Consider the following 72,089-nt stretch of genomic DNA (forward strand, 5'->3'; position numbering starts at 1 on the left):
CTCACCAGCACAGACTGGTTGTCACACGTTTTCACCAGAGATATTCATCACTAGGGTCAGGGGTGAATATTGTGATCTATTACTTCACAAGAAACCTAATGAAAAGCCCCATAATTATCCAATCTAAAAGAAAGATAGCTCACTGCAATTTCAATGGATTTGTTTCCTGCAGCCAAAGCTGCCTTGTGATTGGCACGGCTTGATGGTAATTCTTATTCATATGGTGATGCTAATTGTATAGCTATTTAATAAGTTCAGTATTCTGAAGTTATATGTTCTTAACCTAAGAATGAACCTGATCTTTTCTTCTTTTTTCCTCTTTTTTTGATGCAGTTGGCAGATGAAGCACAGCTACAGATAATTGAACACCAGAGGATTTTCAGTCTTCTGTGGCACAATGGAAATTGGAATCTTCGGAATCTATTAGGGGAACAATTCTGCAGTCGCTCACACTTTTATAGATGTGATACTGAGAGACAGTCAGGGGCTTTCAGCTGAAGAAATTGTCAGCAAAAAAAAAACATTTTTGCAACATAAAGAAAGACTGTGTTTAGTTGTGAAATGGTTAAAAAAATTAAATCAATAAAATCACCACTACCATCACATTGGATGTGCATGTTAAAATGCAGAAGACCTTTGTCTTGTAAGGGAGTTATGTAGCATGTAAAGGGCTCCTGAGCCTAACCTGTCAGTACATCTCCAGGAAGTAGAAGGTCATTATTTAACTTTGCCATCTCCAGTTTGCAGGACAGCTACACAGCAGGATATGTCCCCACCTGGAGGGGCAATTAGGACCTATATTTCTCATGCCCCAGTGTAATTTACTTCAGCTATGAGAGAAACCAGACAACTAATTTAACACCGACTGAGTATAAGCCTTATTCTAATGCCATTATCACACTGACTTGCTCTTTTGCAATAATTACACTAGTCACTGCATGTACATTGGCACAGGCAGCTTATTTTTATTAGCCACTCACACACATATTTCATGTATTTCCATGATTATTTTACCCTTTGCTGTAAAGTATTATTAATATCCTTGATACCACCACCTCAAATGCTAAAAAGACATTAAAAAGCAATTTAATATTGCATGTATGCCCAATGCTTTACTCTACATACAAGTTACTTCCACCTACAATATGTTAAAAATAATAATAATAATGTTCTTCAGAAATAGAATTGGAGTGGGAGAAATCAATTTTCCCCTAGTGTCATATTAATGTCATTATATAATTATTGAAAAATACAATGCTGTCATGGTTATGGTTAGTTCACAGGCATTTAATATGCAAGCAGGTTGCCCAAAGTGTGGATTTCCAAATTATTCAGCGATTACATCTTCGCAGGTCCTAGAGGTGGCTTTGGGCCCAGCCACCCCCAAGGGTCATTAAACTACTGCTAAAGGACCTTCTTGACGTCATTAATATTTAAGTAAGATATTTTGTATGATGTTACATTAAGAAGACAATTATTTCAATGATATATAACAGTCTAAACGGTAAAGTCAGTTTAACATGGGTACATAGCATGCATAGATGTAGTGGCACAACCCCAAACCACCAGTGTGTTGAATCTGTCTTCTGCAGGTCATCATGAACCCACCTCTGCCTCTCGGTCATGAATCATTGGCTGGCGATACAGAGTCCTGATGTTAGAGGGTGCCCTGTGGGGACAAAAAGTAAGGGAAACCATCACAGACTAAATGAATGGTTGCTTCACTCCAAACCCAAGGAAACTAAGATTGAAGTGGCTGCTTCCAGGCGGGGAGAATAAATGAAAACATGCACTCTTGAAAATGAAATATCTGCCTTTCGTTTCTGTGCATCCACTAACACCCCCAACCAACCCCCCACCCCTCCAATGACTTCCATTCTTTTCTGGCCAGGACATTTCAATGTGATTATAATAAGAGGAGGATGACTATAAATGAATATTAGCAATTACTAACTGGATTGAATACAAACATTATGCAGTCCAGGTTGTGTTTATTAATATTAGCTTTTCAGACACTAAATATAAGCTATCACTCATTATTATAAATGTAACTCAGTTGCTGCTTATGTTATATTTTGTCCACAGATATTTTTTTACAGACCACCCCTGTCTAATCATCATCATATCATTCTACAATAGCAAACCAATTCTAACAGCATGATTCAGTAGCTGTTCCCTCCCAAGCTGGGTTATGAACACTGGTCTGTGGCTGTTTACAGGAGCAGCACAGGCCTGCGTGACTAGGGTTCACATGATCCAAAGAGAGGTCTCTGTCATTCTCACATCACTCACTGGAGGTGCCTAACCATTGATTCTGCAGCATTTCAGCTGCATTCCAGCACAGTATGTCTTCAGGTACATTTACAATGTGCTTACTGTGCATTCAAGTGTGGCCACTTCAAAGGTTTAGCCAAGTATTCTATAGCCCTGGTAAAAGGCTTTTATTGATTTAAATTACAAGGGCTGGCTCTCGCTGGGTTCCTTAAGGGCAAAATTTCAATAAAAAATCTTAGCATAGAGAGGCCTGTTACATATTGCATAAAATAAGAGTCTCTGTTATAATTAGGATAACATATTTTTATAATTATCTCATTAATGTAGTTGTCTAGTCTATTCCACCACGTTGAATGCATTCAAATACAGACTAATCAGGTTTTTCTTGGAACAACACACTTACGGACTGGTATGTAGACTTCAATTTAGGGTTATCATTCAAAATCAAAATATATTAAATCATGATATGCTGGGGAATGAAAAGCAACAGCTGTTTTTTTTATGAGAGTAAGCAGTAGCATGTAAAGAGTTATAGCTGATGAAATAATTACATAAGAACCGTACCTGTCATGCACTTCTATTTGCTGTTTGGGTCTCACATGTGCATCTGTGAAAGAAATTCAGTGACTAATGTTTGGACGACTGCAGTGTTCTACTTGCTGGGCTCCTGGGTCATGCCATAACTCATCTGCAGCTTGTACAGAACATAGCTGCTAGGTCTTTTCAGTTGAACAAAAACAAGAGAACATATAACCCCTGTGTTTGGTTAGAGTATTGAAATGGTATAATTTATATAGATAATGGTGCTACTATGTCAGTCTAGATAGGAACTAATAACACAGACTCAAAGTTTTTCAAACCCAGTAGAAGAAAATACTGAAAATGTAAATGAGTAAACAACTAAAAAGTACCACAGGATTTAAGTGCAGTAATTTTTTACAGATGTCTAAGACAGCGTTTTTGCTGTAAGAAAGAGCAGGAACTCTTGTGTTGCCATGTTCTGACACAAAGACATGTGACACTGATATGTTTCTTTATGGTACTCAGAGCAGGGGCCCTTGGCTCAGGGAACCTTGTTTTACGAGGATCACAATCATAGCCAGATTATGGGAGAAAGTTCGACTCCACTCAGTTCTGGAATGCAGCCCAGAAAATAAATAAATAAATAAAACTAAATACAGTTCAAGATGGAAGCATTTACAGTAAGCAAAACCAGGAAGATCAAACCTTTCTGAGTATTTTCCATTTTGTTTTCCTTCATGTTTCAGGGAATTGGAAAGTTATATTTTCAGTAGCTAAGGACATCTAATAGGGCACCTTTATCATAAATTCTGAGGTGAAACTGTATTCAGGTTTATGACCTCAAGAACACTTTTTACATTTAGGAATTCACTTTTAATTTCAGGACACGGAATCCTTAATGAGTGCATTCTAAATGGTTGCACCTGTTTCTAAGATAAGGGGAAAGTGCCTCCAGGGGGAAACAAAAGTACAATCAAGGCAACATATGCTTATGCATACCTGAAATAGTTGCTGAAACATATTTCTAGTTCTGAAAAATGTTATCTGACTTGTGAAGGAACAAAATGTACAGCCGTCATGTTGCAAAAACAAATGATGCCCTCCTGTTGTATAGAAACATAAAACATAAAGTAATAGAAACATAAATTGTCTCTGAATGTTCTTCCAGTATTACTATTCAACTGAAATGAATTTCTGCATCAGACAATAAAAAACAATCTGCTTGTAATAAATATGTACAAGATGCAGGCATCCCAAGATCTTGTTTTTCACATTAATAAAAAGGGCTGAGATGAAGAGCATGTACAACACACAACAAATAAGTACCACACTAGTGACATTTGCAGAACATATTTCCAAAGATTTGACATTACAAGAGCCATTTCATCTCAAAATGTTATTCCTGATGTCATTGTTTTTATTCATAACAGGCGATTCCTTGAATTCAGTGCAGCACTAAAGTCACTCAGAGACATAGGTCAAATTCATTTCATTTCTTTTATGTTTTCCTCTCACCGCTAGATGAAATAAATGATTAAGCCTAGAACAGTTGGCAGTTCAGTGAATGCATTTGGTAGTACCATTACAAGATCGATTTTCTCAATACAGGAGTCTTTCTAGAGTGCACATTGCTTAGCTGACATCTGTCGTGGTTGTCATGGCAGCACTCTTTCCAGTACTGAGATAGGTCAGGCCTGACAGGGAAGGCTTCGCCTGTTTTACCCTAGTCATTTCAAGGTTAACAGCCAATGGGCCATTGAAATAGGCAATTATAGTACAGTCAATTCCACTTAAGGGAATACCTGAGAAGTAAATATTTACAAATAAAAATATTTCTACCAGTACTCATTGACTAGGTGTCATTCAACAAAGACAATAACGAGGTAACCTAAACATATGTGTTTAGTGGAGTGCAGATGGTGCAAAACAAGGTCATTTTAATTGTTTTTATCAAATAGAAATGTAACTTTCCCACTCCCAGCATAAGTGCTATTATTATTATTATTATTATTATTATTATTAGTAGTAGTAGTAGTAGTAGTAGTAGTAGCAGCAGCATTTTGTTCTACCTCAACAGTGCTGCTTACTATAATAACAGTACATTAAAACATGAACACTTTCACAATTCCTGAAATATTGTTACATTAAAATCTTTATTGGATCGTAGTTTATCACTTTTACTACTGAGAGTTGGCCTGTTATTAGGGAATACAGTTGTAGTCAAAAGTTTACATACCCCAATGGAAATGTATAATTTCGAGAAATGTTATTTCTCGAAAACAAAGAATTTTAGGAAAAATCTTTTGTAGCAAAAGTACTGCTTTTGTGGATGAGGAAAAAAAGTTACAAAAAATAGATGTCTACAATTATTTATTAAAGCTTTTTTTTTTTTTTTTGCAAAACTCCAAAAATGCTAATTCAAAAGTATTTATACCCTTTGATGCTATGATAGTATTATCTACAAGGTGCTAGAAATTTCAATATGATAATGCAGAACCTAATTATAGAAAAGTCTAGACAATTATGGATTGTAGGTGAACATTCTTAGAAAGTATAAAAGAGTTAGGCATATAATGATTGCTGTCATTACTAATAAATCAATATGGGAAAAGTAAAGAGCTATCTGAAGGCCTTAGGCAGAAAATTATTTATTGTCATAAAGCTGGAGAAGGATACAAGAAAATTTCAAAGCATTTGAGTATCCCAATTTCAACTATTGTTTCTATTATCAAGAAGTACAAGACTCATGGTACTGTCACAATGCTCCCTCAGTCTGGAAGAAAGAAGGTTATTTCACCAAGAACAAGTAGAAGAATTGTGAGGAAGGTTAATAACAATCCGAGACTTACTGCCAAAGATATTCATAGTGAATTGGCTGCAAGTGGGACTGGCATTTCCATTTTAACCTTTCAACAAGCTTAATGTTTGCAAAACAGCATTTGTATGATGGATATGAGTTCTGGTCAAAGGTTTTGTGCAGTGATGAAACAAAAATCGAGCTATTTGGTCATGCTGATAGTCGTTACGTTTGGAGAAAGTCTGGTGAGGCGTACAAAGAAAAGAACACCATACCTACTGTCAAGCATGGAGGTGGTAATATCCTTCTATGGGGCTGTTTTTCCTCGAGTGGCACAGGAAATTTGCTTCCAATACATGGTAAAATGGATTCCATAGCATACCAAAACTTGGTTAAAGCGCAACTGGACATTCCAACACGACAACGATCCAAAGCACACATCAAAATCTACTTCAGAATGGTTAAAGAAGAATAAAATCAAGGCCTATTCCTTGGCCTAGTCAAAGTCCCAATCTAAATCCAATTGAGAATCTTTGTTATGAGTTGAAGAAGGCTGTGCACAAGAGAAGTCCTCGGAATTTGAATGAACTGGAACAATTTTGCGTTGAAGAATGGTCAAAATCACTGAAGAATAATGCCAAAAGCTCATTGACAAATATCCTAATCATTTAAAAGAGGTTATTATTGCTAAAGGTGCCTCAACTAGCTATTAATTTAATTTTCCTTGTCAGGGTATGAATACTTTTGAATTAGCATTTTTGGAGTTTTGCAAAAAAATTGCTGAAATAAATAATTGTAGACATCTATTTCTTCTAACTTTTTTTTCTTATCCACAAAAGCAAAACTTTTGCTACAAAAGATTTTTCCTATAATTATTTGTTTTCGAGAAATGTGTAGAAATTATAAATTTCCATTGGGGTATGTAAACTTTTGACTACAACTGTATGTATTAGGTGCTACAGAAGGATATCATTACTGCAGTTCAAATAAATAAAACTAATTGTTAGACGCTACAGTGAATTATTGAGGTCATTCCTCAAAAATGTTTTGTTTTAAAGCCTTAACCCTTACCTTAAACTATTGGCTTTTTTAAATCAGAAAAAGGAGGTCAAGCATCATTTAAGGATTGTAGACTTTCATATTCATTCAAACATACACAAAGCTATATGATATAACACAATCATTAATAGAGTAGTTAAAAAAGACAACCAACTAACAAAAACATTGTAATGCCACATATTTATATAGTGATTATACACGTCACATACTGTAGTTATGTTTATATCCCCTTACACTGTAGTAATTATGTGGTCTAGTGTTTTTTATGATATTTCTAAAGGAATGATATCATTGGGAAAGGAGTCCTCTTGTACCTACAGCCTCTATATCTCCAGCAATGCTGTCTGTTAACATGAACTCATTCCAGCACCTCATTTCAAACGGGTTCCCAAGCTGGCCTGCAATGCCAGCAAGCAAATCATTTACTGTTACTCTCCATTGGGTTGAGTTTGAATGTACACATGCCAATCGGTTGTAAAGAGTCCAGTGGGAGTTAACTGAGTCTCTGCTGACCTTGTTTAGTGGAGCAGCTCTTTAAGCTCACTGGTAGAGTTCTCCTTTTTTGGTTGCCTGGGGCTGGGATGCAATATCCACTAGAGCCTTTTCATCTGATTCAAAAATCAATTGTTAATCCATACATGGTCCCCACCATTTTGTAGGGGTTGGTATAGAGTTAAACCTCAATGTTGCTGCTTGTAAGAAGTGGTTCTTGAGATGGCTTTCCAGCAGTTGCCGCCGCAGGGGCAGGTAAAGTGTGGAGTTTTAATTAAGCAACCCCTTTCAGTTAATGTTGTTTGAATGTCTTTGTGCCTGTTAGCAAATAAATGCAAATAAATTAGTCAAAGCACTTCTCAGGTGGCGCCTTAGTCAGCCCCTATTGCCATTAATCTTAAATAAATTGTTTTCACACTCAATTTTATATTATACTTGTTTATTATAAACATTATTATTATTTATTTCTTAACAGACATCCATATCCAGGGCAACTTACAATTGTTACAAGATATCACATTATATCAACATACAATTACATTATTTTTTTACATACAATTACCCATTTATACAATTGAGTTTTTACTGGAGCAATCTAGGTAAAGTATCTGGGATTGAACCCACAACTCTCCAGTCAAGAGTCCAGAGCCCTAACCACTACTCCACACTGCTGCCCATAAATAAATGAGATTTAAGGTGTTGCACAGTAATATTAATAACTGATGATGAGGTACTTTCCTCTGTGTACATGTTTGTTGTATTATTGCAAGACCAGTTGAAATGCTTCAACAGAAGCAGACTTGTAACATCAATTTAAAAAAATTAAGGTTTAAGAAAAAAATTAAAAAGTGCAACCGAATTCTTAATTTACACATTTTAACTGCTTTAAATTCCAAACTGTAAATCTGCTTACAAAAATGGACAGAGAACCTGTGAGGCAACAATGTATTTTGTTTATTTGTTTGTACTTTTTTCAATCAAAATAAATGCAAACAACAATCAGACATTGATTGTGCCGGAGTAATAAAAGCTATTGTGACGGTGGTGTATTATTGACATTTTCATCTCAAGGGCAGCCATTACATTCTGTGCTATCTGGGCAGCTTTCCTTGTCCATCATCCTTTGTTATTTAGGACAAACATTTTCCTGGTGTGATTATAGAAACAAAGAAACACCCCTGCCTGTTCTGTCCTATCAGCACAGCACCAAAACATCCTCATTTTCAATAATTCTTCACCTTTATCTCACTCCTCCTGATGCCTAATAGGCTGATTGCTATTTACTTTGAACCAACAGCTAATCCGTTAATGATTGATTTAAAATTGTTATGGCCATTTGTCTCTGGCAGTGGCTCAGGGCGATGAACAGCAGCCTTAACCTGCCTGATGGAATAGCATTGCTAAAAAAAAAAAAAAAAGTAGCATTTAAGTCAAAAGTCCTCACTGTAACAGTCCACTGTCAAAATGTCTGTGATTAAGAAGAGAGGCCTGGTGGGGGTTGTATTTAAAGCCCCAGGTGTATTTATTTTTTAAGAATAATAAGGTGCCATGAAATGTAAATAGGCTAGAATGATATCAGAATAAACCCATCACAAATATGGTTATGGTGTAATTTAAATGTTACCACAGGAGTCACTAAAAGACACAGATAGTTAATCTGAATCACACGAATGACTGCATGAAATGTAGCTCTTGTTTGTAGAGTTCATATAAAACCAATGGGAACACAGCATCCCCTTTGCGTATCCTGTACTGAATTATAAAACAAAGAGGCTCATTTAAATGAGGAATAAACATCCTCCTATTAATATTTCAGAATGTGCAAGACGCCCAGGCTCCATCTGCTGTGAGCAAAACCAGACAGAGCAGTGAACCAGCTGGGGTGGAAACCAGGCCCCCGTCACAATGGTCTATTGACCTTCCCGTGAAGCAAATATCATGTGACAGAGATTGGCTGCCTTGGCAGATGAATTGGAAACAGGAGAAAGTGTTAAATAGAACCAGGTAGACATTGATGAATTGACATACTGAAAAATCGAACGCTTCAGTAATCAGCCAATGGATCTGATATCAACAACATTTTTCAGTTTTGTCTAAACCCATTGAGTGAGGTACTTCAGCAAACTCACTTCTCGTTGGCTAAGCTCTTCATCTTTCCCTCCCTGTTCTGATTGGATTCTATATCCTCATCACTTTGTCTAATTATCTGTGTACATGCGAGCAGGCCAAAAGTAAACACACATGGTCTGAATGTGAACAGTTCTGATAACTACTCAGAGATGCACAGTCAAAGTGAACTGCTCCCTTGCACCAATCAAGGGCTGTCCCTCCAGAACATGGGATGTAAGGAAACTAACCTTGCTACTGAATTAACACTAATAAACTTTAAATCCTGCAAGTTAAAACTGCTTCAAAAATTGTAACCACCACAATAAGAATACATCTTTAAACTGAACTATTTAAATGTGCTTTTAATACTGAAGAACTGTGAACAATTTAAACCAGCTTGGCTTCGGCATGTATGACAATCTTGCAGTTCCAAAACAAATCTTCAGAGAGCAGAAAACACAGCTGCCAGTCACCACAGGTAACACTCAAAAACAACTAATCCTTCAATAAGAGCTTAGTGAGGTTTTGGGATGAAGAGGTCTTTTAAAAACAGCAGCAAATAACAAATGTCTTCCTCATCAGTAATCTCACCAACACAGCTGTTAAATTCTAATTACTCTACAACGTTGATAATTAATGAAATCGTGCTGCTCGTCATAAAATATCAAAGTATTAGTTAGAAAAAAATGGTTACAGTTTTCATGAAATGTCTCTAATTGCACTATAATTCCATGTGTGATTATATAGAAAGCACACTGTACAGTAAATGCACAATGTATAAATACAGTTTAAGAACAAAATTAACCACAGATGTTATTAATGCCTTAAATGTTGATTATGTAAATAAACATGTAAATGGGAGCCACCGCCGGTGTAACTACTGTGTTATTACAATGCTAAGTGTATCCATCAAAACAATAGTTATAAAACAACTATAAAATCTACACATCTGGTGTTTCATTCTTTAACATGTTCTTAATAATATGGGAGTCCAATATTAGGACAACAGAGTGCTGCTTTTGCAGTTACTGTAACCGAACCAAAATTAAGATAAAAAAACAAAAAAAAACTGAAGTGACACCTTTCTTATTTCTCTTACTGGCGTTGCTGCTTAGTCAAAGAAAACATCATGTATGACAAGCAATTACGTATTCTTAATGGAATGTACAGACGGTACATCTTTAAAAAGATCAATGTCAGTGTTTGGAGTCACCCTCTTCAAACGAGACACGCTCTCATAATGCGTCTGGAATAAGTTTCGCTACAAAGCCATTACACAAGTATATACAAACAAAGCATATGCTGTTTATTTAGAGGGAACGACCTAGCCACACTCATTAGCAGGCAAAGGATTAATTGTATGTGCAGCTTTCAAATCCCAGGGTGGACATATTGCCTCCTACCTTGAACCAAAGCTGCAGTTGCTGTGCATAATTGGATCATTCAGATGGCAACATGCGAGCTTACAGATCAGCTGGGGACGAGCCCATTTGAATATCAAGCTGTGCCACACTGAGGCGCCACTGACAACTTCATTACCTCCCTGTATAAAAATGACTGCAGGGTAATGCAAATGGCTCTCAGTCACAGGCATATTTCACATGCAGGCAGAGGGCATCTTGAAACATCACTAAGAGGGAGACAGCTTTTGTCCAATTTAATAAGCCATCTTCAAGAAATAGCTCTCCTCCTCCCAATTTATGATGAAGTCCAACGCCCCAGCTTTTCAGAGATGTTGAGGGGGTGAGCTCCCCGGGTGACTCTGTCTGTCAGTCAAGGCAGAGTGAGGCCTTTGTCTGCGTTATTATGAATTTATAATGAATGCTAAATTTCTTTCAGAGAGATATGGTAATCTAATTAATATTACAGAAATGTCAAGCGCATATCAATCTACTGATAGCATTTATCACCTTTGCATTCGCATATTAGCGATAGAGGCAGAATACTTGTTTAGCTCCTCCAGCTGCTGCTGATGAAGTTTGACAAAAACACTAATGATTTTATTTGTAGGCAGTGTATCATCAGAGAATCAATCCTCATTTCTTCAAGCCTCTCCGTTCAGGTCTGTGACACAGCTGGCTGAGTGGTGACGTCAGTCCAGAAAGAAACACACACAGTACTGAAGTGAAATGATGAAGGCGCTTGCTTGCGCCAGTTTATTTCAAATAAAAAGGTTGTACAAAACAGAAAACACAGACTGAACAAACAAAACCGCGCATTGGCCAAAGTAAATAGACAGACAAACAAAGTGGACGAACAGAAAAACAAGTACCGTGCTGGAGCTTCCAGCACGAAATAGCAATTGGTATATATATATATATATCTCCTTTCTCTCTCACCTGTTCTCCACTCACGAACACACAACCCCGAGTGAGTAAAACGTGCCTCTATATATACTGTTGTGACGGGATTCAATTACTAATTAATTATTCACTTGAATCCCAGCATGTGAACTAATTCTGTGCAACCTCGTGCTCATATATTACTTTAAATGCACGTGAAGTGAAGTGCAATCCCTGTGCCTAAATACAAATATACATTTTAAACACTTGTGCTCATTACCCGCATTATATCCCGTGTACCAACTACAATACACCAACATTAACACACTACATAAAACACACAAATGCACACAGGGGCAGGACACATTACCACATGGTCACACCACTATATTCTGACACAGAGAAGGGCCATAGTGGAAAATTATTGACCCGAGGGAAAACTATTGTTACCGACAGGGGGCTATAATGCCTGAACCCATAAATATTTGCAAGCCTTTTATTATGCGTTTTTCGCGTATGCAAAAAAAAACCATAAATATTTTTGGCACGAATATCTTAGTGCTGTACAAATAATGAAGTAATATACTACTACCAATGCAACAGGTCGCCAACATTTCTGGAGCAAAATAGGTTTTATGGGTGTGATTCGCCAAATATTTTGGTCGCAAATATTTACTTTACGTAGTTTGTTTAAATATAGCTGATACAGCATAAGTAAATAACTAAACAACATAAATAAACATTTTTGAAGTTCATACCGCAAGTTTTTTTCTTTCTTTTGTAGTATGTTTTGGAATTCATTTTCTGTTAGGTCACAGAATCGCCATTCAGCAGTTTTTTCATTCAGCCATTTTATCTTGTTATTGGAGTGGAGGTGGAGTGCGTTCCTTTGAAAAGGGGCAGGACTGACAGTGATGTGAACCAATCACATGACAGATGGACACTATTGTCTGGTGGTATAAGGATGTTAGGGTAATAGTTCATCAATCTATTTTTCCTCCTATGATGAGGTTTTAACCAATCACAGGCCAGAATTTCCAACCGCTGGCTCTGTCTTTAATTTTTTCATTCCAGAATGAGATGCTATGACAACGTATGTTTGTCATAAATATAAAAATCTGTTAAAATAACAATTTAATAAAATCTATCAACATATGAATATGAATTATATGCATTTCGATTTAAATGTGTTTATTTTATTATTATTATTTATTTCTTAGCTGACGCCCTTATCCAGGGCGACTTACAATTGTTACAAGATATCACATTATTTTTACATACAATTACCCATTTATACAGTTGGGTTTTTACTGGAGCAATCTAGGTAAAGTACCTTGCTCAAGGGTACAGCAGCAGTGGGATTTGAACCCACGACCCTCCGGTCAAGAGTCCAGAGCCCTAACCACTACTCCACACTACTGCACAGTTAGATATTTTTTCAGACTTGAATGCTGAATTGGTTCATAAAAATACCTATTCTGTTAATAGAATTAGTAATGCTTTACATTTTATATATGCCTTTTATCTGTCTTGAAACTACAATAAATGTGCAGCAACAATCCTTATTTTCTCAAAATATCTGAATCGTTTTTTTATGTTTGTATATTTACCAAAATACTGTATTACACTGTAACCACTACCAGTAATCAGTACAGTAGACATATGCACAGAAATAATGTATCTGTGCAGATAACATATTGAAACATCTGCAGATGAAGGGCAGCACATCCATTCACTTTATTTATAGGTATCAGAGGTGTACTATATTTCAGCTTACGCATTTTATTGGACTTTGTGACCTGTGACTAATTTGAAACAATGCTTACTGTGGGATACAGCACTACATATATATTATAACCTAAATCAAAACTCTACATCCACACAATAATAATATACATAAATATCTGTCTTGAGTAAGTAATGTTAATGGGAGTGTGGAAAAGGCATAATCTGGTGTAGGACTATAAAGCTGACAAGTGCTTTCCACCTGCATCACCCTGATTCTTCGACAGAATCCGCTGGAGTGATTCACATGGCAGGTGCCTCTCTGACCTACATGTGTAGTGTGAATAGTTTATGAGTGGATTAGTAGTGATCACCATGATAAGGGACATTGAAGTACAGGCAGAAGGCAGACAGTATGACACACTAACTAATTAAGGGGACTTGCATTCCCAGGCTAAATCTATCTATGTGTGTGTGTGTGTGTGTGTGTGTGTGTATATATATAAATAAAATTAGAAAATTAGTAAATCACTAAAATGTTAAATGTAAAAATGTTTGATTCAACTTTTTAAACCAGTATAACTTTTTATATGTATATATCATCCAATATGTATACATGCCATTTCTGAAACTGGACTGTGAAAAAAAAAACAAACAAAAAAAAAAACACTAGAGCCACTGTTTCTAATAATTAAGTCAGCCACTCAACTCTACTAAAAAAAAAATGCCAAAAACATGTCTCAACAACTAAGCTGTAAATGAAGACATTCAATAAAGAAAATTACATTAACCAGTGCGTGGTATAACAGGAAGGAGTAGCTTGTCACCATCATGCCACGGCTACACTGACATGAAGACAATGCTACTGGGATGACACTGGCTTATCTCTGTGGGAGTGTATTCCACAGCAACCCCCAGGGTGTTTCTCAACACACTTCCCTACTGGAAAAGCTTTCCTCTACAGTGGCAGTAGACCCCTCTGAGGTCTTATTAAAATTTCCCTTATACATTGTAAAGTATGTCATGTCAAGCAGATGACAATGCTCCTAACAGTTTTTCCTTTGTATTGTAATGGAGGGATGGCGCGAGCAGTCACACTAGGTAGGGGCAACCAAGAGACAGACGCTGCCTCACAAAACTGCAGAGTAGGCAGTTTAAAGGCATGAAAATGGAAATTACAATGGAGAGGCAAAGTCAAAGGATGTACTGTATGATCATTACGAGAGAAAGAAGACAGTGCCGTTTTTAGGATTTTAACCATAAAGGCTTCATACTGTGGCAATCAAAACTGTATATATATATATATATATATATATATATATATATATATATATATATATATATATATAATTGAATAACATTTTATTACAGGGAAACAAACACACCATAGAGTTTTGTGTAAACTAGGCAAACAGTGCTATGTTGTTTCCATAGACCAACAAGCCATATGACAACACAGTATGTTCTTCAGGTTTTACATAAAACAGTTTTGAAAAACAAAAAAATCTTAATCATAAATGAGTGCTATATAGTTACCAGCACAGGCGCCACTCTGTATGAGACAGGCAATTCAATTATGCCACTTGGTAAAACAAATGTAACTGATTGGATGCCATGGGTTGTGAATTGGTCCCTTTTGACAGATCTCCAGCACAATTATCCACTGTAATGGTCACAGCGGAGGCAAGGCGAAAAACTACATTCCACAGCTGTTGCTTAGTCTTTGTCTAAGACAGGAAATGTTGATGAGGAGACAACGGTAAACAGCCGTGCTTTATAAGAGTAGATGGTGTAGAGCATGACCTAGATTTACTGAGAATCTGCTCCAGTGCAAGTTTACACCAGTATAAAGGCTTCGGCATAAGCATTATTTGGTTCTTGCTGGGTCTTTTAACATTGTTTTTCATTTATCCAAACAATAGGGCAGAATAAATGCTCAGTGAATTTGACCCTTGCTTCTTAAATCATGATGATTCTAGGAACATACTAGGCCCTATCATGACATGTGATAAATATCTTGCCTATAAATATGTTTGTGTCACAAAGTTAAACAGAATAAAATGTAGCTCAATAAAAAACATACAAATAGAAAACCTCCCGTAGCATGTGGATGAAGCACATGTGTTGAATAGTAAATTACACTCTGTACACATTTATTGTTCCTAAAAAGGAAACCATGTGGTCTTTAATACAACATGGTGTTTTTTCAATAGCAAATAAAAAAGCTTTACATTTATATCCACTTGTGACAAATTATTACATCAGTATTTCATAAATCATAAATATCAAGTCATACATTCTAGGTAAAAGTAGAAAAATGAATTACATTAACTGAACAAAATGTACCCAGGAAATGCAAAAAACAAAAAAGAAACAAACAAAAAAAGCATATAAGATACCACCCTAGCTGTGACAAAGAGGGGCTTTGCATAGCAGCTTGTGAAGAGTGCAGAAGTGTTCCAGAAAGATGAAGAATTGTAAGGATATTCAAGTTGACTTGGCCATTGTGGGGGTTATTTAAAAGGTGAATTGCTAGCTGCCCTATGGAAAATTAAACCATTTTTGAAACAGCTGCTGTTAACCTATCAGTTAGACAGGGCATACAATTGACTGCTTTTAAACAGCAGTGACATTTGCGAAATAATTCAAGAAAAACTAAATAACGAAAGCATACAGCTTCAAAGAATGCATAACTAATGTTCACTCAAAAATATAAGGATAACGTTTCTTTTTAAAACTTGGAGAAGAAACATGAGTAACAGTTTGGTTTAAGGATCGATTATAATTGTTATATACAATCTATAAACATTATTTTTCTCACAGTTATCTTGCTCTAAAACGCTATAATAATGAATCATTTTATAAGTTAATATTTAATAGGCAACAGAACACTTACACAAAATACATTTTAAATGGCTTATATGGCTTTTACAGCTATGGCTATAAGTTTTGCATCACCTCGAATTTTAGGATTGAGACATAATAAAAAAAAACACAAACTACATGAACATAATTTTGATTTTTTATTTAACATCATGTAATCAAAGAAACTATTAAATGATATCGCAAAAGTCTACTGGAAGTTGTAATAGTAGTACAGTATTACATGTTAGATTTCAAAATGTCACATTTTTCCATTTTTGTCAGTTTTTTGTTTAGTATATGGAAAACTATGGAATGCAATATGTTAATGTAACGTTATTCAGCAGGTTTCATTCAACTATGAAGCAAAACGAGTTAATTCCATAGGGTAATGCAAAACGTTTGGCCGCTGTAGTGTGATTACAGCGTAGTAAAGCTGCAGTCTTATCATACTGTTATCATAAAACTACATGATGGCATTAATACAATATTAGTTCCATAGTAATAATATTTTTTGCTGCTTATTGATGTACAGTTCCTGCTACCAGCTAATCATCTTTAAATGCAACTCTCCTTTCTCATTGGGAAGAAACATCAAGTGAGTAATGTGCAAGCTCATATAACATTTTTGTATTTTTACTTAAACATATTACAGTGTCTGGGAACACAGTCACATCTGAACACTAAACAGCGTTAGTCCATAAATATGCACTCTTTTTTTTTACCATCTTGAGATGTATATCAAATCAAATAAATACAGCACTATATGTCCTTTATTGAGTAATGCCCCTATGTCTCGATTATTGTTTTAAAATAAGTGTCACTCCTAAAGAGATGTGGTTTGATAATTTTGGTATATATATTTTATGGGAGTTTATAACTAAAGGTTGTTTAAAGGGACCTTAAGTGCCTTTATAGTTATTTATCTTTATTTCTGAACGATTTTTTATTTTTATTTTTATTTTTTCTGGGAAAGCTTCCAACACCATGAGAAAAAGTAGCCAAACAACCATACACTTCACCAGTTAAAATGCAACACCTGCCCTCTACTGGTAGACTTTATTTTAACAGATGCAGAATTAGTATGTTCTCTACCATTGTTCATTTGTACATATATTTTTCAGTCAACTATACATGCATGTGCTGTGTTCCTTTGACTACTATTCCTTTGACCATGCTTTAAACTACTTCTATATGTGTTAGCATGCTTTCACTATTAATAGCAGGCTTAATATGTGATTACTGGATGTCTTTCAGTGGAATATTATTTTATTTTATTTATTTATTTTGTGTTAGATTTATTTTTGTTTCAGAAGTCTAGAAATGAAGTGAATTATTTTCAAATGAATCTAAGCATAGCTTAACATCCTTTTTTTGGCTGCAGTTACATTCCACTTTTTTTCCCCTTTGGCCTCCTAATCTTGTCATATTCCTGTTATCAATAGCTGTCACAAACCGCTTGCTTTAACCAACCTTGTGTTTCATTGGTGCGACACTGATGTGCCATTATAGCCCAAATGAAATGTGACTGTTATATTCACGCTCGGACTTGGCCATAAATATTAACAGCTCAAGTTCAAGCATATTTACATCCACTTCCCTCCTTATATCAGACTTAACAATGAGGAAACCGGTGTTATCCCAGTCCATCTGTATTTGCAATGCATTGCCTCACCTGTCTTCCTACATATCTTCGTGCAAAAATGCACTCATCATGAGAGTATATTAAACAATAGCAATGATATAGAGCAAGTATGTAAAGCAAGTAAAGTTTGTGTTCTAAATATTTAATATAACAAGTGATGCATTAAAATGCATGCAATATAAAACATGTGGGAAGAAAGCTGTGTTCGTATTAAAGCAGCAGGCAGCTGCTCAGTATGTTCGCTCAGCAGCAACTCAAGAAAAATCACCTCCCAATTACACTGTGCTGTTATTTTTTTTTCCCTTTTTTCATTACCCTTTATTACAAAGCAGTGCTGTTGATTACAAAATAGGCAGTTTGACTTCAGCTATAGGTCTTTTTCACTAACTCTTACTGTCATGTAAATTCTAGCTGTTACAATGAATAAGGGGGCCAATCCATATTTGCCAGCCCTAATATGAGATCTGTCAGGGCCCAAATTAATGAGTTCCAAATTCCTTACATCACGATAACTACTTAAGACTGGTCAATTAATTATATAAATCCTTCTCAATTGTTTTGTGTTTCTCAGCTTAGATGATATCGTGCATTGCTTCATGACATTAGACCTTTTGGCCTTTGTTGTTTTGTTCAAAGCACTTCTTATAATGTATTAAATGTGTGCTTTACACAATTACTTTAAAATAAAGCTGAATTATGTAAAATGATCTAGCAATATGCAAGGGAAAAATATATAATCTTTCATGGGTTATGTTATTATTGAACATTATGTTTTCTAACAGTAAATATGCATTTTTTATTGAAAATATAAGTTGTTACCCTAAATGTTTGCTGATATTGTGATTGTTCTTCAAACCTATATGGTCATATTTACTAAACTCAATTTTTTATTTATATAAAAAAGAAAAAGAAAAACCTTTTGAATGACCTTTTTCTCCAGAATGAAAATTAAAAGTATTGCTTAAAAGCTTGACATTAACAATCCATATTGCTATTATATACCTTATTCTCATAAATATCAAACTTTACCCTTGACTAAAAACTATATAGTGGATAGCTCAACAGTATCTGTTTTTGTGTCATGGGTAACACACATACATTTCATCACTGCAATAAAATGCTATTATTTTGATGTACACCTATGACCAAACATTCTGCATCATCTAGAATTTTAGGATTGAGACATCATTAAAAAAAAAAAAAACTATATGAACATAATTTAGATCTTTTATTTAACATCATGTAATCAAAGAAACTACAAAATGATACAGTAAGTCTACCGGAAGCCATAATAGTAACAGTACTTCATGTTACATTTCAAAATGTCACATTTTTCAATTTTTATCAGTTTTTCGTTAAGTATATGGAAAACTACAAAGTGGTATAATTCAATATGTTAATGTAACATTATTCAGCAGGTATCATTCAACTTTATGAAGCAAAATTAGTTCATTCTATAGGGTGATGCGAAACCTTTGGCCACAGCTGTACATTCCTGATTTAATGTCAGCCTGCATCAAAGGTCAAAGGTAACGGCTACTAAGCAGCTCTGCCCTTAATGAGGTGTACTAACACATAACTGCTATTCATTAAAGAAAATCATTGGATACAGAGATCAATCTAACACCTTGGTTTCCATTTATTTTCATGTAGTAAATTACAACCACAGGCACAAAAAATAAAAAAAAAATAAATAAAATTTCTTCTGTAAAAGTTGTGATACCAACATTTGATAAATCTGTGAAATTAACATTGAATACATTACAGTGCTGTAGTGAAGTACATAACTCAATTACAGCTAGTCAAACTCATTGGATTGCTTTAAAATGTATTTTTAAACTATTTAACTATTTATAACTATTTAAACACATAATAAAAGGTTAACAAGCAGATATCAGGCACGTACAGAGAATCTGAAAACAACAAACAGCTCTGTGAACTGAACCAGGAAGACCATGCATCCTTTTAGGATTGGAACTCCGTCTCAGAATTGGTATGTCACTATGTTCTTATAAATATAACATTAATCTGTAAGTCACTGTACAACTTTCAAACTGAAACGGCATCAGTCTACCTTACCTAGCTATTTCCACCATGCTATCTGACGACGGCGGAAGCCGAAAAATTATTAATTATTAAAATAGTGAGTTATATATGTAAGGTACAAACCACGACGGGCCGTGCAGTTCCCATGATATATACCACGCCTGGGGTGGTGATAACCACACCAGAAGTGGTATATATCATCGGAAACGCACGGCCCAAAGTTGTTTATACCGCGTATAACACAGCTACCTGTCATTTTGGGGATTTTTTTTTTTAATAATAAAAACACATTTTCTCAGGTTGCAGGCACTCAACTTCGTCTCGTGCCACACAACGGCCCGAGGCGTCTGTACATCACCAGCTCTCTGCTTTCCTGACAACACATTCTCTGCTCGACCCCCTCCAATCTGGTTTTCGCCCGGCATACCATTGAAACTCTTCTCTCTGTCACTAACTCTCTACTCTCTGCCCGTGCCACTTCCCTCTCTGTCCTAATTCTCCTCGACCTCTCTGCTACCTTTGACACAGTCGACCACTCTATTCTCCTGTCCTCCCTCACTGACCTGGGACTCTCTGGCACTGCTCTTGCCTGGTTCTCCTTCTACTTTGCTGATTGCACGTAATGGGTGTCCTGGCGTGGCTCACCCTCTGTCTCTTGCTCTCTTTCGACAGGTGTACCCCAAGGCTCAGTCCTGTTTTCTCTCTACACCCGCTCCTACTGATTTTACTGTACTTTATAACTGCTCTTATCTGTAATGCGATACTTTGTACTGTGATATTTTGTAACAACTGTAAGTGGCTCTGGATAAGGGTATCTGCTAAGAAATAAATACTAATACTAATACTAATACTAATACTAATACTACTACTACTACTACTACTACTACTACTAATAATAATAATAATAATAATAATAATAATAATATATTTGACGTATACAGATAATCTGTCGGGCCTTATTATATATATATAGATAGATAGATAGATAGATAGATAGATAGATAGATAGATAGATAGATCAAGGCCATAGCCAGCTAGAAGGCACCTGAGGCACATGTCTTGGTTAACATCATACTAATAATTATTTATTTAGGCCCTTTTACACATTGCTTTGCCGCAAATAAAAATGCATTTCATACCTTTTTACATTTGAAGTAAGTGGGATACTTGAAGATGACTGATGCTGGTAGCTGAGTTGAGGGTTGTGTTGAGTTCATAGGGCTGCAGTTTCCAAGGAGACTCACAGCTGGCCAATCACATTACTAGATGTAAAATGCATATTTATGAGTATAAATCAGAACACAGTCTAACAGCCAACGAAATTGACTGGTCAGTCACAATATTCTTTAACTTGACCAACCTAGAAATGCGTGTGCAATGGCCACAACACGTGCTCTAAAATGTAGTTAACTACTAAATAGATCAAACCATTACCGGTGTCTCGTCAATTTATGCTACCTATCAAATGTTCCTACTTTTGCGTACTGTGCATGCCCAGATATTTCCACCCTGCACTGCGCATGCCCAGATTTAAAACTGAAGATGCTCTTCAAAAACTGCTAGCTATTTTTTTTGGATGAAAAAGTAGGCGATTTGTTACATTTGACTCCACATGTAATAATTAGTTTTATATTAAATACAGACAGCTGGTGTTAACGAACGGTAAAGTGTACTATAGAGCTAGGTACATTTTTTTTTTTTTTAAAAGAAAAAGATAACAAGGCAACTATACATTGACTGGACATTTTCTGATACTATAAGTAACCCTTAAGTACACCTTTGTAAAATATTATTATTATTATTATTATTATTATTATTATTATTATTATTATTATTATTATTATTATTATGTCCTGGTGTGAATTCTGATCATGCTGATATTAATTTAATAATAAGTAATGTTAATTATATTATATTATTTTAGTTCTGCTATATATTTTTTAGAATCTTTTCAAACTACTCTCTTTATAACCACCAAGATGAATTGTTGGATTGTTTTAACTTAACCAAAAAAAAAAAAAAAAAACACGCTTATAGCTACAGATGAAATTTTGGTACAGGTAGCAGATTTTGGCAAGGTAGTAAAATGTGATGCTTATACATGTCATATTTTGCTATCGATTGCTATCGATGTAGTGTTAGAAACTGGTACATAGGTACAGGTGCAATCAATTGTGATCTGATAGGTGTTTTCCTATTGTCAAACAGAGGTACATTTACCATTAATAATACATTATTTTTTTGTTTTTTGCAAGCTTAAACTGGAAATAGACAATCAATGTATCCAAAAAGAAAACAATTCACGATGAACAAGACAAAATGCAAAGTCCACGGCAAAGTTGCACAAGTAAGAAAATGTACAGGACCCAATGTATTGCATATGATAAATACTATTTTCTTAATGGTGGAAAAATATGATAAATTACATTAACAACTACGTAAAAGACTGGAAAATATAATAAATTACAAAAACAAACAAAAAAAGATGTAAAAGACCATACTATTTTCTTAATCGTGGAAAAATATGATTACATTAACAATGACGTAAAAGACTTGAAAATATGATAAATTAAATTTAAAAAGGTAAACGACCAGACTATTTTCTTCATAGTGGAAAAATATAATGAATTAAATTAACAACGATGTAAAAGACTGGCAAATATGACACATTACATTTTAAATTATGTAAAAGACCAAAAACAAAATAACGTACCAGATTTGAATGGGCACTTCAATGTTTTCTTGGTGGAAATTGTTTAGGCATTGTTAAGGCATGCGCGAGCAAGGGCAGTGCACTGCGTACCACTTTTTACCGCGTACCTGAAAATAACACTACACCAGTAGCAAAGTTGGACAAAGTAGCAAAAATTGACGTTACATCGGTAATTAGTATTCTGTTTTATTCTTTATACTGCGTGACAGCGTGGCTACAGTATAGTGGGGGTGTGCCAATATTAATGACCCACTCTCTGTCTGTCTCTGGTTGCTATTGGTTACAGTGAACGACGTTACTAAGAGTTACCAGGAGCGTTGCTATGGGTAACAGGAGTGAGGCCGCCTCGTTCCAAACTGACAATCAGCAGCATCCTGCAGCACATGGGAGTGCAAGGGACCAGACAGTCGTTAATAACAATAAAAGCTTCCATCCCTCTCTCTCCGTTCGGCTCAACCCTCAACGCAAACTTTGCACGGCAGATTTCAAGGACCAGGATTGGAAGTGAGAAAGTGAAGGAGGAGGACCTTCTCTCTGTGAATGAAGAGCAAAGGGTTGCCTTTGACTTCCAGAACAAGTTAGTGACTCTTCAATACGTGTATTATTATTATTATTATTATTATTATTATTATTGTGTTGTGCAAAATAAATGTACTGGTACATAACCTCGTACCTAATTACATTGGTATGTTTTTCTGTTACGGATAAAGGCTGGTAATACAATTGTCCAGGAGAGGTGGAAAACTTAGTCTTAACAGTGTTTTTAAATGACGGTAATCAATACGAGCATCTCATGTTGTACAGCACTTTTATTATTTTGAAAGTTAGAATGTAACCATGAAATTGATTATTTATTATTTTTTAAAATAGCTACATTTAAAACGATTAATTGGTTACACTATTAATTAAAACAATTGAAACAAATTGCCGCTTGTGTCTTAATGCAGTGTTTTAACCATTGACGTTATTGTCCAAAAAGAAAACCCTATAGAATTAACTAATTTTGCTTCATAAATTATATTCTGGTGCAGAAACATCTAAGTTTCCTGTAAAAATTCAGGCTTTTTGGATCTTTAACTTTGTGTATAATCTAATCATTTTAAAAATATCAAAGAATTACTTTACATTTTAACCTGGGTGTGTTTGTTTATAAATTAAAAAGGGGAGGGGGGGGGGGGGGGCATAAATAATTTCTTTACACATTTTTTATTAACAATATAAAGTTTGATTAAACAACAAAAACTGAACCCACACATATATCTTTCCTTCATTTAAGTTACAAAGACATCTGTACTGGTTTTAAAGAAAACTTTTGTTTAAAAAAAAAAAACACATTTTATTAGACCAACCATTTCCTGTTTTTCACATTGTTTTGGACTTTGTTTCAATATTTGATAAAGTGCAGGTGATGACAATTTTGAACATGCATGACATATTTGTCAGAGGAATGTACATAAAATATGCTTTTTACATGTACCTCTATTCATAATATGCAAAATTCAAAACCTTTTAAAAGGCACCAAGTAAAACACCACTTGTTAAAAAATAGAAAAACTTACCTGTTTTTAAAGACATATAATTTATTTACCATACAAAACTTAACTTGTCATCATATTCTGTACTAAACATAAACAATATTTCCCATTACACTGAAATTCACAATATATATTTTTTCTTGCAGAGTGTGCCTAAATGGACATACAAATGTACTAGTACTAAAGGACCAACATCACTTGAAACTGCTTAATTATATCCAGAATAAGCCCCTGAAAATACAGGCATGGCAGGAAATTGTGTTATATGTTTGCCACACTTAGCCCAAAAACTAAATGGGCTGAAGTTTCCTGAAGCTAATTTGAGTCACCCACAGAAATTTGTAAACAAGTGCAAGGCATATTTTTTTTATTACTATTTATGATTCTCTTTTTTCAACCAAAAACAAAAACTAAGGTCACTTGAGATTTTTGCAAATAATTACTTATTGTGCAAATTATGTAGATTCATTGAGTGACAACACAATTATAAAATGAATATACTCCACATGATGACACAAGTATACATGAATTAAAAAACAGGGTTGGATTTTGTCTGTAATGCTGAATCTGGAGCTGAATAAAACCTCCCTCCTGCTCTCTTGAGTCTTGTCATTTCAGAGCTGTGATTTGTGTTCTTCGGGCGGAGATGCCGACAGCAGGCCAAAGAGTTTCCCTTCTCTTACTTTTGTTTCGCAGTCTTGTGGGGCGCTGTCATCACTGCCATGTCCACGGAGGATAAACTGCGGGGAGGAAAATAAAATAATTGAGAGGAAATTGGTTTCCACAACATACTGAAAGCCTGAGTAACAGAGGAGAACCTTAATTATCTCCAATCACAGAGGGACAGGAAATGTGGACTTTTAATTAGCCGTTTGGAATGCAGTCTGATTTTTTTTTTTTTTAGCCAGATAATTTAAAAGGAAATAATTCAAGTCTGACTAAATGAAATTCACATAATCAGAATGCAGATAATTGAATTTCCTCCACATTCATTAATTCAGCGCAGAGGTGTAGGCAAAGGCTTCTATGATGAGCTGTCACTGCTCAATAAAAGAAAACCTCAGGTCAATGAATCTTTTTATTATCTTCATATCAGATAAACAGAAAGAATGCTGACTAGTTAAGCTGAAACACACAATACCTTTCCAAGTCAGAATCTGCGTAGGGGGCTTTTCTCTTCGTGTTTTTCTTCTACAGGGAATCGACTGTCAGCACAAGCGTATCTCTGTATTGCTTCTGCAACAGTGTACTGGGTCTGCCCAGAAACACAAGCCTCGATCTTTGTGGGGCTGAGCTTGGACTGCAGAAAGAGGTGCAGTCTGCTATCTGACAGCAGGGATGTATCCTGTAAAATTCTTTAAAAATATATATATATATGTTAATGTTAATTATGTTAATATATAGCCATTATTGAATATCAGAAAAAAATAAATCTCAAAGACTGTATATTTTATTAATACTAATCTTAGGATGTTAAACATGTTACATAAAAGCACATAGTAACATGTTTTATTTAAAATGCATATTAGTGAAAACAACTATAAATGAACTAAGCTTTGCCAGATGCCCTGGTAGGATCTCTCTGCAATCCAGTATATACTGTATCATCACTCTAAACTCAAAATACCAGTTTATACTTCCAGAGAACCACTCCAGGTTTGTTTTTGAACTACGGGGTTGGTGAGTCAGTGGGTACGTGCAAGCGGTACAATAATGGCACATTTCTTTCCAACAATCACCAGGTATTGGCATGCACCATCACTGTGCCACTAGATCTGTGGGCATTGCCACAAAGTGGCCGGGCACCCCTCCCCACGGTAGAACAAAACACAACCTATTTGTTTAAGGGGAGCTAGCCCAACTCTCCCATGGGGGATTACTGTGGGGTAGACCAAAGTACCTAACATGACAGATAAAAGACAGATAGGGGGTAAAACACACATACACAATTTGAAAGAGTAATTATATTTTGATATAAGAACCAACTGAATCAACTCCTCAAATAATCTGAACTAAAGTTAAAAACAGTGGTTTAAAGTTATTGGAAATAGCCAGCCCACAAATGTTTCTATACATGTCCCTATGGAAATGAGTGTTAGTACTAAGAATAGCAATATTGTTCTATTTTCTTGGTGATCTTGGTTTCAAAGCTCTTTTCAAATGTCCGCTCTAGTGCACTGGGGTTTGAGGTCTGTCCTCTAAAATCATTGCAGGAAGAGCGATTAAATAAAACAACAACAAAAAAACATAACAAGTGCTCTAGCTTTTCTGTTCCGTACCACATCATGAATCGTTATTGCTATGTTACCTGATTGACAATGTGAGCATTAATCCTTACACTATCAGTGCACTAGAGCGGACATTTTGAAAAGAGCTTTGAAACAGACTTTAAAGTTATAAGTGTAAAAAGTTGTCAGGATGATAATAAAAATAAAAATTACAGGTCCGTTATTTAAACAGTTGTAGCAACACATGGGGATGTGCAACACTATATGTTTTGTAACCCTGCTCTTACTCTGCCCCTATGTGAGGCACCGCATTCAGAATGGGCATGGATTTTGTTTCTGCATTGTTACAGGTAAATCAATAGCACTTCTATTACTTCACACAGTAGCAGACAGCTTCTGTGTCAAGGTCCAGAAAGGTAACTTTCCCCATCTACTATAAACCCCATACATATTATTGACAAGTAGACATTAAATAAAGCTGACTGTGCCTTACTCCTGAAAGATTAAATGACTTAATAGTGAAATGCAATAAATAGTGTAAATTCAGACCAAGGGGATTCAATGATCAATATATGAATAAGCAATTTGTTTTCAATGCAATCTGTTTTGATGAAAACATCAAGAAAAATCAAGAAAATCTGAGATAAACGTAGGTAGCTGCTCACAATGCTTGTAAAAAAAAAAAAGAAAGAAATGCAGAGTATATCGTACTATTTATAATTGAATTGCTCAATTGGCAACATAAAATATTGTTATTTTTTGTACATTATTTTCATTAGGCTATACATTGTTTTACTTTTATATACTAAAGACAAGCAAAATATTTAAAATTCAGTTTATATACTGTACTGGATTTCCCACGTCTGCTGAGAAAACAATAATGGGAAACAAAATTACCCAATGGAATTGCATTTCATTCGCTGTACTGCAATTTCCTACCACCCAAGTAAATGGCAAGCAGTTATGCTCAACTGTTTGCACATTTATCAGGTTACTGCTTTTCTAAAATGAGATTTATTTTCTTTATGAAAGATTATTTAATCTATAAAAAGATTTTAAATGGTTTGAGGCAATCCATTATACATATAACAATCTCTAAATGATACTGGACATTCATTTATTTCAACTTGATTTTATGTCCACAGCAATTTTTCTAACGACTGGCCCCTTGAAGCACTTTAACAAACTTCACAAATCGGTTGGAAAGAACGAAGGAAATATGAAAAAAAATAATTCAATGAAAATGGAGTGCTGTTGCCCATTTCCTTCCAACACATGATATTGAACAGGTGTTGAGCACACCATTCTGTGAAAGACCAGCATCACCTAGAGGTCACACAGTATCATTTCTTTAGATAAAAAGGTCATGGAGATGTAGCCAGCAGGCAAATGATTTTCTTTTTACTTCATTATTTTTTTATATATATGCATGCAGAATGCACTTTTTATTATTAAAGCTGTTTCATCTCAAATATTAAATATTACAAATATTGTTAACATGTTTTGATTTTAAACTGATAATGTGTTTATATAGTATTATTATTATAATAATAAATAATAATAATAATAATAATAATAATAATAATAATAATAATAATAATAATAATACAGTACATACCGGTTCATCTAAATCTGCCTTCATTTCAACCACATAAATAAAACTGAAATGTCAATTAAACAGCTAGCATCCATTGTAACCCTGCAGTTTAATGTCTATGCACACTGCACAATCAGCAGCTAGCACCTATTGTAACCCTGCAGTTTAATGTCTATGCACACTGCACAATCAGCAGCTGGCACCCATTGTAACCCTGCAGTTTAATGTCTATGCACACTGCACAATCAGCAGCTAGCACCTATTGTAACCCTGCAGTGTAATGTCTATGCACACTGCACAATCAGCAGCTGGCACCCATTGTAACCCTGCAGTTTAATGTCTATGCACACTGCACAATCAGCAGCTAGTGCCTATTGTAACCCTGCAGTGTAATGTCTATGCACACTGCACAATCAGCAGCTGGCACCCATTGTAACCCTGCAGTTTAATGTCTATGCACACTGCACAATCAGCAGCTAGCGCCTATTGTAACCCTGCAGTTTAATGTCTATGCACACTGCACAATCAGCAGCTAGCACCTATTGTAACCCTGCAGTGTAATGTCTATGCACACTGCACAATCAGCAGCTGGCACCCATTGTAACCCTGCAGTTTAATGTCTATGCACACTGCACAATCAGCAGCTAGTGCCTATTGTAACCCTGCAGTGTAATGTCTATGCACACTGCACAATCAGCAGCTGGCACCCATTGTAACCCTGCAGTTTAATGTCTATGCACACTGCACAATCAGCAGCTAGCGCCTATTGTAACCCTGCAGTTTAATGTCTATGCACACTGCACAATCAGCAGCTAGCACCTATTGTAACCCTGCAGTGTAATGTCTATGCACACTGCACAATCAGCAGCTGGCACCCATTGTAACCCTGCAGTTTAATGTCTATGCACACTGCACAATCAGCAGCTAGCACCTATTGTAACCCTGCAGTGCAATCAGCAGCTGGCACCCATTGTAACCCTGCAGTTTAATGTCTATGCACACTGCACAATCAGCAGCTAGCACCTATTGTAACCCTGCAGTGTAATGTCTATGCACACTGCACAATCAGCAGCTGGCACCCATTGTAATCCTGCAGTTTAATGTCTATGCACACTGCACAATCAGCAGTAATCGTAACAAACAATTCAGGAAAACCTATAATAGATGCTTTTAGTCTGCGTTACTATTATCAAAAAGTAACCACATTTGTACATGCTGTACATACATAGTACTGCACGTCCCCATTACCTACATCCATTGTGTGTACAAGTCAAAATGCCAGTATGACATACAGACAGAGAGGTTCCTCCACATGTCCCCACATTCAAATTCTATGAATTCCTTCTGCTAAAGAATGTCCACATCAATTTTCAGCACAATTTGATTGATGACTAGTTCACTATATATAGGTAAACATTTGTTGTACCGAGCAATTTCACTCCAATTTCACCAATTTAAGCTAATCTTAAATGTTCCAACCTTGTACTACAGTTTTTATTTTTAATTATGACTTGGCTTAATTATATTTAAAAAATGTAAATGTCATCCACAAAATGGAAACAGTAATTTAGTGTTACAGCTACATACGCAGATGCATGAGCAGTTAACACAGATGGTGCAGAAGTGTCCTTTATCACTCACTATCAGCCACAAGGTGGCGTCAATGCTACGACAGCCCACATCGACAAGTCACCAATAAGGAAAACAGTCAATACATTCCAATGTATCAGATGCTTTGGAATAAAATACTTACTTTTCCAGGAACTCTTGCAGCCCTATCATCCTCTGTTGTACATGCTGTGTGTTGTTCATACTGAAGAATGGGTTTTTTGAAGGGAGTACAGGTACATCTCTAAAATTAGAAGCATGACAGTAGCACATAAGGAACAGCCTAGTGTATGAAGTGTTATTAACAGAATTCATTCTGGATCAATGGACCGAACACACACAGTCAGTATAATGAATTAACACAGTATTGATTTTAACTTCTCACATTTTGAGTTTAATACCTTTGTCAATCTGTACAGTTGTATTTTAGTACTCAACACTAACCTACTTCTAGTGTAATGCAATTCAAATGGTTCATGCATTTTTGAGAAATGTTTTATATTCCGATATAAGACCCCTATTTTGCAATAGCACAACCCTTGCAAATCTGCATGGTCATTTTGCAGTTTTTCCCTGGTTATACAAGGCATTTACCATAGTTTACCATGCTTTTTCATATGCTTCACAATACCTCTCTGGGCTTCACCATGCTTTCACTCTGCTTTTACCTTGGTAAACTTTCATAAGGGCAAGTTTGCATAACGTCCACAAGCATGCACTGTATCATGCACCACAAATGTTATTAACATCCCAAGTGCCAGTTATATACTGTTAGACAAATAACTTCAGTGCTTATTCCAGTTTTACTGTTGTTATTTTATCCAAACACTATGTTGTCAGTGTTATTAAATAACACATACTATTCTGTCATGAAGAATCGCAGTTTACAAATTGTAAATCAACTTGATCTCAAAAGTATTTGATTTAGTAACTTCTGAACTATTTCTGTGTTTGTTGTCTCTATTTCCAACAACATAACATAAGGTTCTAGGAAGTATGAATAATGAGCAAATAAATAGAGAGACAACACTTTTCAACTGATTACAGAAATTACAACTCAACAATTAAACTAATGGACATTTTACAATCCTGATTCATTCAGAACTAATTATTTCATGTGAAAAAACCTGCTAGCCCCTCCCAATACAGAAGTCAAAGCAGAAATGTTAGGAATTAAATTAAAGTTTGACACTTACATTAGTAGTGCATTATCTTGAAGTCGTTGCTTTAGCCATACAAACTCTCTGTATCTTCTTCTAACACAGGATGTCTTCTTCCTGAAACACATGCTATTTGTCTTGGGGGGGGGGGGGGGGGGGATATAATGTTATACACATGCAAATTAAAGCATGGTACACTGCTCACATATCAAGGATAACAAATAGGTGTGGCTGCTGCTAATTTTAATAGCAGCACAATGTGGTATTAATGAAATCCAAGGAACATAAAGGCAAGTGTGGCAATGTGGAATCACTTCTTTCAATTACAGTTTATTTTTGGGGTATTTATGATATTCTTTAATGGGAATAAATTCCTTGTTGATGATTATATGCAACAAAAACACTCCTTATTTGTTCAGCCAGTTATTCCAAGAGATTATTTCTCTCTAGATAAACATATCTCGCTGTATTAATTTATATACTATTTTGATTAAAACAAAATAAGTTATTTCCCGCCATATCCTACATCATATCGCATGTATGTGACAGAGGGACGGGTTCTGCTATAAATCCTCTGATTCTGAACCTGTCAATAACCTCAGGTAAAGAATGTCCCAACAAAGTTTTATCACAACTGCAAAATGCAAATGTGACATGCATGCATGCCTTAAGAGAGACAGACCGGTGACTCATCCTATTTAGATACTCTCAATTGCGTGTTAAAAATGTGTCATGAAATTCTCTGGTTTCATCACAAATGGATATGCAGTTCTCTAGATAATAGATATGTAAAACTTTGAATTATGGCAGAGAGCCTTCACTATATGAACATTTTAAAAAGTCACCAAATTATCATTGGAAAATCAACACAACTGGTGCAGTTTTTAGAGGTATACACTATTCAACACATCCTGTCACTCTGCAATTACAAGAAATAAACCATTCAGCTTATTACAATAAAAATAGATATATTTTGATACTTACATGGACACAAATCTCATAATCGACATAGGACTGCCAGGAGTCTGCTTTTTGTATTCTTGGGTCCCGAACCCAAACACTTACAAATTCCTGCAGAAGCATTAAAACAAAAAAAAAATAGTTAAGCAGTTTAAGCAACTACAAAAGAGTGGTGATGGTAGCTCTTTGGTCTGCGCAGTTTAGAGCCTACTGATGGGTAAAATGGGGTGAAGTGAAAATACTGATATTGAATAAAACTGCATCAACACTGGATTTTATTTATTGTAATTAGAGAAGTTCTTATGTACAGTAAACATGAATACTGGTAGAAATCAATTTTACATGTATATGGGAAGTGTCTGGCAAAACCACTGGGGAACGCTATGGCTGAACCCCACAGAGTTTACCATAAATCCCTACACTCAGAGAGAACAGAGAAAGTCACTTTTTGTGGCCAACAGTCACTGTCTGGGATTTCTGTGGACAACTTGTATTACAACTAGGGCTGTCAAGCGATGAAAAACATTTAATCTCAGTTAATCTTTGTTTTAATCGCATATTTCATTGATACAATTACTGCATCCATCTCATTCAAATTTGTTTTATTACTGATATTATTATTATTATTATTATTATTATCATCATCCAAAAAACAGCCCATCATAAAAAACCTGTTTTCTTATTTCTGGATTCATATTGTGGCCCCCTCTTTATGGTTTTACATTTATTTACACAGAATTATACAGAGAAATTACAGCATTTGCTGTTAAATTGTTTGAACCATTGGTTATACAGGGTGTCCCACTAAAAGCAGCCCAGTAAGTATTACAACGCACAAATAAATTAATAATTAATAAGTAAATAAATAAATAAATAATCCCATGATGGAGCAGCACAGACATGTACAGGAATCCTCGTGGAGATGGACTGAATGCCAACATCTAACTGAAATACTTACTGGCTATTTTCAAGTGGGACACCCTGTACCGTACTGACATGATGTAGCTTGATTCACAGGCTTGCAGAGACCCTGAATAAAAAAGAAAAGCGCTGTGTCGAAACTGACGGGTTTCATTTGTTGTTCTGTTGTTGCTGCCTGTAGCAGAATAACTGCTAGAAAGTGTATTTTGAGAAGTGAAGGCGAGTTTGCAGCAAATAGAGTGTACAGCAGACTAGATGCATTCTGATACTGGAACTAACCGATACAAGTAACAGTCATTCTATCCAATGAACTGTCAAAGGTTTTTTTGTTTTTTTTTTATCAAAATAAACCTCCCATTCATAAGTTCTTCACTTGTAGTGCTTTGCTCCAAAATGCAGTTCTGTGACTAACTTTCTATTCAAACGACGACTGTACTTATTGTGTTGTATGCACTTGAGTATATTAAAACAGTGCCGGTACAGAATGAATTACAGTATGCTGAGAGGGTCAAGAGAGGACGTTAACATGCATTAAAAAAATTCCAGTACCTTTACCCTACATAGAACTCTCAATGCTGACATTATTAGATACCAAGAGTAAGGAGGCATACATGCCCCTTATCACTAAGGAATGCATGAGCTCACCTAACCTGTTGCTTAGACAAGCAACACTGCAGCTAAATTCTGTAATTCATGCATGGTATAATACTTTATGTGGTAGTCTTTTTAGAAAAACTGAGTAACAGTTAAGTAATGTCTATTACAGTAGTTGACACAGATTAATACTATTAATGCAGGCATTTTAACAACTTGACCTAATTATGATTACCCTGATTCACTTGTCCCAGCTTGTTTTGTCTGATATTCATGCGTCAGTAAGTCTGCTGACTTCCTAGATGAGTTCAGTTTAACAGTTCTGCAGTTTAACAGACCGGCCTTGTTCAATATTCTTCTGTGCGTTTTAAAATAGGGAAGTGTACTGATGGGGATTTCTCTTAGCTTTTTTTTTTTTAAAGAAGATCTGATTTTACATTTAATCTTACAAAACTGTAACTAAACAACTATAACACATGATTTCTCCTCCCTGTTTCCCTCAAAATAAAGTATTTCCTAACAGGCGAACAAACATATAGGATTGGGTGTAGCCTATATTAGAAATCCACCAGAAAATGTGAATGTGGTCTTTCATCACATTGACTATCACAACTCACTTTGCTGTTTACATGGGCACTCTTTCGTGTAGAAATACAGCACAGTGAAACACCAGTGAATCAACATTCAAGACTAACATTTAACACACCTTTTTTGTTCTTTTGTTGATTTCATCCATTATTCAAAATAGATCTGTAAAAGAAAGCAAACCAAATTGTAAAAAAAGGTGAAGATTTACCCTGCAGACTAGAAACAGCAGTCTAAGCATTATTATACAAACGTCATTGTTTTAGTTTAGTGTTATTGAGTACTTGGGTATGGATAGATCCCCGTGAAATTATTTTTATTTTTTTTATAATTGTTCGTTCTTTTTTTAACATTTTGACATAAACAGACCTTGCACAGAAAAATTATTTAGTTCCCATAATTTCTCATTAGCGGCAGTAACGGTAACGTACAATCCCCACTCTTTAATAACTGCCTATTTACAGTAAACACTGCCCATGCCCTCTATAAAAATACAATACGACAATAAAAAAAAATATATATATGTATATTTTTTTTTATTTTTTTTATTGCCCTACTATTGTGGGACTGTCATAATAATTGCACATATTGCAATCTACCCATTAAAAAAACCAATAGGTGGGCTCCCGAGTGGCGCATCCAGTAAAGGCGCTCCGCGCGGAGTGCAGGATGTGCCCTATAGCCTGGAGATCGCAGGTTCGAATCCAGGCTATGTCACAGCTGACCGTGACCGGGAGTTCCTAGGGGGCTGCGCACAATTGGCTGAGTGCTGCCCGGGTAGGGAGGGCTTAGGTCGGCAGGGGAATCCACGGCTCACCGCGCATCAGCGACCCCTGTGGCAGATAGGGCGCCTGTGGCTCTGCAGTGGAGCCGCCAGATCTGTGTTGTCCTCCGGCACTATAGGTCTGGTGGCATTGCTGTGGATCTGCAGTGCGAAAAATGACGGCTTGGCAGGAGCACGTTTTGGAGGACGCGTATTCCAGCCTCCGTTACCCGAGTCGGCGGGGGGGTTGCGAGCGGTGAGCCGGGGATACAGATAATAATTGGGCATGCTAAATTGGGGTGAAAATCGGGTAAAATAATTGGCGACGACTAAATTAAAAAAAAAAAAAAAAAAAAACCAATAGGCATTGTATTTCAATCCCATTGCACTGAAGCAGTATACAACAGGCTTAGTATTCTCAGTATTTAAACACGAATCAAAGCAGATTCATTCAGATCCATTCAAAACCAAAACAGCATTTGCACCACTTGAAGTAAAACAAATAATTAGTATACTAATACAAAATATAAGCAAACAAGCCATATTTTCCCCAAAAGGAATAAACAGCTAATGCTTAATGACGGTGTCTTTCGACTCCCACTCCAGCCGACTGTTGCAAAATTTGCACATCATTATTTTGTCACATCAGCTGCATACATTAATTCCCAAAGTGCTAGTCAGAGCTTCTGTTTCCCTTTAGACCGTGTCTATGGTAACAGCTGAGCCTTGACAACTACGATTGCAAGTATTTATTTAAAGTATTTTTTGTATAATCCTCCAATTTAAAAAAGTAATTCTATGTTTGCTTTATAATGATTTTTCGTTTTATATTTGCATTTCATTTTATATGTTGCATTTTGTTTTATTTTGTGCTATTTCATATTTGTGAAAAACACAGGGCTCTAGGAGGGGTATGAATATCAGTTACTCTAATTAATGTATTCTTCTTGTTTAGATTCACTTTGCGTCCTTTTCCGTTTCAGTCATCAAACCCTAGTGATTTTTGTATTTAGAATAATGTCATTACCATTAACATATCCACACAGTTTTGCAGGGGGAAGGTTAATGGTTGCACATATTCCTATCATTTGGAAGGGAGTTTTAAGACATCACCAACATGTGACAACTCAGAAAGAAAAGTGAATCTAAACAAGAATACTATATTAGTTAAAAACAACCAAGTTGCCCTTTAGCCCACCTTCTTCCATTCATGCACCATGTACCTCATTTAATGTTACACAGACATACAATCACCGGCGTAGATTTAGCTAGGGACAGTAGGGACATGTCCCTACCAATGTCAAGGGACCGTTGAATTGTCCCTACCAATAATTTTGATAAGTCTGAAACGTCTTTTGTCAAGTCATTTTATCCGCTCCACAAAGGGTTAACTCTCTCAAGCTCCCCCCTCTCGTTACTCCTCCCTCCTCCAAAAAAACAAACAAAAAAAAACCCGCTAATTTGATTGGCTTAGGCCCTTCCATAATGCATCACTGTAACACGGACTCAGTGCGTGGCTGAGGTCAGGGACCAGCAGTGTGTTGTTTTCATTGAAGTGCGAAAGTGCACAAGGACTCGGGAGTGAAAGGTAAATCTCCGGGTTTAAAATAAAAAAAAATTCTAGTCATTCTTAAACGGTGTATATTGTCCCACAATTTTCACATTTATTTTAAAAAATAAGAATAAATATAATCAGTTTAATTCGATATTTAGTTTGTGTTTGTTGGTTAATGCGTTGTCACATTATTTCAATCCTCCTCCTTCCTCCCTTTGTAACTAACTTACTCCTTGCTTGATATTTTTGTATCGTGTGTGTAAAAAGCGAACACGAACATATGTATTTGATTGAATGGACAGTGTGACTATCCAGGCGGCTAAATAAATGCACTATATTATATAGGCAGTAATAAAAATATATATATTAAAAAGTCAAATTAAACGGGGGCGGGCGGGAGGGTCGACAGATATACAAATAAATTTCAGTGGGGCGTGAGTAAAAAAAGGTTGAGAACCGCTGGCTTAGGCTGGACTCTGGAAAGACGCTCATCTGAAGCTGCCGCTTGCCGGTCAGTCTGATATGAGTGTGAGCCACTGACTGAATGAAAGCCAGGTGTCGGGGCTGAAGGTATTGTCAGGTCGTCAGCAACATAGTTTGAGTGAATAAACCTACCGACCTACCTACCTATTACGTTAGCGACCCATTGCTAGCTGCTAACCCCACGTCCTTGGTGGCTAGCTAGCTTGTTTCACAGCTAAATCATTGTGTGTGTGTGTGTGTGTGTGAGAGAGAGTGTGTGAGTGTGAGTGTGCGTGAGCATGTTTTAATATCGTCATTCAACTAACGTTAGCTAATCACTTCAATTTGGCTTTAGGTGACAAGCATAATAGCAACCAAAAAAAGAAAGATGGACATAAGGAAGTTTTTTTTTTACAAAAAGTCAAAGTGTAAGTAGGAAGATGTTATTAAAGTAATAAACACAATTGATAATGATTCTCATAGCAAATGTAAAAATAATTTACTAATGAAGTTAGCAGAGTCATACTTTCTCTCTAAACAGCATGCATTAATTTATCATTTTATCAGGTGAATGAAGCAGTGCAACCTGGTAAAAGCAGTACAGAGGCAGGTGGAGCAACAGGGTCTCAGGTGAGGTCTGTAATGGCTTAGTGATTATAACAGTGAAAGTGATAGACTCAGTTTTGAGATATATTATTGTTTGAGGCACATTGTGATATAATAGTAGGCTAATGCTGTATAGTAATACTCAGCAAATAAAGTTAGCATAGCCATATATTTTCTCTTTATATGGCATGCATCAATTAATTATTTTATCAGGTGAATGAAGCAATGCACCCAGGTTCGAGCAGCAGCACAGACACAGGAGTGGCAGGCAGAGCACGTGAGGGTGCATGTGCTCATGCTTGTAGCGCCAGGGGTATTGGTAGCTTACAGTAAGGCTGGGATAGGTTATAATTCAGGTTATTAGTAATTCTATAGCAGGGATGTCAAACCAGCTTCCAGGAGGGACACTTTATCATAGTGTTTTAAGTGTATACCAGCCAACTTCATGTCAATCAGATTGTCCTCGATTCATGTCCAGCATTCATTTCAAGCCACCAGAAGTTACCATTTAACAGCTGTCTCCTAAAAAATTTCTTCCCGGGGGGGGGGCATGCCCCCGAACCCCCCTAGCGACCGTGACTCTGCCCCCCTGCGCGTTTTTGCCTTTTACTGTTTAAAACTTTTAAATAGAGGCTCAAGAGCTGCAGTGTTGATCCTGTGTTTTCTTTTTTTCATACATTAAATCTCACATATCACACGGAGCTCTTTTTAATTTGCATTTTTGAAACTGTCGCGCAACTTCTGGTGAGGTGGTAAATAAGTGCAAGGTATTTGTCATTTCTAGCGAAAATGAACATCTGATTTTTGTATCCGAATACATGTCAAAAGATATTCATTCGAACATTTGGATATTTGTCCCAGCACTATGTAAAATGCATTTACAAGTGAAGCGAGTTTCATGATCTCAATCTCCATTTGAAGAGCTTGATACAGTAATCAATTCTGGATGATATGAATGCATTCATAAGTCTCTCGGCATCACATACGGCAATTGTGTCTAATTTTTGCAATATTTCACAAATGATAGTAGGAAACTTTAGTAACTTCTAGTAGCAGTGTGGAGTAGTGGTTAGGGCTCTGGACTCTTGAACAGAGTGTCATGGGTTCAATCCCAGGTGGGGTACACTGCTGTTGTACCCTCAAGCAAGGTACTTTATCTAGATTGCTCCAGTAAAAACCCAACTGTATATATGGGTAATTGTATGTCAAAATAATGTGATATCTTGTAACAATTGTAAGTCGCCCTGGATAAGGGCGTCTGCTAAGAAATTTTTTAAAAGTTTCTCAAACGATAGAGCAGGGTCATTTTATACTTGATCTAAGACCTGAAGAGAAGTTACAAAGCTCAGGCTCTTGTAATATCACATTATTTATTTGTTTTTTGGAACCCACTAGCATAACCTCTGTTTTTTCAGAGTTCAGCAACAGAAAATTCTGAATCATCCAGCACTTAATATGTGCCAGACAGCCATAAGTAGCCCACCAGCACAAGTATATTCTGGCTTTATGGACAAATAAAGCCTTGTGTCATCCTCATAACAATGGTAATTCACCCCATGTCTACGGATAACAGCACCCAGAGGAAGCATATATAGTGAGAACAACAGTGGACCCAAGACAGAGCCTTGTGGGACCCCATATAGGACATCAGACCTTTCAGGTCTGATATTCATAAGAGACTAACTGGAATCTGTCTGCAAGATAGGACTTAAACCACAAAAGAACAGTGCCAGACAGTCCCACAGTGTATTAAAGGCGGTTAAGTAGAATGGAGTGGTCTATAGTGTTGAATGCAGCACTTAGATCTCAGAGAACTAATAGTGAAGGAGAGCCCAAGTCCGAGCTGAAGAGCAGGTCATTAACAACTCTTACAAGGGCTGCTTCAGTGCTATGAGCCCTACGGAATCCAGATTGGAATTTCTCCATGACTCTGTTTAGAGTGACGAAAGTGAGCCATTTACAATTTTTAAAATGTGGCTGCTAACGGTATATTTTAAGTGTAGTAGGAATTGGGTCAAGGGAACAGGTAGTGGTCCTCATCAGCCTAACTACTGTTTCCAATTCATCAAAGGTAATTGGAGAGAAGTCCTGCAAGGTTTCTGTAATAGTTCAGAGCAGTGTACTAGGAACCTCCTGAGTAGAAGTGATTTGGTTTCTAATGGCCACTATTTTACTGTTAAAGAAGTTTTTAAAAAGTCACTGCAGCTAAGAGAAGAATCAGACTTCATAGTAGCATTATTTTGTGGTGGATTTATTAACTTGTCTACGGTGTTAAAAAGAAACTTAAGGGAAAAAAAACTCTTAGGCTTTCTTCTGTATGGGTGAGGAAATATAAAATAAAATACAGCAAGTGTGACACATAACATGTTTGCATGACTACGCGTGCTGTAAACTGTGGTTTCACAAGCCATGAGCTTGCATATTGCTGCATTCAGGAAATCATCCCAATATGGTAAGTCTGTCCAGTGGTTATACCGACACACACAATCTAATCTTTGTACAATAACCACTACTGTCCCACAGATGTGATTATGTCACTCGCAGGTTTTCACTCATTGGTTTATCTCTGCTATGAAAAACAAGGCTGGGAGGTATGAATACAGTATCCCTATTATGAAAAGGTTCTTTAAAAATTGGAAACGAGAGATTAACTGTATTCCTGAGTCAAGAAATAACAACAACAGTCAGAGGACTACAGTCTGCTATTTAACTTGTCCTGAATGGATCAATGGATCTAGTCACTACCATACTAGATTCTATGTAATTTCATAAACATTTAAAGAATAAGCCTATTTAAATCAATTTATGTAAATGGCTTCATAAATAAAACCTAGGCATTATTAACATACAGACAAATTATATTTTGATATTTACTGTACAAAAGTACCGAATACTTTAACCATGGTTATGAAAAAGACCATTCACACGCTTTAAACCAACAGTAATGAAACACAGCAACATATACACTTTAAACAACATGCAACAAAAACGATACTCAAGACAAAAACGAAAGCTGAAACTGTCTGTGACACCTTGGAATAGAATGTGAGAAAGCCAGTTTTGTTTTGGTTTTAATGAGATCACTTCGGATCTTATATTCTACTTATCAAATGCTGATGCGAGCAGGGCCGCTGGTGTTAACAGAATACGAACTGAAAGGGCAAATGAAAAAAAACATTAAACAAAAAACATCATGCATTTGCTTATTTTCTAAAGCTTACTGTTGATACTAAAGAACAAAGAGTACATGAATTCCACCAGGAACAAAAAAACATCCTTTACAAACTGTCAAGTCACGAGTTCTACTATACTGTAGCGTGGGGGGGGGGGGGGGGGGGGGGGGGGGGCAGTTTAAATCATTCAAAATGATTTAAACTGTGAATGTGACCAATCCAAATACAGTATATTTAAATAACACTGAAGTACAAAAATCAGTTATTAAGATCAACCGCTGTTTCTATCTTTAGACTATACTTTACATATTTACACTATGTTTTCTTTGATCTTAGAATTAGAAACCACATTTTGAGTACTGACTGTGCTTGTGAAGAGTCGTTTATGTGAAAAACTATTTGCAGTAACTAAGAAAATTCAACCATAACACGTATTCGTAAATTCTGTGGTAAACATGCAGAACTGTTTTAAATTGAGTTGATCGTGTACAACATGCTATAATAACCAGTTATCACAGGTGAAGCAACGCAGGGGGCTGAGGAAATGATATCCTGTTTAAATGGAAAGACAACGCCATTCGACACATATAGAACACATACAAACAAGAGTACGTTTGTTAGCCTGCATAATCAACACAGAAACTACGGTACTGATATATTGTTCAATGTTTTTCATATTTTTAAAACATTTAGTCTATCTACATCTATGCCATCTCCACTCGCTCAGAACTGCAGATTACGACTTTATTCACAATAAAACTTTACGTTTACTAAGCGCGTTCGGTTTTACTGTATATTAACTGCGGTAATCAGGTCTTACCTTACTTACTCTATCTAGGGTTTCTTGAATGAAAGCATTAACAACACATCTCTTCACGTTTGTCCAAATCTGTTTCTAATCACGTGCGTTCACCAAGCTGTAGTGTCGAGGTTCATGTGAATGATCTTCTTACCACAGTACTCACTCCCACTTCAGTCAGCTCTGTGACGCACACATACGGGAATCAGTATTCACAGCTAGTCCAAGAAAATACACTTGATTTCAAACTTGCGATGCTTGATGTTGACTTACCAGAACCAGGTTTAAATGCAGAAGTGGCATCTTGTGGTCATGATTTCGTATGAATGGGTGTTTTTTGTATATAAATCGGTAAAGGTGAGAACATTGCAACAGTCTTTAAGTTGGTTTACTATAATACCATATGGATCTCAGGTACAGAACGTTGAGCATAGGCCTACTTTTTCACAGAAGTGTAGGTATATTGCATGCTGAACCATACATTAATATCTTGTTTATGCAACATATGAAACAGAAAGACAAACCTTTTCCAGGTCAGAATAAACTAGACCCTGATTAGCAGTAATCTTGGACCCATAAAACATCAATTCGCCAAAGATAGACACTAAAGTCACCTCAAACAAACACAGGCTTAACTAATGGTGGAAAACGGGACAACCAGGATTAATCACAAGAATACATGGATAAACAGCTCTAGGTGTTTTTTTAGTATGGTCTGCAAGAAAAAAAAAAAAAATATATATATATTGGTGAGATACTTTCAATGATGAGTCCACTATAACCTCAGATACTTTTCAAAGTCCTCATCCCTATTTCCATGCCATTCATTGTATACTTTGAACCTGAATTATTACACCCAATATGCAATATTTTACATTTTTTAACATTAAAATTAATTTGCCACAAGTTTGACCAGTTATAGATTGAATTAGCTGGGCTGTGGAGTCCACTACTCCCCAAGTTCGGTGTCATCTGCAAATTTGACAATCTTGCAATGTGTATCTTGGTCCATGTCATCTATATAAACGAGTAACAGTAAGGGTCCAATTACAGACCCTTGTGGTTCCCCACGAAGTACATCCCCCCCAATCTGATTTTACACCTATCACAATTACTGCTTTCCAGCTGTAACGTCCTCAAAAAATTCAAGTAGGTTAGTTAAGCATGACCTCTTCTGAATCCATGCTGGGTATCCTACAATATTGTTGATGTATACATAGTCTTCAAGTCTTCTTTAACATCCTGTCAATATTTCTCCCTAACATCCATTTTTACCTTTTTAATCATATTACCTCATATAATGCATTCCTGTTCACAGCTTTATAAGACAGTGATGTGGTAGATTAGAGACAGCTGCACACCAGTCAACTACTCTGATAGAGTAGCTAAAAACTTGAAAGTTGCTATTGAAGGATATTTCACAGTTTGGGACTGTGTGACCAATTGACACAACAGTAATAACCTTATTAACCCGTCACTGTCCAAATGTGTTACATTAAACAAGTCACATGTCCTCTTAGTATCACAGCTCAGCTCCATAGGTGTGTTCAGGATCCTGTGCAGAAGTGATATACAAACACTTCAGCAGCTTGTTGGAGGCTTGTTAAGGGATTCACCCTCTGTGCAGAAAAGTTAATCACCTTTGTTCCCTAAAACATGTATCATCCGATATCTCCTTTAAGGTGTAGCATCACTTGACTAACAAGATGTAAAAACAACATGAGAAACCAAAATTCAGAGATCCATTACTTACCCTAAGCCAATGTAGTTTATTTTACAGTCATTTTTTGTTTGGGTTGTGGGTGGAGGGAGGAAATAACAGTCAAATAAATATGGGGCTGTATTAAGACTGTAATGCAAGTCTGTGTACAATACCCAATTTGCATGTCACCTCACCGCTGTATCCCATGTACTGGCCCTAAAGGTCTCCATCTGGACCATTGCTACGGTCACTGTGGGTCACAAGACAAGATCGTCAACACCATGACCAGGATTCAAAGCAGTAAACTTCACATATCATGACTCACCCTACACTTCCCTGGCAGAGCCTGGCATGTCCATCGCATCTGTTCACAACACAAACGGCTCCACAGCAAATCATTGGATTCCTAAAATGATTACTTTGCAAAAGCATGTGCCCTTCTGAGGTTTCTTTTCACTTGTACTCCAATTACTTTGCTGTCTCTAAATCTGTGAGCAGATGATGCAACAGTCATGTGTTTTATAATTGCAAACTGGATGAGTCATCATCTGGAGATTTCGTGTGGTTTAAAATATTGTGAAAGGCATAATCTGTGACAGAACATGTGGGATATTTGTTGAAATTGATTATAACCTATGGGCAATTAGCCATTTTCTATACTTTTGAGGCATAAGCAATTAGGAAATAACACTTACTACCCAGGAACAAAACAAAACAAAAAAAAATTGTTACACAGTGTTTTCAATAAAAACAGTTTAATTCAACTAAAAGGAAAATTCAATGAAACACAGTGCAGAACATAACGACATACGAACTGCACAAACAAATCTTGAAACAAAACAATACTGTAGGTTTAATTCTACAGGACTCTTTAGTGCTGTCAGGTAACTTAGTAAAGAGTAAGTAACAATCTATAAGACCCCATTCACACTTGTGATTTAAGGTGACCCAGGGCTGCCTTTTCTCATATGTGAATGCTCCAAAAAAGAAAAGGCAGCCCAGGGCCGACCTAGATTAAGGCCACCTTTTTGATGTGGCCCAGGGCCTGCAATTGAAGCAATTGACCAGGGCCGGCCTTTACCTATATATATATATATATATATATATATATATATATATATATATATATATATATATGGCCAAGAGTTGTGTCGCACAGTGAAGAACTTATCTGAAGCAGCAGAGAGGAGCAGCAACTGGCTGTGGTTGAGACGGAAAGATTCTGGTTGGGGATCTCAAGCACAATAGAAAGAAAGAAACACTGATGTACAGGTAAGTAAGCTGGGCTGAGTTGAGTGGGGGATGGAGGGGGGTGATGCTGGGACGCCAGAATCACAGTCGAGCCTTCTTGAGGTGTCGTGGGCTAGTCGACAAAACACTGAGGATGGAAGGTGCCCACTTGAAGACCCCAGAGATGTACCCTACTTAGCTCATTCCAGACGGTTGTCATGCTGATGCGCTGTGGAGGCTGCACTGTGGTTGATCCCCGGGCCAGCATCGCAGCCGTTGTGTGTGCTGATGTGCCAGGGAGGCAAAATAAGCTGATCCCTGGAGCCAGCATTACACTTCAGCCATTAACACCAGACAGAAGGATATCTACATCATCATATGGAAGGAAACGTAAATGGATGGAGACACATATGGATCACATTAGTTTACTGTAAAGCTACATCTTAGTTGGTGCTTATCTTGGCGAGAGCCGAGTTCAAATCAGCATGAAGTTTTAACATCTACTCTCGTGTAAAGGAAATCATTATATATATATATATATATATATATATATATATATATATATATATATATATATATATATACAGTACTGTGCAAAAGTTTTAGGCAGGTGTGAAAAAATGCTGTAAAGTAAGAATGCTTTCAAAAATGGACATGTTAATAGTTTATATTTATCAATTAACAAAATGCAAAGTGAGTGAACAGAAGAAAAATCTACATCAAATCAATATTTGGTGTGACCACCCTTTGCCTTCAAAACAACATCAATTCTTCTAGGTACACTTGCACACAGTTTTTGAAGGAACTCGGCAAGTAGGTTGGCACAAACATCTTGGACAACTAACCACAGTTCTTCTGTGGATTTAGGCAGCCTCAGTTGCTTCTCTCTCTTCATGTAATCCCAGACAGACTCGATGATGTTGAGATCAGGGCTCTGTGGGGGCCATACCATCACTTCCACGACTCCTTGTTCTTCTTTACGCTGAAGATAGTTCTTAATGACTTTCGCTGTATGTTTGGGGTCGTTGTCATGCTGCAGAATAAATTTGGGGCCAATCAGATGCCTCCCTGATGGTATTGCATGATGGATAAGTATCTGCCTGTACTTTTCAGCATTGAGGAGACAATTAATTCTGACCAAATCCCCAACTCCATTTGCAGAAATGCAGCCCCAAACTTGCAAGGAACCTCCACCATGCTTCACTGTTGCCTGCAGACACTCATTCGTGTACCGCTCTCCAGCCCTTCGGCGAACAAACTGCCTTCTGCTACAGCCAAATATTTCAAATTTTGACTCATCAGTCCAGAGCACCTGCTGCCTTTTTTCTGCACCCCAGTTCCTGTGTTTTCGTGCATAGTTGAGTCGCTTGGCTTTGTTTCCACGTCGGAGGTATGGCTTCTTGGCCGCAAGTCTTCCATGAAGGCCACTTCTGACCAGACTTCTCCGGACAGTAGATGGGTGTACCAGGGTCCCACTGTTTTCTGCCAATTCTGAGCTGATGGCACTGCTGGACATCTTCCGATTGCGAAGGGAAGTAAGCATGATGTGTCTTTCATCTGCTGCAGTAAGTTTCCTTGGCTGACCACTGCGTCTACGGTCCTCAACGTTGCCCGTTTCTTTGTGCTTCTTCAAAAGAGCTTGGACAGCACATCTGGAAACCCCTGTCTGCCTTGAAATTTCTGCCTGGGAGAGACCTTGCTGATGCAGTATAACTACCTTGTGTCTTGTTGCTGTGCTCAGTCTTGCCATGGTGTATGACTTTTGACAGTAAACTGTCTTCAGCAACCTCACCTTGTTAGCCGAGTTTGGCTGTTCCTCACCCAGTTTTATTCCTCCTACACAGCTGTTTCTGTTTCAGTTAATGATTGTGTTTCAACCTACATATTGAATTGATGATCATTAGCACCTGTTTGGTATAATTGTTTAATCATACAGCTGACTATATGCCTACAAAATCCCTGACTTTGTGCAAGTGTACCTAGAAGAATTGATGCTGTTTTGAAGGCAAAGGGTGGTCACACCAAATATGGATTTGATTTAGATTTTTCTTCTGTTCACTCACTTTGCATTTAGTTAATTGATAAATATAATCTATTAACATGTCTATTTTTGAAAGCATTCTTACTTTACAGCATTTTTTCACACCTGCCTAAAACTTTTGCACAGTACTGTATATATATATATATATATATATATATATATATATATATATATATATATATATAAACGCAAAGCAGACTTAGGGCCGTCTTTTCGTATCACATGACCAATTTGGTTCCGTAGCTCAGTAGACACCCCCATTCTCCCATATTTGCTTCATACATAATACCCATATAAAATATTTTAGAGAAGTAGGCTATATATTCTGTTTCATATAAAACTGTTTCCAGGAGGAGAACTGGACCACGGAACATATTGAGCATCTGGCCTTTTGAAAAAAAACACTAGTTTTCCGGATCTTTCATACGACAAGGTAAAATTTAAAGACTGAAAGAGACGAACTATCATTTATGCACAACTTGGGAAATGTTATGTATTTAATGTTTTTAGTCAAGCACAGAACTGTCTAGTTTTGGACAAGGGATTTAGACCATATGTAGCTGAGGTTTCTTTTTTAGTGTTAAATTAAAAAAATTAAATTGAAATAAAAAAAAAAATCACAATGTAAAATGTGATTACTAATTAGGTACAAAATATTACATTTAAGTTTAATATTTCTTTGAAAAAGATGAACCTCACTGGTAAATGTACTGTGCACTTTTTGTTTTTTTACAATAAGGTAACAAAAATGGAGATAATGCTGGACATTACTAAAGAATAGTAATTTGACTAACAGAAAATCTCACCATAATTAATACAGAACAATCTTTAGACAAGCAATACTTCTGGTGTAGATAACTAAGGGAATGCATCAGCCAAGGAGACAGCTACTTTAATGTAAAGGATCCTAATGGAATAAATAAATAAATGTTTTCATTATTAAACAAGGTAAAATATCCCATAGAGCAGTGGCCCTCAAGATCAAATCCAGTCCAGACTTTTACTCCAAGCAGGTTCTAATGTAGTTAATTGAAGATGTTAAGAGACAATTAACTAATTTAGGACCTGGTTGGAATAAAGACTAGGACTGGAATTGATCTCAAGGGCCAGAGTTGAGTACCACTGCCATAGAGTATACAAAGAAGCAGTCAAAGTAGTAGAGCTGCCCTCACTTGGAATATATCAAGCAATGTTCTCCTGTGAAACCTTTCAGCGCTGCCAAGAAAGACGGTTTTATTGCTGTTCATCTTCAGGGCATGAATGCCAGGTAAGTTTATCCTCATAGAAAGCAATTACAACTTGAGGACACTTTACACTGGCTTCTCTGGCTGGCACTATCTCTACCTCCTCCGAGTCCTTCCTGAATTTAGAGAAAACAAAAAACAGAAACAAAAGAAACGATCAATCTACCACCCTGGATTACTGCTCGTCCTTTCAAACAGCCCGACATGTAACTGCTCAGGGATGAAGAAGCACACAGCCATCGGTTCAGAATTCAAGATTTACTACACATTAGTAAATTTCACTATCTATCGCTCTACTGTTAAAATACAGTTCCAGCAAGTTTTTTTTTATTTTTATGCTTGTTATAAATCCCTCCATGTTCTGTTTTTTGCAATGTTACCCAGTAGATCTTGAGTCTTGAAATCTTGAAATATTTGACACTAATATAATTTGATGTCTTTGTTTGAAAAATAAAAAAATAAAATCTCCAGAAGATAAACAAAGCTTGTATAAGCCATAAAAGTAGCCTTTAATGTTTTTTAATTTCTATTATTGAGTGCTTGATCATATTATAGGTAAAAAGAAACCTGCAGCAGTGCATTCATTATCCATGTGTTAATAGCTATCGGCAGGGGTGCTGGAACTAGGGGTGCTGGGGGTGCCATAGCACCTCTTGGCTTTGCATGGCTTCCATCATATACAGGGGTTACAGTTTTGTTCAATGGCTTTCAGCACCCCCACTTTAATAAGTGTTCCAGTGCCACTGGCTATCAGTGATATTAAATACACTGAATGTTACGGTTGAACTCTCTTCAGACACTTAATAACCAAGCTTAATATTTTCAGACTCATGTGAATCCATGCTATCCTGTCAAAACACTACAGGTAGGGGTAGGGGGGTAACAGCTGAATGTAAAGAATAACACAAAGTCTGGACAGCAATCTGGACAGCAATCTAGAAGGATGTTAGTGTGCTCATGACAGGTTTTTGTTTCTACTTTTCTACTTTTATTTAATCCACCTTCTAGATGGGATTTAAAATAGCATAGTTAAACTGAATGTTGCTGCAAAGATCTTAAAGCAAACATTAAAGTGCCAGATGTCTATTCATACCATAAATGCAATAACAGCATAATGAAGAAATCCTCACCATTTCATCAGGAACATTAACTCCCCTCTGCTATCTGTAGATCCTGTCACGAAATCCGCGTGTACAGATTTCTCTGCTCAGCACACACTCTTATCTCAGGGGAGACGTTAGGAGGACAGAGATGTTATTACTCCTAGTGGGATATAGTTCGTGCTCTGGACCCACAGTATATCCAGATGACCAATATAGTACCCAAGAAATTGACAGACTCATGTATCTAAACTATTTTTTTACGAATCAGAGTATGATCAGTACTCCTTCGGTTTATTAACAGTTAAATATTGGATTGAGTAGCTACAGGCTACTTCATATCCCCAGCTGACAGACGTTCTGGGCAGTCCAGTGTCTTAAAAGATATTAACGGTAACACTTTAATACATCTTTATGTATTCGTGCAGCCTGCAGGCTTGCCCACGACCACGACACTAAATACACCCAGTAGCCTATTTCAGCACATTCAACAAATGTTCTCCTATTCTCTAAACATAGCGTGAGTCCCTTATAGCAATACAGGCAATACATGTGAGATAAAATAATAATTGATTAATGCTTACCCTTTAATATAAATCATAAAAGGATATGACTGTCTTCACCAGGCAAATGAGACTGTGTTCAATCAGCTCAATTGTGTTTTGGTTTGCAGAAGATGGACCACCTTACCCTGTCTGGGATGAGTGTGGTAATCCATTGTAAATACTTAGGAGTTAAATAGGTTTTTAATCTCATTGGAATACATGGGACGCCTCAATTAAATCCAGTCATTAATCTAGTGAGACAGCTCTTATCCCTTTCACAAATAATAGTTTTCAAAAGATCCAGACTAACTTTTCAGAATTAATAGGTGTCATGTACTCAATAAATTCAAAACTTCACATTTGTCTAACTCCAAACTTTATGATCTCACTTCTTGCTTTCCGCCGAGCCCCTCCTCTATCTGAAAAGTTAAGTGAACCAAAGTTCCCAGGATCTTATAATATAATATAAAAACACTACTGTTATATGTGCATGCATAACACAATTTTTATATGTGTTATATATGAGAGATGTTCTTAATATGTGACATCATCTTCTAATTGATTATATTTTGCTAAATTAAAGGTATGTGTTTCTTTTAACCTCATATTGTTTCATCATTTTGTTGATGAGTCAGTTTTAATTCCATATACCATTGTCTAATAGAGTATTTGACAAAAGATTGCCTTATGCAGTATTTAAGTCAATTAGTTTCACTAAGTTTAAGTGGTAATAGTTTTCATTACTATTATTTTTTCCTTAAAAGATGCACTAACCAGGCTCTGACCTGTACTTGACTCTGGGAATATGCTTTTTCCATCAATTTCCACAGTCTCTTGTTTTTTCAAGGCCAAAGTCTGTGCAAACAATTTTTCAGACATATGACCTGTCCGTTAAGCCATAATTTGTGCATATTATTTCAAGACATATACTTCTCTGTGAAATTTTAACACTCCCCAATCTATGAGACTTGCAGCTTTTACTGGCGTGGAATGTAAGAAGACCCCCTCTTTTTTCTACAGGCCATCTGATAAGGAGAGGCTCCCCTTGCAATGCAGCAGTTTCACAGAACCACATTATAATGACTTCATCTACCATCATTAGACAACAGTACAGTGGATCAATAACAAGGTACATTATAGTATATTATTACAAACTTAACACAAAAACATAACACAACACCTTTTATATTCTATAATTCAATGGATATCATAATGTCTAGAAGTCTTGTTGTTCAATAGAAGGAGAAACAAACTTGTACCATTTTCCCATTTAATTAAATCGAATACTGCTCCAGGTTTTAATCTTCTTATCACTACAGCAAAATCATGAACAAGCAATAATACTTGTCAGTTTTAAATAATATGTTTTCTCATTATAGCAAATACTTAAAACATATTATTAATCTTATGAAATAACTATTATGAACTATAAACAGTGTCAATTAGCACTGAACCTGTTTCATTATAAGATAACCTTTCAATTACCTCAGTTTAACAGTTGCTCCTAGAATTTATAATGTTTCTTTGGTGAATCCCTCTTAAGATTTAAATCCAAATACAGGCCAGTATAACTGCATTTGACTCTTATATTATATTTTTTATAATGACTGAACTAGGCTTGACCCTGTTCTCTGTTCATACAAAATCCAGCCGAGACAGGCTTTCTTCTCAAGACCTCTGGCTGTTCGTTAACCCATAGGTCGCAAAGAATCTTTCCCATCCTGTCTTCTTTTGGAACATAAATTTATAGATTAACGTTCACTTTTAGCTGGAATGGTGCTTTTTATTAAGCGTCATGCTTTCTGAAGATAAGATATACAAGCGGTAATTCGTTCATTATATATAATTTAGAAATTCCCAAATTGCTAAGTACTTGATTAAAACCATATGTAGACTGACCTATTTCATGGAGCAACTAGCTCTTCATTTTTATATTAAAAACATTCCATATTTGAAATCGCCTAGTACATGTCCAGCATATCCACACGTTCCCAGCAGGATTCAGCTTCTGTACCAGGTTTCGCTCTTAGTTGGTTTCACAAGAAGTCCCTTGATCCAATGTTTCTCCATCACAGGTGTGGATTTCCATGGTCTGATTTCATTCCTATAAGATACTTAGACATGTTTAGCTGTACATATTATTTAACTGAATCTGAATCAGTTGATAAACCATTTACTGTAGCTTACTGAGATCCTCCATGCAATGGAGTCCAATGTTTTACTACACGGAATAACTAGTTCAGTGTCACCTGCGACAATCCAATGATGAGCTCTGGTTCAAATCCACTGGCAAACCCTGTTGGCTGGTCGGCCTCCTCACTCTCATTGGCCTCCTGGGGTTCGTCTGCCTGTTGATATCACAGCAAGACTTCTACATTATTTACCATACAGTAACAACTGGTGTTAGCATCACAAAACAATTCAATTTTTCTGTTCCCCTACTCATCACTGATGATCTTTTATTTTTCATGATTCTATTATTGTCTTGGAAATAATTTAGGGTGCTTTTGGCCAAGGCTTTACCATTATCAAGGAATATCTGGAACCTACATTTAACTAGGGCAGATGACACATACATTTCTCTGCATTAAAGACATTACAGAGAAAACTGGAAGTATTCTCTCCTTTTTCTCCACTCCAGCATGGGAACATAAGCCCAAGTACTGAAAGGTGGGCACATTTTAGTGCGTCTATGGTACTTGGGAAAACAAAGCGACAAAAGGCTATTTGGGTCAACCTATAGCACACTGGGAGAAGAAACAGTAGGGTTTTTATAAGCATTTCACAATATGGGGATTCAACCAGCAATTCGATAGTATATGTTGATCGACTCCACCTTATGGTATCTTTAATTTTATTTAGATTCTGTTTATTATTTATTACAGCCCATTTTACCCATAGATCATGCAGCAGTACATTCACTGTCCACTTGCTTATATGATTATTTTTAATCAAGATGCATTAAATAAAGTAAAGCCACAAAGGTCTTTTCTGACCAATGAGTGACTTGAAAAATAAAATGCAATATGCTCTTAACAGTTAATGTTGTCTGTAGTTCCTTTTGCTGCATTCCAAAACTTTGTTAGATAACCTAGCTTTAACATTGGTTCTATGGGAATGTGGCAATGTGCCCCGCCCCTGTGTGCAATTGTGTGTTATGTGTTGTATGTTGCGTGTGTAAATGTTGGTGTATAGTCATTGGTACACGGGATATAAACGGGTCTGTGTTTCACGTGTATTTAAAAAGTGTATATTTGTATTTAGGCACGGGATTGCACATCACGCACGTGCATTTAAAATATAATATGTGAACACGGGGTTTCACGTAATGAATTCACGTGCGGGGATTCAAGTGAGTAATTAATTAGTAATTGAATCCCAGCACAACGGTATAAATAGATGCACGTTTAGTCACTCGTGGTTAGGTGTTCGGTGAGTGGAGAACGGGTGAGAGAGAAGGAGAAATACATTTAAATATCAATTGCTATTACGTGCTGGTAGGACCAGCACGATACTTGTTTATTTAAAACTCACCGTGTTTGTTTGTGTGTCTGTCCGTTTACTGTATAGTCCGTTTTGTTTGTCTTTTTATTTTGGCGTGTAGTGCCGTGTCCCGTGTTTTTGTCTGTTAAACCCTTTTATTTTCTGTGCTGTTTTATTAAATGCTGAGCGAAACCATTCGCTCAGCTCCACCAAACTCCAAGTCTCTGTCGTTTGTGTTCCTGTTTCTGGTCTGACGCCACCCACTCCGGCCGTCTTTGTGACACGTGGTGTCCTGCGTGGGATCTACAGCGCCTCCAGGACTCAGGCCAGAGCAGGAACAGCATTCTTGGATTTAAAAAAAAAAAGTCAATGGCAGAAGACGCCATCAAACTGCGGGGCTGGTTCCTGGAGAATGCTGGGCTGGAGGCCCAGTCTCTGCCCATAGTCGTCCGGGCCCTGTGGATGATGGACTGTGAGAGATGGGAGGCATATCAGGAGGAACACACCCCAAACACCTTGGAGGAAGGTGTGGAGTTTGTCCTCAGCTACCTGGAGGCAACGATAAACGGAACAGCAGCCCAGGTAGCAGGACCACCAGCAGAGGAGTACCTGCTGTCCCCATCTCCACCAGCAGAGGGTGAGTACCTGCTGTCCCCATCTCCACCAGCAGAGGGTGAATGCCTGCTGGTTTTGCCTCCACAGCCCAAGCGGGAGGAGCCTGAGCGTCCACAGCCCAAATGGGAGGAGCCTGAGCGTCCACAGCCCAAGCGGGAGGAGCCTGAGCGTCCACAGCCCAAGTGGGAGGAGCCTGAGCATCCACAGCCCAAGCGGGAGGAGCCTGAGCGTCCACAGCCCAAGCGGGAGGAGCCCGAACGTCCTACGCCTGAGTGGGAGGAGCCCGAACGTCCTACGCCTGAGTGGGAGGAGCCCGAACGTCCTACGCCTGAGTGGGAGGAGCCCGAACGTCCTACGCCTGAGTGGGGGGAGCCCGAACGTCCACAGCCCAAAAAGAGGGAAGTCGGGGCTTCCACAGCCGTAGGACCCAAGCTGCCAGCAGAGGGAGAATGCCTGCTGGTCCCACCTCCACCAGCAGAGGGTGAATACCTGCTGGTGCCGTTCCAAGAGCCAGAAGGCGAGGAGTTACAGGCTCAACCCCCTGAAAATTTTTTGGGGGGAGAAGGGCAGGATGCTGGTGTCCCCCAGCAGCCTCTAGCTATGCTGCTGAAGGCAGCACGGCGCGCACATGCCCAGCCGCCACAGCAGAGGGAGCCAGCACCGCCACAGCCTCCCTCTGAGTGGCCAGCATCAGCCCCATCGCCTCTACCTCCGCCACCTCCACCAGCAGAGGGTGAATACCTGCTGGTTCCACCTCCACCGCAGTGGGAGGACTGCTGGCCCCTCCCACCTCCACCAGCAGAGGGTGAATACCTGCTGGTTCCACCACCGCCAGGAGCAGAGGAGCTGGAGCTGCCTCTGCCTCCACCACCGCCCGGAGCAGAGGAGCAGGAGCTGCCTCTGCTGCCCGTACCTCCGCAGGGAGTACGGTGGCCGGAGCCCCAGAAAGGGGAGCTGCCGGCCACGAAGAAGGGGGAGGAGGTCTGGAGACCACCAACCCCAGCAGCAGTTTCGCTGCCGGAGATCGTGGGGGAGGTCAGGAGACCTGCTCCCACTGCAGCAGTTTCGCTGCCGGAGATCGTGGGGGAGGTCCGGAGACCTGCTCCCACTGCAGCTTCTTCGCTGCCGGCAGTACTGTGGTCGGAGCCCCACCAAAGGGAGCTACCGGCTACAAAGAAGGGGGACGAGGTCTGGAGACCACTTTCCCCAGCAGCAGTTTCGCTGCAGGAGTTCTTGTGGCCGGAGCCCCACAGGAGGGAGCTGCCGGCTACGAAGAAGGGGGAGGTCGGGGGACCACCTGCCCCCGCAGCTTTTTCGCTGCAGGACGGGACCAACAGGCTGTCAGCCGTGCCACTACCAGCAGGGGTGCTGACAGCATGGCCAGCCATGGGCCCACTGAAGCCTCCCTTCCCAGCCCGAGACTTTGGGTTTTTAAGGGGGGAGGTGGCCGTTGAGGCCATGTGTGCTGCGCACAAGGGGGGGTATATGTGGCAATGTGCCCCGCCCCTGTGTGCAATTGTGTGTTATGTGTTGTATGTTGCGTGTGTAAATGTTGGTGTATAGTCATTGGTACACGGGATATAAACGGGTCTGTGTTTCACGTGTATTTAAAAAGTGTTTATTTGTATTTAGGCACGGGATTGCACATCACGCACGTGCATTTAAAATATAATATGTGAACACGGGGTTTCACGTAATGAATTCACGTGCTGGGATTCAAGTGAGTAATTAATTAGTAATTGAATCCCAGCACAACGGTATAAATAGATGCACGTTTAGTCACTCGTGGTTAGGTGTTCGGTGAGTGGAGAACGGGTGAGAGAGAAGGAGAAATACATTTAAATATCAATTGCTATTACGTGCTGGTAGGACCAGCATGATACTTGTTTATTTAAAACTCACCGTGTTTGTTTGTGTGTCTGTCCGTTTACTGTATAGTCCGTTTTGTTTGTCTTTTTATTTTGGCGTGTAGTGCCGTGTCCCGTGTTTTTGTCTGTTAAACCCTTTTATTTTCTGTGCTGTTTTATTAAATGCTGAGCGAAACCATTCGCTCAGCTCCACCAAACTCCAAGTCTCTGTCGTTTGTGTTCCTGTTTCTGGTCTGACGCCACCCACTTCGGCCGTCTTTGTGACAGGGAAAAACAGGATAATTTTGATAATGCTCTATTTTTGAAAGCATTCTTACTTTACAGCATTTTTTCACACCTGCCTAAAACTTTTGCACAGTACTATATATATATATATATATATATATATATATATATATATATATATATATATATATATATATATATATAAATACACAAATGAACATTGTACCTGGCACTCTTTACTGCTTTCTTCCACTTTGTTCTCCTCCACCAGCTGTTGGTTACTGGTCTTGTCTATCTCCGGTGAGATGTTCAGGGTGTTCAAGAATTCTTCCATGAGGTCTGAGCAGTCCAGATTTTCTTCAGGCTCCCAAGTATTATCAGCACTAAAAAAATGAATTTCAATGTGTCCTTAAATGGGCAAGTATAAAATAAATACAAAAGTACCAGTATCCTTTGCAATTTTGCATTTATTCACACCATAAATGAGCACACCTTCAGTTATTGCCGTCAGCCACACCTGACATAAGAAACATAAAGGGCATGGTTCTGTTTCTCCGAACATGAAGCAGAGTACCTTGTCTTACCAGGGGTTGGCAATGTAATTATGTGTTTCTCCTAACATGAAGCAGAGTACCTTGTCTTACCAGGGGTTGGCAATGTAATTATGCACATGGCCATTCTCTGCTATAGGGCTACAGCACAGCATGCCAATGTACAAGGTTACTGTACTTACTCTGTAAATCCCTTCCACTTCAGGTAGAATTCAACTTTCCCCTCTACAACACGCCTTTCTATGATCTTCTCCACAACAAATTCTTGAACCACAGGAGTCTCCTCAGATTTTCTGTTCCTGACATTCTGCTTCTTCCTCATTTTACTCTAGAAGGAAAATGGAGCAGTTAAGTATGAAGTCACAAATGCCTTTTCTTATACACATTTCAGCAAACATGAAATAACAAAACATTCTTAGAGAGAACGTGTGTACAGTCGGGTGCACTCTCACCAGTAGTGCTATCTTTCCTTGCAAAGTTGCCACTGCACCAAAGATAAGAATATTAATGGACTAGACAATTTTTCTTAGCAGTGACACTTGGGGTAAACTATGGACAGCTCAGATATTTCTGTAAAAGAACTATGGACAGCTCCGATATTTCTGCAAATACTTGCACACATTTTGAAGGTAAAATAATGACTTTGCAATGATACACAGGCAAATGTATTAAATATTCAAGTATTATATGGGAAAATTCACATCCTGCATATACTGTGTTATAGACAAAGGGCCATAAAGCTTCATACATAATGTTATTAAAAATATATATATACCAGACTTCTCCGGACAGTAGATGGGTGTACCAGGGTCCCACTGTTTTCTGCAAATTCTGAGCTGATGGCACTGCTGGACATCTTCCGATTGCGAAGGGAAGTAAGCATGATGTGTCTTTCATCTGCTGCAGTAAGTTTCCTTGGCCGACCACTGCGTCTACGGTCCTCAACGTTGGCCGTTTCTTTGTGCTTCTTCAAAAGAGCTTGGACAGCACATCTGGAAACCCCTGTCTGCCTTGAAATTTCTGCCTGGGAGAGACCTTGCTGACGCAGTATAACTACCTTGTGTCTTGTTGCTGTGCTCAGTCTTGCCATGGTGTATGACTTTTGACAGTAAACTGTCTTCAGCAACCTCACCTTGTTAGCTGAGTTTGGCTGTTCCTCACCCAGTTTTATTCCTCATACACAGCTGTTTCTGTTTCAGTTATTGATTGTGTTTCAACCTACATATTGAATTGATGATCATTAGCACCTGTTTGGTATAATTGTTTAATCATACACCTGAATATATGCCTACAAAATCCCTGACTTTGTGCAAGTGTACCTAGAAGAATTGATGCTGTTTTGAAGGTAAAGGGTGGTCACACCAAATATGGATTTGATTTAGATTTTTCTTCTGTTCACTCACTTTGCATTTAGTTAATTGATAAATATAATCTATTAACATGTCTATTTTTGAAAGCATTCTTACTTTACAGCATTTTTTCACACCTGCCTAAAACTTTTGCACAGTACTGTATATATATATATATATATATATATATATATATATATATATATAATTGAATTGTCTTTGCAAGTGATAACTCTACCTGGTTCACATGTCTTAGGCCACGCACCCCTTCATCATTATATTATACAAATATTATTATTATTATTATTATTAGCTTATAACTGCAGATAAACATGGTGGTGAAGGTTTTAAAATGTGTATTACTGATAAAACGTTGAACTAAACAATATTGTCTATTGTTGAGCAAGGTCCCTGCACAGAATAGTGACAAATAGTTACTCCAAAAAATACCAATATTAATTATTATAAAGATAATTATTATAAATGTTTATTCAAACTCTAACATCATCAGAATATTAAACTTAACATTTGACTCTACTATGGGAAGTTAAAAATTGTACACAATAACAGTGTCAAAGGAATGATACAATATTTAAATGTTGCCCCCAATTGGATTACATTTCAGTTGGCTGGAAGTTAAAATTATGTCAAATTAATAACATGTTTCTTGCTGTGCAACTCAGAATAACTCAAATATCACAGCTAAACTACACATCAGGCAATAAATGCAATCCCCAGTTGTTTATTACATTAAAAATGCACTGGTAGTATATATATATATATATATATATATATATATATATATATATATATATAAAACAAATGTCATTGTATGTAAAAAATAATGTGATGTCTTGTAACAATTGTAAGTCGCCCTGGATACGGGCGTCTGCTAAGAAATTAATAATTTAATATAATATAATATAATATCGTATATACGGTAGCAATATACGAGTTTTGCCACTTTGGTGTATCAAGAGAAACAAAAAAAGGAACCAGAAATAATAACAATACGTTTAAAGTAATATTTCCATCACAATCCATTCAGTTATTTACCGTACGCCTGCTGGACGAGTTGATTGTGGGAATATGGGTCGAACCTACAAATTATTCCCGGTTGAGTTTACGTACTTGCAATCTCTATAATGTAAAATTGAGTACGTATCATGCTGTCTTTGCTGTATACCAATTTTGTCGTCACGTCTTAAATGTTAACCATTGTGCAAATGTGCCAAACAAAAAGCTATAAATGTATACAAACACTTTTGTTTAAAGACACAAGAAGTCGAAATACGGCTATTTCTGAATGAAAATGCTCTTGAAAACATGGCCGAACATTCACAGAGGAAGTGCTTTCTAATGAAATAGGTCAAGTAAGGAAATCGAGGAGGGAAATTTTGAAGAGAGGGTGAGGTAGGAGGAAATTGAAGTCGCCTGTAGAGTCTGAATTGAAAAGGGAACAACAAAGAAAAGATAAAAAAAAAACATGGAGGAAGTAGAAAATACACCCATAAAACAAGTGTCGTGTTATTTTCAGGTAAGCGCACTGCGCTTGCTCGCGCATGCATAAACAACTTCCGTTAAGAAAGCAGGGAGGCATCCATTCAAATCTGGTACATTATGGTCTTTTACATCTTTTTAAATTGAATTTATCACATTTTTCCACCATTAAGAAAATAGGATGTGAATATTTGTCATATGGCTCTTGTACATGTTTTTACGTCTGCAACTTTGCAGTGGGCTTCTCGTTTGTCTTGGTCGTAGTGATTTTTTTTTTCTTTTTAAAGAAATGGATTGTTTCTAATTTAAGTTTGTAAAAAATAATAAAGTATAACAGTTAATGTACCTCTGTTTGACAATAGTAGCACCCATCAGATTGCAATTGATTGCACCTGTACCACTTTCTGACATTATATGCGCCATTTCTGTTACGAGTACCACATTGTGACGACGTACCACTTTCTAACACTACACCAGTACTAGTAATTTCCCCAACATTAGCCTATTTATGTGACTCAAAGGTAATTGTTTTGAGGATTGATTCTGCTGGTATACTTGCAGAAACAGCATTTGAGTTAGGTAAATGTGTGTAACTTGTGTTTTCATAAAACAGGTCCATGAAGTATTTTGCTGGCATAAAAGAAAATAGGATATTGCTCAATAACTACTGCAACTATTAAACTGAGGCTAAACCAAGACACAGTAACTGCATATGCAGTTTAATTAGAACCCCAATGTAACCCTTTCATCTTACTCCTCAATTTGTTCAACTGCAACACATTTGGTATAAAGCATGTAGGTATCAGTACAAGTGTTAAATATGCATGTACACATTTCCCATTAAAAAGTGTCTCTACATACTCTCTCCCCCCCCCCCAGAGTATCTGATTTATCAATGCTTATATATGCACACACCAGGGACCCAGTGTACACTCATTCCCTAGTGCTCGGCTGCTCGTACCTCAAGATAAAATTCTTTACTTCTCCGATGACTTACAATTAGATTTGGATTTTGTTTTATACGATATTGTTGCTGAACTTACCATGAATTCAGTGTTCCTTTGCCCATATTCAGAGAACAGCACAAACCCTGTTAATAGTGCTCAAATGTAGAAGAAATTGCCTCGTATTCAATCAATCAAAAGGACCCTTTCAATATATGGCAACATACAGATCTGGATATTTAAGGGAAACACGTGCAGTCAATATAATGATATGTTGGAATTTAGTTTTCACTTGCAAATGTGCGTGATAGGTCATAAAGACAGAAGTCATCTTAGGGGTGCATGAGACAGTCTAATGTAAACACAAACTTTGAAATATGAAATACTTACAGGACCAATAGGCCCAAATATTACCCTTCATGTATTTGCATCTAGTACTTCAGAATTCACAACTGAAGTTTCAAAAGTGCCAAATGAGCGCATATGGGATTTGCCTCAATATTGGGCTTCACAACTTTATATTCAGTCACTTTAAAATACCAAATTAGAGAAGCATATAAACTTTATTGAACAGTTCAAACATATTTACAAAAGTGAAAAATACACAGTATCAGCTGTTCGTACTGCAGAAACCTAACATCCAGCTCAAACAGAAAACCTAACTTGGGCAAGTCGAAATGCATTACTATACAGATGTCAGCTTTCTGTGCAACAATATGGGAAGCTAGGTGTGCTCCAAATAGATAAGGAGGATGAACCCAGAAATGGGAATTAAATCTCTTCCTTTTTCACAACTGTAATATCACAAATTTGCCAAGGTTCAGGGAGTTGCAAGAAAGAACATCCAATAGATTTTGTAATGTGGGCTTCATTTTTAGCCACCTAATGGTAATCATAAAGACTCCCTCTATTTTACGTCAGAAGTGTCTACTGGTTAACACAGTGCTTAAAAAAAAAAAAAAAAAAAAAAAAAAAAAAAGCCATTAAAAATGTACACTTCCCTACGACACTTTCTAAAAGTAATAAAAAAAAAACCGCAACAGCTGCAAGTTCAGAGCTACCTTGCATTAGAATAAAACTTGGTATGTTATTTTGCAAAGGGATCACTGCTGTTCATCTTCTGGGCACGAATGCCAGGTAAGTCGCTCTTCATAGAATGCAATTACAACCTGAGGACACTTCACATTTGCTTCTTTTGCTGGCACTAGGTCTGCTTCATCCGACTCTTTCCTGAATATGGGAAGTAAAAGAATACAGCATGATTTACCTGCTGTAAATTGGCGCAATTCTGTACTTTATTTCAAACTCTTACCATTTCATTAGGAACATTAGCTCTCCACTACTGTCTGTGGCACCAATAATTCGCTCTGGTTCAAGACTCCGAGCAAAACCTCGTGGCTTGTCAGGCTGCAATAAAAACAAACGCAAGAATTGTTAAGAAAGGAACCGAAACCCTAGTTATATCTAAACTGGAGAGAGTTGAACGACGGCAATCTAATTTGTATTAGCAGTCGGTATGCATGCACTCTAAGGTAGAGTGTGGGGAGAAAATCCCCCAACCCAGAAGACGAGATTGCATGCACTAAAGATATTTAACCACTTTAAGGCAATCTGTCATTATCACTTACAGTTTCTTTTTTCTTCTTGGCTTTGCTTTCTTCCGATTCACTTTCCAACTTCCTCTTGTTGGAATCAGTTTTTTCAACTGTTTTCTCAACAGTAGCCTTTTGATTTGCAAGGAAACCTTCAATTAATTCTGGGCAGTCCAAGTTTTCCTCTGGCTCCCATGTGTTGTCCGTACTGCAATACAAATCCATGGTTTATTGCACAGCATGTGGATTTGTTGCAGTTTAGGGCTCAAAGTGGCCTGTAAACCTATAGGTGGTAGCTTTTTCCTCTTCACACCAGTCACTCCGATAGCCTACTCAGAAGCCAGTCCAGATGGAGCCTTGCAGCTGTAGTAAAACTGAGCAACCGGACAATAATTCATGCCACCTCAACTGCCTGTTAGACATGTTACCAGACACTTTTCTAAAAGGGGCATGCATATATAAAAAAAATATTATTATTTATTTTTATTTATATATATTTATATTATATAGATAGATATAGATATAGATATAGATATAGATATATACACACACACACACACACTCAAGTCAAACTCTGATGCCAGAAATAGCATACAATGCATCTAATTGCAAGACATGTGTAGAAGTCAGTTTTACAAGTTGTCAATAAGCTTTGCAGTCATGGTGTCAAATAGTCAGTATATTACCCAACTAAAATACCACTTTTGCATATTTGATACCACCCCCCCCACCCCACTTAATTTCAGTCAACTTACTCTCCAAAGCCCTTCCACTTCAGGTAGTATTCAACCTTGCCATTTACAACCCGGCGATCAATGACCTTTTCTACAACAAATTCTTCAGGCTCATTCTCCTCCTCTGTCTTTTTGCTTTTTCCATTTTGCTTCTTTCCCATTTTAACCTGAAAGAGAAAGAGCAAAAGTTAGTGGTCAACTGAAGAGAAGAAATACAATTTAAAAAACAGTACAGAAAACACCTTACACAACTAAAGAATACTGTCCTTTCCAGCTTCACAAAATCCTCAATCAAGTCAATGGACAGTACAAAACAAACTCAGTCTCTGAAAGTACCTTGGCAGCATAACGTCTCGACTTGGAAGGTGTTGAAACCTAATCTTTAGGGTTCTTAAATGTAAGCTAAACAGTCCTGTGTATCTGGATTTGATGTGGAAAATAAGCCTGGTCAGATGACTATGGGTTTAAATAAATCCTGAATGATAACTTTATTCTAAAACACAACTGCCTATAAAACAATCTTAGAATCTTGTTCACTCTACTTTACCATTTCTATCATATTACAGCTAGAATGTGCAAGTCTAACAAGGAGAATGCAGTCACTTGGCACACCTTTTAATTAATTCAAAACTTCAGAAAAAGCACCAATATATATATATTAGACAGATCCTTGGATATGAAGCTTCATTTGGTTCCAGTTCTACATCTCCTTGTAAGTGGCGCTAGACTATTTAAAGCAGAAGCATTTCACCATGATCATGGAAACAAGGCATCAATATATTTGTTTAAACTCCATCTCGGATTCTCATTCCCCCTCCCAATCAGATTGTCCTTATGGCTCTGGAATAAGAAAGTGCATTTCACAAAGCTTATCCTTTCTAAACATGTGTTGAATACCATCATATTTACTTGGTAACTACCTGAGAAACAGACGCCCTCTCTTGAGTACTTGAAGGTTTGCTTCCAGGCAATTTCTGACTACCCTGTGGCTTAGGTGTCACAACGGTTGACAATTGCATTTTGTCTGCCTCAAAATCTAGCTTTTTCTTTGACATTACGGCTGTGAATGACAAAAATTGAGCAGATTCACACACGTTGTTTAACAGTGACAGCAAGTTTTTTTTTTTTAATGATACTTGTCAATTGCCTTATTTACTATGCAAAGTTATTTACCACAATTCCATATCATAACATTACATATACAATAGAGTCATAGTAATATTACTGCTTACAAAATTACACGCCAATTACATAAATATGTTTTTAAAACGTAAAAAGTGCCCACTACAATTCCAGATACAATGGTCCCAAATACCTATTGTAATGGTCACCTTACAATGATTGTATACTGTACAGACTGCCACATACGCAAGTATTACATAATAAAAACACACTCCCTACGTTACCTAGCCATAAAACCAGCACAGGCGGCTCATAACATCGTACTACCGTACAGCCAACCCCCACATTAAACACTGGGAATGCGCGCTAAAAAGACTGCATGGTTTGTGTTTACAAAAGCAGCAAGTCGAGAGTTACGCAAGGAATTACAAAGAATAACTGTATTCGAGATCCTAACGATTAGTTATATTGCCGTGTAGAGAAAATGCGTAGGAGGACATCATGTGCGACAACCGGACCAATCTTATTCCTTACATAAAATTAACAAAACCAAAAATGATTAACCGTGGCATGTATAAATATTTTACCTTTCGGAAACGTATATAACAGTAGTGTTAAGAAATGCAAACCCACGGCTAGTATTTTTTGACACCCTATTGATTTCTATAGAAACATAACTGGTTACACACCACCCCTCCCCCAACAACTACATTCTCCCCGTCCCAAAAAACAACGCTACAAAATGCGACCATGGTATATTAACTTTCAATTAATACCATACCTTTTTTTTTAGAAATATAGTTTAGTTCAATGTACAGTAGAAAAAAAAATGCGACTACAATTATAATTCAGCAAGTCTACATAGCGGTACGCGGCCGCAGTGTACAGACCAAAGCCTACTGTAACGCCTGTATTATTTTAGCCGCTTCTCACTAAACAATCTTTCATATTTTGTATTGTTGTTAGTATAAGAAGGGAGTTTATAAATTAGATTGTCTTAACAGACCACGTTTGATAACGAATTAGAAACTCTTGACATCATCATTATTATTATTAAATCATACCGTCATTCAGTTATCGGTACAAGTAACTATTACTATGTGAAATGTAATTAAATATTTTAGTTTTATAATGCCGTATGAAGAGGTACTACTTCTCCACAAGTCTTTCATAAATTAACAATTGAGTAGTTTTCATTATGCGCACTTACCTTAACACTGCAAACACAAAAGAAGCTCTTCCGTCCGCACCTTCTCCAACCTCACGTTAGCGCCAAGCCCCACGCACGGCCTCTTATACCGCCAATGCGCATCTGCCAATATTAAATCGGTTTTTTTAACAAAAAATATATTTAAAAAAAAAATTCTTATTGATGATTATATGTTATTGAAAAACTTACTCTCTCTATATATTTTTTAAATCGTTAGTGTTACATGTTTCACCTTCCCCGCTGCTCCGCGCCGTTTAAAAGGTTAAGGGTTATTCTCAAAACGAGTCACGTTACATACGTCGAAAGCAGTAACGCTTTACGTGTAGAGAAATTATATGTACTTATAGAGTACTCACAAATTATTGTTAGATGCATTTAGATGAATAGTTCTAAAGATAATGTAACCTTGCCAGAGGAAGAGTGGACCTGAAAGTGCATTATTTTATTTTTTTTCTTAAATTCTGGCTCAATTACAAAATGCTAATTTTCTTCTGATTTGCATGTCAACTGTAAAGTTGGCCTGTGTTTGCATTTGTTTTATTAGATATTTAATAACCCGTTTTGACTTTTGTCTTTTTACAGTTTCAACAGGGTTAATTATTAAAATAGGGGAGGGTGTACATCAAGTGCCAAGCGAGAATCAAACCAGGAAACTCCAGAATAGAAACTCACAAGACATCTGAATCTGGTTCAGAGCCAAGCCGGACCAGGGGCGGGGTTAAGGATTTTCGTCATTACGTTGCATCAGTCAGTACACTCCACAAAGACCAACAACAAATAACATGCCGGGCAATGAGTGAGATGAGAGAAAAGTACAGCCTTGGGATGCTGAGGAAGTGCAGGCTCTAAAATAATCTAGATAGCATTCAGAACTGGGCAGACATATCACAAATTACATTTAATAGAGAAAAGTGTAAGGTACTGCATGCAGGCAATACAAATGTTTATTTTAAATACCATATGGGAGATACTGAAATTGAAGAAGGACTCTATGAAAAAGATCTAGGAGTTTATGTTGACTCATTTAGACAATGTGGGGAAGCTATAAAAAAAAATGCTCAGACATATAGTGAAAAGTGTTGAAGTTAAATCAAGGGAAGTAATGTTAAAACTTTACAATGCATTCGTAAGACCTCATCTAGAATAGTGTTCAGTTCTGGTCACCTCGCTACAAAAAGGATATTGCTGCTCTAGAAAGAGTGCAAAGAAGAGCGACCAGAATTATCCCGGGTTTAAAAGGCATGTCCTATGCAGACAGTGAATCAGATCAGTCCTGAACAATGACGACTATACAGTGATCTGATTCAAGCATTCACAATTCTAAAAGGTATTGACAATGTCGACGCAGGGGACATTTTCGACCTGAAAAAACAAGGACCAGGGGTCACAAATGGATATTAGATAAAGGGGCATTCAGAACAGAAAATAGGAGGCAATTTTTTACACAGAATTGTGAGAGTCTGGAACCAACTCTCCAGTAATGTTGTTGAAGATGACACCCTGGGATACTTTAAGAAGCTGCTTGATGAGATTCTGGGATCAATAAGCTACTAACAACCAAATGAGCAAGATGGGCCAAATGGCCTCCTCTCGTTTGTAAACCTTCTTATGTTCTCATGTTCTTAAATGTAAACGTAAAGAATTAAGTAATTCTCAACATAGGTTGGTGATTTTCTGTACATTTCCATGGTTGTTTTCATCTCTGTTAGTTCATAAATGGAAGGGCCAGCAGATTTTGGCTCAGAAGCTGACAAATTGACGGTTCACAAAGACATGACTAGGTCACAAAAGGAAAGAAAGTACACTAAATTAACCCAGTTTCACGTCTATTTTTAAAAAGCACTTGTTATAGTTTGTTCAATTAAATATTGCTGTTTTGCGATAGCAGATGTCAAAAATCTATTGAATGCAGTTGATAATTATATCGTTTTAAAATAGAAATCATTTGATAATTATTCCTTTTAAAATTGTAATCTTATGTTCTCTTTGTGCTTTTCTTTCTTTATTTTTTGTTTAAGCAATGATTAAAATGACAAATGTCTTAAGTAAAACAAAATAGTAACAAATATGTAGAGATGTATTAGCATGGGTCTCCAGGCAGAGTGGGGTCACTCAGATTGTCACTGGCAAGTCTAATCAGAATTAGACAGTCCTCCCCCAATTAACCAAGCAGCGCTCCTTATTTTGATTGGCATTTAGCTTTGCGTTTGTGCACATGAACAGCAAATACTTCTATTGAGTGCAAGGGCAAATGCAGACAACAGCATATCAGCACCTGCAGTCATTTGAACTGGGAGTATTAGAACATAAGAACATAAGAAAGTTTACAAACGAGAGGAGGCCATTCAGCCCATCTTGCTCGTTTGGTTGTTAGTAGCTTATTGATCCCAGAATCTCATCAAGCAGCTTCTTGAAGGATCCCAGGGTGTCAGCTTCAACAACATTACTGGGGAGTTGGTTCCAGACCCTCACAATTCTCTGTGTAAAAAAGTGCCTCCTATTTTCTGTTCTGAATGCCCCTTTATCTAATCTCCATTTATGACCCCTGGTCCTTTTTTCTTTTTTCAAGTCAAAGAAGTCCCCCGGGTTGACATTGTCTATACCTTTTAGGATTTTGAATGTTTGAATCAGATCGCCGCGTAGTCTTCTTTGTTCAAGACTGAATAGATTCAATTCTTTTAGCCTGTCTGCATACGACATGCCTTTTAAACCCGGGATAATTCTGGTTGCTCTTCTTTGCACTCTTTCTAGAGCAGCAATATCCTTTTTGTAACGAGGTAACACAATATTGCAGTTATACTCTTTTTACCACCAAAACATTAGAAATGTTCCGGTGTAGGTAAATTCCATTGTTCAAGTTTTCGCACCTTATAAATCAGTGGTGCATAACAGCACTTCAGAAGCTGTTATTTCAGGCTGCTAATGGGGCTCCTCATATTTTGCAGGTTTTCATCGGGTTGCCATCTTGTGACATAGAGGTTGGCAGTGAACCAAAACGATTGCTGTGAACTCTTCTGCTCTTTATTTTGACACTTCGTACATTGATAGTGGTTTAATGCCATATTTTGGTAACTTTTTGCATATGCGGCAATATTTTAAAACGCAAGTTACTTCCAGTTGGAATTGTAAAACAAAAACAACCAATTATACTGTATGCACATCATATATACACACACACGTACATATAAACCTACTCATTTAACGTGCACAAGATCAAAGCTGCCACCCACAAATGTAAAGATGATCAATTCAAGTGCGTTGCAAATTAAATATGATCATTATTATCATAAATCAGCTTTGTTGAAACTGTTTAGTTCCAAGTTCTAATCTCATAATAGGCAAAAAAAAAAAGTGCACAGAATTCAGAATTTCATATACGTAGGGATTGCTGGTGCAGCAGGCTAAATCAGTTGCTTGTCGCACCTTTTTATTGTGGAGAAATAATCCAAGTTTGATGGTCTTAATGCCTAGTACCTAGAGCGCATAAAGTCTAGATTATTATTATTATTATTATTTATTTCTTAGCAGACGCCTTTATCCAGGGCGACTTACAATCGTAAGCAAATACATTTCAAGTGTTACAATACAAGTAATACAATAAGAGCAAGAAATAGATCCCACAACCAGAATATTAGGTGTTCAAGTCAGGCTTGAAAACATACATACACATTATTATTATTATATATACATATACACATATATATATATATATATATATATATATATATATATATATATATATATATATATACATATATATATACATACATACAGACGTGCTCAAATTTGTTGGTACCCCTCCACATAAAACGAAGAATGCACAATTTTCTCTGAAATAACTTGAAACTGACAAAAGTAATTGGCATCCACCATTGTTTATTCCATATTTAATAGAAATCAGACTTTTGATTTTTTATTCAACATAATATTGTAAATAAGAAAACAAATGAAAATGGCATGGACAAAAATGATGGGACCGCTAACCTAATATTTTGTTGCACAACCTTTAGAGGCAATCGCTGCAATCAAACATTTTCTGTAGCTCTCAATGAGACTTCTGCACCTGTTAACAGGTAGTTTGGCCCACTCTTCCTGAGCAAACTGCTCCAGCTGTCTCAGGTTTGATGGGTGCCTTCTCCAGACTGCAAGTTTCAGCTCTTTCCATAGATGTTTGATAGGATTCAGATCAGGACTCATAGAAGGCCACTTCAGAATAGTCCAATGTTTTGTTCTTATCCATTCTTGGGTGCTTTTAGCTGTGTGTTTTGGGTCATTATCCTGTTGGAGGACCCATGACCTGCCACTGAAACAGAGCTTTCTGACACTGGGCAGTACGTTTTGTTCCAGAATGCCTTGATAGTCTTGAGATTTCATTGTGCCCTGCACAGATTCAAGGCACCCTGTGCCAGGCGCAGCAAAGCAGCTCCAAAACATAACCAAGCCTCCTCCATGTTTCACTGTAGGTATGGTGTTCTTTTCTTTGAAAGCTTCATTTTTTCGTCTGTGAACATAGAGCTGATGTGACTTGCCAAAAAGCTCCAGTTTTGACTCATCTGTCCAAAGGACATTCTCCCAGAAGGACTGTGGCTTGTCAATATGCATTTTAGCAAATTCCATATTGATTATGGAAATATTGATTTCTGAACTCTTCCTAAGTTAAAACATTAGTATTGTGTTGTTTAAAAATGAATATGAACTTATTTTCTTTGCATTATTCGAGGTCTGACAACACTGCATCTTTTTTGTTATTTTGACCAGTTGTCATTTTCTGCAAATAAATGCTCTAAATGACAATATTTTTATTTGGAATTTGGGAGAAATGTTGTCAGTAGTTTATAGAATGAAACAAAAATGTTCATTTTACCCAAACACATACCTATAAATAGTAAAACCAGAGAAACTGATAATTTTGCAGTGGTCTCTCAATTTTTTGCAGAGCTATATATATATATATATATATATATATATATATATATATATATATAATTAAAGCTACAGCAAAATTAAATATAATTCAGTAAACAAAATCTATACCGGTTTTCAAATTAGAGAATTTACCCATCATCCACCTTTGTTTGGAAGAAAAATGTGAAGAAATAAAATACACATAAAAAGGAGTGAAACAGCTCTATAAAACACTTCCCAATAAAAAGGTGAAAATAAATGACAAAACCTAAAATAATTTTTTATTTATTTTATTTTATTTAACCTGCAGTACAACTACAGCGTATATGACATTAATACAGCCACCAGGAGCCTATTAAAAACTTTAAAAAAAAAAAAAAAAAGATCAGCAGCAAAACAGCTGCTGATCCAGTACATTTTTTTTTTTTTTTTAAATACAAACATGATAATTTAATTCAAATAATGGAAAGACATAAATACACAGAACACACCACACTTTAAAAAAGACCTGCATTCCAGAACCTTACAGAAAAACAATACATTTGCCCATTTCTTTGAAATAATCTAACTTAGCACAAAAGTGCAGAGTCATTTCTGAATCAGCGAGAAAGCGGAAAATGTATCCAATAGCTCTCATTTGCAATCTAGCCCACCCATTGACACTGTAAAATAGTACTTCAAACTTAGAACATGTGCTTTCTGCAGGTTGATTTATAAACAATGCACCACAAGAAGAAGAAAAAAAACATGATTAAGAGAATGCTTCTAATTCATTCAAGGTTCACAAGTAGATAGTCGTAGCAAACAGCAACACATTCAGTGCTTATAAACCTGGGGATTTGGTTGGTATTAATGTATGCATCTCATCGGCAAAGTGCTTGCAGTGCAGCCTTCCATGAAAAGTATACAGACTGAACAAGTCACACAATAACTGTGTAGTTGCAATATTTTGGCTGAGCTCTGTAATCAATCACTGTTGTTGTTTTTTTAACAATTATTTTTATTAATCTTTTCCCGATTTTCTCCCAGTGTTTTGAATTTCCAATTATTATTCAACCTGGCTCACCGTTGCTACCCCCAAACTAACTCAGGAGAGCCGAGGACAAGCACTCATTTCCTCAGAAACAAGTGCAGTCTGCCATGTGCTTTTTTTCGCTCTGGAAGCCCGTCGTGCAGCCATCTCAGAACTCCGCGTCAGAGGACTACTTAGTTCTGAATTGCCGGTCAGCCACAGGAGGCGCTGGTGTGCGGTTAGCCAAGGACTCCCCAGCCGACCTAACCCCGACCCCTCCTGGGCAGTGCTTGGCCAATTGTGCACCGCTCCCTGGGAACTGTTTTTTTTTTTTTTTTTTATCTTCAGATGCAGTACGTTGCTTATGAATGCCCCAGTATATATTTAAATTAACAAAAACAGAAAAAAGCCTTTTTTTATTAGTGCATAAATGCAACTGTTTGATCCTAAAATGTGTCCCAGTGCTAAATCCCTATATACCCAAAAGCTAAGGCCACTTAGGAATAGAAGAATACCACTCACTCATCAGACTAAACCAAGCATCAATCAATGTTAACGGCAATGAATACAGACACTATTCCTGTTGTCTTTTAGATAAAGATACATACAATCACACTTGTAATATTTACCATGAGAACTGTAAATTAGTGTGCTGTGGCTGGTTTCCCTTGTGTCAACTGGCTGTAGTTCTGCACTTGATTTTTTTTTTTTTGGTTATATTACACTGATGCTATCAGAAGTTGTCAACCCAACATATATCGACCACTCAGTGGACCACCTAAAATTGGTCTTGTATCAAAGGGATTCCTTTCAACATACAGGTTTTAGTGTACTAAATAGATTTAGATAAAGACTACAAAGGTAGGTTGTTGCAGGTCCAAAGGCCTGTGTTTTCATCCTTTGAAATCCTCTTAAAAAGGTGAAAATGCCCACTTTTAGTCATAAGAATTCCAAAAACAGATTGATAATGTCTTAAAAATGAAAAATCCACCAGGAATACAAAATCAAAATCACATTATTTAACCCTGTACATCATGCAGCAACAAACCCCATATTATATCATTTTTTGGGGTGGGGAAATCAGTGGAGGGTTAAACTTTTTTTTAATTTTTTATATATACAACCCCTTCGTCCTTATGTAACCCAGCTATGCATTAGACCAAAAAAAGTCATCAAAAGGAGTCTTTGCTCAGGGTCAGTTGCCAGTTAGCTGCCGTAGAATGCCAACATGCTACTTCCTGCATCGTGGGGGTGGGAACCTCCAGCAGTTCAACTCCTGCACTGTCAGTGCTTCTTGTCCTTTGTTTTTTTGTCTGGTTTCTGCTGTAATGTCATCAGTCGGCGAGGCACGACTAACACACTGCCGTCATTGTTGCACTGCAGAGAGTACTGGCTGGGATTGACTGGCCTGCCTTGCTCATCTCGTAACCGGCTGAACACATCTCGGTACAGCTCATTCAGTTTTTGTTTCATCGTGCCGATTGATTTGTTCTGCTGGGTCCTTTCCTTCAGCAGCTTCTCCTTCTGCATCTGAAGCTCGTCCACATCGTTTCCCAGGTTTGAGATGACATCTAACTTGCGTTTGCGGCAGTTTTGTGCTGCCACCTTGTTTTTTCCTCTGCGCCGAATGTCACGGATCAGGGTTACCTGAGCCTCTGTAAGATCATACTTGGAAAGAAGCTCCAGGAACTCATCCACAGGCATGTTGACAATCTCTTGCACCGAGAACGGGATTCGAAGTGCCCTTGCTCTTCTTTCGTCCCGACTGAGGTCTAGATCTTCACTGGTGTTTCTCTTGACGCTCTTAAGTTTTCCACATCCAGAATGTTGAAGAGGAGAGGTCAAAACATTTTGGTTTGGGGGCTGATTGTATGTGTGATTATGATAAATGTGGTCTGATGTTTGCATGGTAGACCACTTACTGTTTTGGGAATGACAAAATGTGCTGCTTCCTTCAGCCCCTCCCACAGCATCCCAGGAATCTGATTCAGCATCGCTGCTGTAACCCACAGCCCCTTCATCATCACAGGATGACGAAGAGGAAG

General features: G+C 37.2%; 4 protein-coding genes across 9 annotated transcripts in view; all 4 read right to left on the reverse strand.

Moving 5' to 3' along the window:
- Window positions 1–1,272: 1,272 nt before the first annotated feature.
- snx10b (sorting nexin 10b) lies at window positions 1,273–41,290 on the reverse strand. Of its 5 annotated transcripts, none has more exons than XM_059011309.1 (7): window positions 41,227–41,289; window positions 33,836–33,879; window positions 31,639–31,725; window positions 30,691–30,791; window positions 29,640–29,738; window positions 25,203–25,416; window positions 23,357–24,801 (listed from the first exon to the last, which is right to left on the reverse strand). In XM_059011309.1, the coding sequence occupies exons 2-6, from the start codon at window positions 33,863–33,865 to the stop codon at window positions 25,212–25,214; spliced, it is 522 nt and encodes a 173-aa protein (XP_058867292.1). In that variant the 5' UTR covers window positions 33,866–33,879; window positions 41,227–41,289; the 3' UTR covers window positions 23,357–24,801; window positions 25,203–25,211. The 5 variants fall into 5 exon arrangements, with proteins under 5 accessions (XP_033914721.3, XP_058867292.1, XP_033914720.2 ...); XM_034058829.3 differs by having other exon boundaries at window positions 41,103–41,281; XM_034058828.3 differs by having other exon boundaries at window positions 41,094–41,281.
- Window positions 41,291–47,222: 5,932 nt separating this feature from the next.
- LOC117394260 (chromobox protein homolog 3-like) lies at window positions 47,223–57,192 on the reverse strand. Its single transcript, XM_059020403.1, has 7 exons — window positions 56,452–57,192; window positions 55,859–56,004; window positions 55,352–55,508; window positions 51,170–51,282; window positions 50,691–50,695; window positions 48,420–48,462; window positions 47,223–47,405 (listed from the first exon to the last, which is right to left on the reverse strand). Exons 1-7 carry the CDS (start codon window positions 56,764–56,766, stop codon window positions 47,279–47,281), a joined length of 906 nt encoding a protein of 301 aa, XP_058876386.1. The 5' UTR covers window positions 56,767–57,192; the 3' UTR covers window positions 47,223–47,278.
- A 2,821-nt stretch (window positions 57,193–60,013) lies between these two features.
- LOC117435532 (chromobox protein homolog 3-like) lies at window positions 60,014–64,248 on the reverse strand. 2 transcript variants are annotated; one of them, XM_034058799.3, is made up of 6 exons: window positions 64,128–64,248; window positions 62,716–62,855; window positions 61,817–61,962; window positions 61,098–61,269; window positions 60,782–60,876; window positions 60,014–60,699 (listed from the first exon to the last, which is right to left on the reverse strand). In XM_034058799.3, the coding sequence occupies exons 2-6, from the start codon at window positions 62,848–62,850 to the stop codon at window positions 60,573–60,575; spliced, it is 675 nt and encodes a 224-aa protein (XP_033914690.1). In that variant the 5' UTR covers window positions 62,851–62,855; window positions 64,128–64,248; the 3' UTR covers window positions 60,014–60,572. The 2 variants fall into 2 exon arrangements, with proteins under 2 accessions (XP_033914690.1, XP_033914692.1); XM_034058801.3 differs by lacking the exon at window positions 62,716–62,855.
- A 5,171-nt stretch (window positions 64,249–69,419) lies between these two features.
- Window positions 69,420–72,089, reverse strand: part of LOC117435782 (endoplasmic reticulum membrane sensor NFE2L1-like) — a 10,159-nt gene continuing 7,489 nt past the window's right edge. Inside the window, exon 4 of the mRNA XM_059011350.1 lies at window positions 69,420–72,089. This exon is cut by the window's right edge and continues 454 nt beyond it. Coding sequence (XP_058867333.1) covers window positions 71,329–72,089 — 761 coding nt within the window. The 3' untranslated portion in view covers window positions 69,420–71,328.

The sequence above is a fragment of the Acipenser ruthenus genome, chromosome 3, assembly GCF_902713425.1.
Source record: "Acipenser ruthenus chromosome 3, fAciRut3.2 maternal haplotype, whole genome shotgun sequence".
Lineage (NCBI taxonomy): Eukaryota > Metazoa > Chordata > Actinopteri > Acipenseriformes > Acipenseridae > Acipenser > Acipenser ruthenus.

Coding starts and splice junctions, on each gene's coding strand:
- snx10b (XM_059011309.1), bottom strand. CDS start 33,865: ATGGATGAAATCAACAAAAGAACAAAAAAG. Junction 29,739..30,690: donor CAAGATAATGCACTACTAAT/GTAAGTGTCAAA, acceptor TTCTAATTTTAG/AGATGTACCTGTACTCCCTT. Junction 25,417..29,639: donor CTGCAAGAGTTCCTGGAAAA/GTAAGTATTTTA, acceptor ATATTTTTAAAG/AATTTTACAGGATACATCCC.
- LOC117394260 (XM_059020403.1), bottom strand. CDS start 56,766: ATGGCAAGACTGAGCACAGCAACAAGACACAAGGTAGTTATACTGCGT. Junction 51,283..55,351: donor AAAGCAGTAAAGAGTGCCAG/GTACAATGTTCA, acceptor TGATATCAACAG/GCAGACGAACCCCAGGAGGC. Junction 47,406..48,419: donor TTAATGTTCCTGATGAAATG/GTGAGGATTTCT, acceptor CTCTAAATTCAG/GAAGGACTCGGAGGAGGTAG.
- LOC117435532 (XM_034058799.3), bottom strand. CDS start 62,850: ATGTCAAAGAAAAAGCTAGATTTTGAGGCAGACAAAATGCAATTGTCA. Junction 61,963..62,715: donor AGAGGGCGTCTGTTTCTCAG/GTAGTTACCAAG, acceptor TTTCTCTTTCAG/GTTAAAATGGGAAAGAAGCA. Junction 60,877..61,097: donor CCAAGAAGAAAAAAGAAACT/GTAAGTGATAAT, acceptor TTTTTATTGCAG/CCTGACAAGCCACGAGGTTT.